The sequence below is a fragment of the Lolium perenne genome, chromosome 3 (genome assembly GCF_019359855.2).
Source record: "Lolium perenne isolate Kyuss_39 chromosome 3, Kyuss_2.0, whole genome shotgun sequence".
NCBI classification, from domain to species: Eukaryota; Viridiplantae; Streptophyta; class Magnoliopsida; order Poales; family Poaceae; genus Lolium; species Lolium perenne.
Genome location: NC_067246.2, coordinates 275,629,062 through 275,701,150, shown reverse-complemented (window position 1 = coordinate 275,701,150; position 72,089 = coordinate 275,629,062). Strand labels below are relative to the sequence as shown.

Sequence of the window (72,089 nt, the reverse complement as noted above, 5' to 3'; positions counted from 1 at the left end):
AATAATAAATAAAGGGTAGTTGTCAGTGTTAAGTTCTATAGTGCATGGTTGTTGATTACTTATTATGTACTTCCAAAAGAATAACTCTTGAAGAACATGTTGATTAAGAAATAATAAGTATTTCAAGTAAGAACTATGGGCTTCTATGGTTTGATTGACATTTACTTCAAAAGAATAACTTTTGAAGAACATGTTTAATAAAGAACAAGAATTACTACAAATAGGAGCTAGGTACTTCTAGGGTTTACTATTGGCTTCTTATTTGTTTCACTAAGTAACCCAATAATGGACTTCTAAGTTAGGTGAGTTATGATCCTAAAGTAGAGTTTAGTTATGTAGGAGCATGGGATGTGAATTACTACACGAGATTGGTATTAGGTTTGATCATCATGATTCTACTAGGGTATGACACTTGAGGTTGATTCCAATGGTGTGGTATTTAGGGATGGTGATCAATGTTGTTAATATGTGGCAAGGTTTTAAATAGCGCGCAATTTCGCCGGTTTTAGCGCGCAATAGCGGATTTGGACCCTCCATGTTATATTTGACAGAAAATGATCGCTACAGTGGTAAACACGAAATAACACGCTAAATCATGCTAAACCGCGCTAAAACGCATAACGCGTAGCGGCGCTAAAACGTTTGGCTGCAAAAAAAGCAAAGGTCCAATGCTTCAAGCCAACCCATCGGCCCAAAGGTCCAATTTTCCCACCGAAGCTAAATACCTAAAGCACATATACGTACGACAAAACCTAGCCTAAATCCCAGTTTAGCAGTTCCACGGAAGGGACGGCGGCTGCCTCTTCCAGCGTGATGTTGGCGTCCGTTGCTTCCTCCCACAGGGTGTCGTCGGCTACTTCCTCCGGCTCGGATGTCGGAGACGCCACAGGCAAATCACCCACCAGGTTAGAGCTGACTAGAACCTCCTCCTCATCGGCTCATCCTGATTTGTAGATGCATAGATGTATTGAACTATTGATCTGTAGATGACTAGATTGGTAGTGTACAAGCGATCCTCCGATTTGTAGGTGAAGCCGTGCATTCTTCTTCCGATTCTAAATGAGTGCTTTCACCTCTGTTGTTGCCTCCTTGGCTCTTAAATCATAATGTTAGTATGTCTTAAAAAATGTTGTCTTTAATTTGGTCCTAGGAATCTACTTTGAACGATCTAGTTATGCAATTAGTATGCTGGACAAGATTTTAGTTGCCGAAACCCTTAACATTTGCAAAACGCTATTAGCACTCTATAACGTGCATAGCGTTTGGAGAAGGTCCTCGCTAAATGAAATAGCGCGCTATTTAAAACATTGATATGTGGGTAACAAGCTAGGGTTTGCTCCTAAGTGGCACTAATGGATCATATAAGGTTTATGCAGGAGTAAAAACATGAAATGATGACTTCATGTGAGTTGGTTTTACTTTAGTAGATCATGAACATGCATTTATTTGTTGCTCATTAAGGTTCTATAGGTAAAGTGGAATTCATATGATCATATGGGATAAACCCATAGGGTTTTAGGATTGAAACTAATTTAGGATGATCACATAAAATAATGAGATCCAGGTTCTTCTTCATATTAGATCTAGGGTTTCTAAATTGTGATATCATTTATAAAATGATATTTGGTAACGGAGCTGAACTTATTAACTACTTTGAAGTAAGATTAATAATGGTCTTAACATTTTATCAATTTAAAAGGGTTTAACAATTACAATAAGTACTAGTTAGGGTTTAATTTAGGAATCAGGGTTTCATAGTTATGATTAGGTTTTAAAATAATAACTTGCTAATTAAAATTGTTTGAGTAAATAATTTTTGAACTAACAAAATAATATTAGCTTTTACATTTCTTGCTTTATTATTACTTAAGAAAGTGGTAAATGGTAATTTGCAAATTAGGGTTTATGAATTATCACTAATAGTTAAGTTGATGCTATATGATAAAGAATTCAATCTTAACATTTTAATTACTTACTGAATAGCTATTGTTTAATTTTGAAACTTAACTAATTGTTGAATTCAAATTGTATTTAAAACAAATGAAAAGGCATAATTAATAAAGGTTAAAATAAGTGAATTTTTATTTTGACACACATTTTTATATTATATTTTTATGGAGTAGGGTTTATTTTTGTGAGCATTTTGATATATTATTTATATTTTTCTGAGCAAAAATGAATTTTATTTATTTGTACGATGTTTCAGTTATTTACTGATTTTTAAATTAAACCTAAAATTCTAAACGTACCGGGACAGATCCTACCCCTGGTCACTGACTGGTGGGTCAAGTGCAAGGTCACGTGCCACGAGGGCATGACCAAGTCAAAATAGTTGACTGGTGCAGGGCGCAACTCCGGCGAGTTGACTCCCAGCGACGACGGCGCTAGGGGGTTCCCGCGGACGCGCGAGTAGGTTCATTCGACGCAGCACGTAACGCTGAACCGAACGGTGGTGGCGCCTCCTCCGAATGGTCACCGGAGCATCACCGACGAACTCTACTGCGGCGGCGAGGCTCGGCCAAGATGCAAAGATGGGCTACAAACGACGCTGAGAAGGATTAGAGGGGTCCAGAGGTGCGCAAACTCACCCTGAAGCGAATGGAGTGGTCGACTCCGGCGATTGTCGACGGAGACGACGAGGAATTTGCCATTACCGATGATCTGCCGCGGAAGGGATCGACAAAATTCGCCCTCCACACTGCTCCCCTTGATGCACAACTATGCCAGGATGATCTACACCTCCAGGCGCTCCTCGGTGAGGTCCGGGGTGGCCTCAATCGTCGGGTTCGTCTCCGACTCCGGGGGCAAAAGCTGGTCGTGGACGATGGTTAGAAGGATCTAGAGAGAGATTGGAAGGATACATATGAACAAGGATGACACGGCGATGCTGCAGAGGTATTTATAGAGCCAGGGAAGCTCTCTAGCGGCGGCACGGTGACGAAGACGGCCGGGATGCGTCGGTGCGTGTGGTGCACGGTTTGGGCACGAATCCGGACGCACCGAAGATAAGACAGATGCGAAGACATTGGTACGGGGTTTAGAGGTCGTCTGCGACGTCCGGGGCGTGCTCATCATCACCGAGGACGTGGCAAAGGTGCTCGCCGGCGTGTCGTCTGCGGGGAAGAAGATGGAGCTTCTTTTCTTCCTCGCCGAATCGGTACAGTGAGGTGGGTCGCTTCGTTGGTGGGCTGAGCTAGCAACGCAGGCTGCTGCTGGGCTATGTTGGCCCGACAGGTAAGGTCTCTCTCTTTATCTCTTTATCTCTTTTCTATTTTCTGTTTTTATTTTCTATTTTGAATTTGTTATTTGAATTCAAATTTGAACTCTGTTTTGCTTTGCAGATTCTAAAACATTTGAATATCAATATAACTTGATAATAATGCTCACAACATCAGTTGTGGTTTAAAATAAATATTAATATTTGATGAGATGGATATTTTATGAGGCTTGAGTAAAGTAGAAATGGGTTTAGATTTTTATCTCAATTCCCTTTTTAATTTAGGAATCAGATCTATTTAATTGATTTGAAGTTTATACCATTTTCATGGTAAACATATTATTAATTTTAGCTAGGGTGCTTAATAATATTGATTGTTCATATATATTTAATTAGGGATAGAGTTTAAAATAAATGGAAATGAGGATGGGGTGGTATCATGATTTTATGTGGATAATTGTTTCTAAGGGTTTAAGAAGATGGTTGAAGAAAATCTATAATTACTCATCTTGCTTAGCATCTTCTAGCTTGGATTACTTACAATAAATCCCAAGCTCATCATTGGTTAATTCACTTTCTAAGGTGATGGTGCAAGCTATAACACAATATTCCATTTGGGAAATTAAGCAAGGTACTTGGAAGTCAAAGTAGAATTTGATATTTGTTTAACTCTAACCACCTAAATGGTATCTAAGCTTAAGATATATTCATGGCTTGGGTTTATACTTGTGATTTATGATACACAATTAGGGAACAACATTTTATGTTGAGTGGATCCCATGTGAAAGGGTTTAGGGTTTTGATGATGCTTCACTAATTGAAGTATAAATGGGCATGAGGCATGGCAGGGTTCTACTTATAATCCCAAGTGGTACTTGGATTGAAATTCAAATGTGGTCTAGGGTTTTAGTGGTGATCACCCAAGTGATACACAACTAAGATTAGGATATGAGCATAGGTTATAGTTATATTTAATTGGTTAAGGTTTTACCTACCATTTTATGTGATGGTTGGTATCTACTTATCACATAGGTTTATCTTATCATGTATATCTACAAAGCATGATCATGAATTAGACATGATCAACTTATTCCTCACTAATCTCTCTTTATTATTCCTCTCATAACACTCCTCCTAGATTCTTAGGGTTTATGATCATTACCAAGTTGTGATGATTATGGAATTGGTTTACTAAGGTATTGTTATTGGAATAGGGTTTTCACCTCCAAGATCAAATGTTGTCTTGAACAACTAGGATTAGTACTACTATAGTATTCTTGTATGGGCATGGCTATGGTTAGTATTATCACTTATCTCACTTCTCAATAATTGACATATCCTAGGGCTCTACTAAAAATATGATGATATGATCTTGTAATTGTATAGTTTGCCTAGGAATTCTACCTTGGTATCTTATGTAGCTTGTCTTCTGGAAATCTGATAAACATGCATCGTGTGGTATGTCTCCACCTCCTAGCTTCTTCATCTTGACCCTAGCTAATGTATGGAGTGGCTCTATGTGTTTGCTTCCTTGTATCATGCTACAAGGTGATCAAATGGATGAAGGGTGTGGCTCTTTTTATAGGCTTGGTCAAGCTCTAGTATCATGACACATAGGTGGTTGACTCTAGTTTTGGTTTGATGAGTAAGGTGTTTGGTTGTCATGCCCTCATCCATAGCAATTCTTTGAGCATGAGGTGGCAGAGCTTGGGATGCAAGTCATGTAGATATTTTCATCCTATGTGGCATGATCATTATCCTCTCATATGATTTATTTTTGGATAGCCAAGTGGCATTTGTTACTAAATATCTTGTGAATGCTTTTATACTTGTGAATAATGCACCATATCATGTATGATTGGATTTATGTTATAATATTGGTCAAAAGATCAATGTTGAGGGTTATTTCTCAATTTTGGATAGTTGGTGTTTGAATTCACCAAGGCATGATCATATAAGTTTCAAAATACTCATAGTTAGTTTTATTCAAATAGTTTGAACTATACTTCATAATGTAAACGGATTTAGTTTTATGATATTCCATATATTTAATAAGTTATGATTTAAATAAGAAGGTGTGGCTTTTATGCAGTTTAGACCCTATGGTTTACCTTATTTGGTAATAAGTTAAGAAGTGAATTAAATTACACACAAAGGTAGTTGATAACTTTTAAGTGTCAATTAGTTGGGATTTAATTCTTAAAGAATGCGTTGTTGTAAGGAATACCATGTTATGATCCTTTTATAAGATCTGGTATTTAATCCTCACTTCAGGTGTTGTTTGTTGTAAAGCTAATTCCATTTGATCTAGTACATAGAAAAAATCATCTCTACCCAAAGCAGGGTTTTAGCAAAGATCACAGTGAAGTTTATAGCGCTTGACTTGATGATCTACTTCAATTCCAGCATGTCAAGTGAAACTTCAGTTACTTTGACAGGTTTTATTTGAAAGCGCAAAAATTCCCCGGATTTTCTATGCATGAATGCAATGCACACTTTGGTGTTCTCTCATTTTGTAGCCTCTAAACCTAGGATATTACACCAACCCAACTAGGCTAGGCATACCAGCCTCTAGGCCTAGCTGGCCAACCTCCCAAGGGATAAGGATTGCCTTGGGGGATAAGATCAAATCCCACGTTTGTATGGGGGAGACTTGGGAGGCAATCTTCCCCCATGCGTCGGCCAAAGGAGATGGGGCCAAGGGGGCTAGCCCTAGCCGCACCCTCCCTCTATAAATAGAGGTGAGGGGTTGGGGTCAACCACACCTTCTCCCCAAACCCTAGCAGCCACCCTCCCTCCTTCCTCCTACTGGTTCAGCAAAGCCCTACAATATTTCTCCTCCTTCTCGACCACCACCACCACCATGCCATCGTGCCGCTGAGATTCCACAAAGGATCTACCACTTCCGCTGCCCACTTTAACAGGGAGAGAAGGTCTTCTCGACACCGTAGGTGTGACCGAGTACAGAAGTGTTGCCCACTTGTAGCACCAGAAGGACTTCATCACGAACTTGAGTTCGACAAGAGTACGACTACTTCATCTATGAGATTTGATCTCGTTACGACTTTCGTTTTTCACGGGTAAGACTCTCTCTCATCGCTTCAGTCTAGTAGATTAGATCTTGGTTTTTTTTCTAGATTGGATCTTTCTTTTCTTCGTTCTTGCGCGGTACTTTTTTTTGTTTCTATGCTACGAACTCATCAATGGTGTCATGGGGGACATTTTCAACTCAAAGTTGATTGATTTTCATGTTATTTGAGGTGGCTCTTACTAACTTTTAGTACAATGCAGACCTACAATGCATTGTAAACCTCAAATATTTTACATGAGCCCGAAAACCTGATTGTTTGATTGTCATTGTCACTGATGTATGGATAACCATCGGCGGAAACACAGGGTGTGGCTACTTGTACGAAAGGGGCACTAGTTTCATTAATGATGAGAGTAGATTTCGCCGTGATAGGTGAAAAATTAGAGCATCTCCAGTCACAGTCACGTTCTTCAAAGTATCCCAAAGATTTTTAAGACATATTTTGGTTCTGAGTCGCGCACTCCAAAGCCAAGCTAGAGAAGAAACTGGACCCACACGCAGAATCAGATACGCACGAGAAGAGCAGTTGTAAAATTCTGGGCGTGCATGATTACCATTTCACCACCGCAATTTGGCCCCAGGCTTGAGCGGCGCCAAGGGCAGGTGCACGCACGGGCGGGCCGCGTCAGCTTGGCACCATCCCCAGTTTCGGTTCCAGCTTGGACAAGAGCACCGCTCTATCTATTTTACCTGCGCCTCCCGCTCATTTCTTCCCTCCATCTCATTCCTTTCTGCTTTCGCTTTCACGGATTACCATTTCGGCATTTCCCCTCGCTTGGAGCTCTCCTCCTTTTTCACCTCCCTGGCCTGGCCTGGCCTAGGTTTCAGAAACAAAGGCACCCAACCCCAACCCAACAACGACAGCAGCAAGCCGGGCATCAGCCAGCAGCTGAGCTGCTCACCACCCTCCGCCTCCAGCCTCAATACAAAGGCAGAGAGAGAGAGAGCGAAAAATAGAAAGGCGAGGGGGAGAGGCAGCAAGGCTACAGCAGCGGAGACAGAGCGAGACCAGGCCAGCCAGCCAGCCACCCAGGCCCGGCGCTCGGAAAGTGCGGAGCCGTTTCCCCTCTACCTCCACTCTCTCCAGGGCCAGCCACCCAGCCAGGTGCTCCACCACCACCACCACGCCACGCGCGCCTACGCGCGTACGTGCGGGCGATCGATCGCCATGGCGTCTCCCGCCGGCGGGTACGGCGGCGTCACGGGGAGCGCCGTCGACACCCATCAACATCACCACCACGGCCACATGCTGCTTCATAGCCATGCACACCACGTGGCAGCCGCCGCCGCCGCGTCGGGCGGGCAGCTCTTCCACGTGCCGCAGCACAGCCGCCGCGAGAAGCTCCGGTTCCCGCCGGACTCCGCCGTGGGCGACTCGCCCCCGACTACTCTCCCCCCACAGCACCACCACCACCACCACCACCAGCAACAGACCGGGGCGTGGCCGCCGCCGGCTTTCTACTCCTACGCGTCCTCCTCCTCCTCCTACTCGCCGCACAGCCCCACGGTGGTGCAGGGCCACCTCGTGCCCAACGGGCTCGACCCGCACGCACAGCAGCATCAACAGCAGCAGCAGCTCACGCAGATCCCGACGCAGAACTTCGCGCTCTCCCTCTCCTCCGCGTCATCGAACCCCGCCACGGCGCCCCCGACGCCCAAGAGGCAGCAGCTAACTGGCGGCCCGTCAACGGCCGCTGGCCCGTACGGTCCATTCACCGGCTACGCCACGGTGCTCGGCCGCTCCAGGTTCCTCGCCCCGGCGCAGAAGCTGCTCGAGGAGATCTGCGACGTGGGCGCCGCCGCCGCGCACGTCGACCGCAGCCTCCCCGACGAGGGCCTGCTCGACGGGGACCCCACGGACGCCGCCGACGGCCAGGACCTGGACAACGACGCCGACCGCGCCGAGGCCTCCGACGCCGGACCCATGTCCGGCGCCGAGCAGCAGTGGAAGAAGACCAAGCTCATCTCCATGATGGAAGAGGTACGTCGCTCGCTTGCTCCAAGATTCCTCCTGCCCGCTAGATTTCACTTCCTGCGGTTCCAGCTTCTTTTTTTACTACCACCTAGTAGTAGCTTGTTTCGGTGTTACTGCGATTCTTTCGCTCCTGGCCTGGAGGGGCGGCCAAGAATCTTTCACATAGCGGTCACATCGCCGATGCGGCTGTGGCCTTTGCTTTTACTTACTGTGCCTCCGCGGTTGCATGTGCTTTTGATTTGATTTCATCATCATTTCTATTGCTGTTGATACATTTGTTCCCATTTTTCCTTTTCTACTTTTCCTACAGTTTCTCACTGTTCATACTCAACCTCTTTTATATCACAAACAGAGTTTTAGATTGGATGTTGATTACTTTCATATCGCACTAACTATTTATACCCTTTACGAATGCCATCTACATGAAACAATTAGTGTCTTCGAACGATGAGGGGATCTAGCTAGGTGACACTGGAAACCAGCCCCTTTCGTATGTCACGTCAAGATAATTGTCTTCTTATTTCACATGCTTAGTACTTGACCCTCTGGCAGCGTCCTCTTCCAACACAAACCTGGGGCAATACATGGGAATCTACGTACGATGTAGAAAACTTCTATTTGTGGAACCCTCACTAGGCGATCTTCTTTAATGGCGTCTTACTTACTTCAATAGTTGGGAACTAGACTTATGTCACATCCACATGAAAACTAAACCTGGGAATCGTCCTCATTCCAGGCGTCATCAGTAGCTGTTTATGTCGTCTAATCGAGTTTTAATCAAGCCGTATTAATTAATCGTAAGAACATCTTCTCATTTAGGTTTGCAAGAGGTACAGGCAGTACTACCAGCAGGTCCAGGCCGTGATCGCCTCCTTCGAGACCGTCGCCGGGTTCAACAATGCCGCACCGTTCGCGGTCATGGCTCTGAGGGTCATGGCGAAGCACTTCAGGCACCTCAAGTCCATGATACTGCACCAGCTGCGCAACACGAGCAAGATGCCCGTCAAAGAAGGCATGAGCAAAGACATCACCTTATTTGGCCTTGGCGGCGGCGGCGGCACCGTCGGCTTCCAAAGAGGGGGTAGTGTCAGCGGCTTTGGCCAGCCGCACAACATTTGGCGCCCTCAGAGGGGGCTTCCGGAGCGCTCGGTGACCGTTCTCCGCGCTTGGCTCTTCGAGCACTTCCTGCATCCGTAAGTTGTTTTTTATCCACTTGATCTTACTTGATGGCCGTAGTCACAATCAAGGGTAATTGGCTCTGGACAACGTACTTGCACCTTTCCATGATAATAATGTTTCTACACGCATGATGGTGTTTCTTCAGCATGATTATGCTGGACCTGTACATGTTTTTTTGCTCATACTAGCAAGCAATCCTCGGTGTCTAAATCATTACAATGGGCTTAGATACATGATGGAATGTCATGGCTTGGCTTGGCTTCCAAATCATTCTATTGAACTTACTAAGATTGGCAGTCAGCTTTTTAAGACTTTGTGTATATTGAGCTGTACACATCATTAGTTTGCTAGCAGCACTGGTGCATGGGTGGGATTTAAGCACTCCACTGCATCTTTCTTAGATCCTGGAAGCACTTGCATGATTTTCTAAACATTGTTAGGCGAATGGCTTTATGGACTTGGCTGTGCCGCCCAATTTCTAATATATTGCTTATTTGTGAAGTACTGGTTGCTAAACAACTTGTGGGTAAGCTTACTTCTAACACAGCTTTAGGGCACCCACCTCTAGGAAGATGAAACATCGTCGTTATTTCGGTTGTTTTGCATATTGCCTCTATCTTTTGTAGTACTATCTATTTTAGCATGTGTGATCTAAAAGCTGTTTTTATGCCCTAGTGGTTACATCAATTTGATTGGTATAGTGTTAGGATATTCAGTTGTTGATCATTATAACTTCAGTGCTAGCCCTTTCCATTTTCAACTGGGTTTGATATTATATTGGGCACCCATACTTTCTTCATTATTGCTACCAATATTTCAAGCCTCTAGAAAGAAAGACCCCATAATTGACTATTCATGTCCTTTTGTTAGATCCCACATCAATCAATGCTTAGATTTAACTTACTCTTTACAAAAGGTCCATTTGGATGGTGCTAGACTGATAATAGATTTGTTAAGATCAATCAAGGCTTTATTATTGGGATACCGCTCAGAGTTATGTATGGTCAGGCTGAATTTAAAAACCATGGCAAAGCACCTCAGCACAATAATTTTCTTTGGTGTCCTGATCCAACCCTAACCTGCCTTGTTTCGCACTCCTTTCTAGTTGCACCGGGCAATCTGATGTATTTGCTACATGTCAAACATCTTTATGATCGGTTTATTTATTTACCGGGTACTTAATTCTTTTGTTTGATGATCTGATTAATACTATGTAGGTATCCTACTGATGGCGACAAGCAAATGCTGGCTAAACAAACTGGTTTGACAAGGAATCAGGTAAAGAGCAAACTCAGTGCTTGTTTTGTTAATTTACTCGTAGCATTAGCCTGCCCTTTTGTTGCTGAAATATTTGACCGTCGGTAAATGATTATGCAGGTCTCGAACTGGTTTATTAATGCGAGGGTTAGGCTCTGGAAGCCTATGGTAGAAGAAATCCACAACCTTGAGATGAGGCAAATCCACAAGCACTCACCTCTCGACAAGGCGCAACATGGCATTCACAATCAGACTGAGAATTCGTCGCGGCGCAATGGGAAGCGCTCTGAACCCTGCGATTCGCAGCCGTTGCAAAGCAGCAGCATCACAAGGAACCACAACACCACAACTTCCCATGGCTTCCAGGATGAACTCTCCCAGATGTCCCACTCCATCCAGGGCCAGGTGAGCTTCGCAGGATATAGCGCGCTGTCATCGCAGCAGCACAACATGGCATCACCGCAACACCATCATGTCAGCGGGGCGGGGAATGGTGGCGTCTCCCTCACTCTCGGCCTCCACCAGAACAACAGGATCTGCTTCGGCGAGCCACTGCCGTCGACGATCCCGGCCAACCTCGCCCACCGTTTCGGGCTGGAGGATGTGAGTGACCCCTACGTGATGGGCTCATTCGGAGGCCAGGACCGGCACTTCGCCAAGGAGATCGGCGGCCACTTGCTCCATGATTTCGTCGGGTGATCGATGCCGGTGGCTGCTTGCTTTCTCGTCGTACTGTCCGCCTGATGATGCACATTGTAACGTACGAACTACTAGTATGCTAGGATGGTATATAAGTCAATCAATCATTTCGCAGCTTGGCTTGATCGGTCTGATCAGTCGATTTCTTTGGAGGGCGGAAGAAACTTTGATATGCCCTTCCATGTAGATTCAGGTATGTTGTCAAACATTCAACACTTTGTGGGCTACACGGAGCTTGACAATACTTTCCAAAAGACATGGCTTTGCCATTTGTTCTCTAAGCTTTTGGATTAACCTGTGGTAATGAAATGGATGCCTTTGGCTTGGAGCCTTGGATGGTTGTGTATGGCTGTATGGTGTAGTATTCCTGTTCCCAGATGGCCAAGGAAAGGAAAAGTTAGCTCTTGTTTATGCCCAAAAGTGTTTTACTATTACTGTACTGCAGTTGAAGCTTCAGCTGTTCTGTAGAATATGACCCTCTTTCGGCCAGTTATGTTAGCCTTTCTATGGTATGAGCATGGTGTGTTAGTCTTTCCATGTGTAGTTATATTATCCTAAGCACTCAGACGTCTCTGTTATGTCTTGTATGCATCCTTAGACGGGATCGAGTAGCCTCCTAAAGTCTGGACAAACAATAATTTAGACACCTGTTATCCTGTAATTGGCTCCGTCACACTAATACAAAACTATCACTGGGGTAGATTTGGCATATCCTTTGATCAGAGATCGATGCAATAAACAATCGGCACAGTACCTCAATTGGCAAGGCTATGATGGATCCTGGCTGTGGGTTGTCAGTGTAGAGGTGTATTATATTAAGCCAGTACCATGCCGCATAGTTAATCTGATTTGCATCCGTCCAGAGATGATTTTGTAGCTATGCTGCCTTGCCTGGAGATAGGCGACAGCTGCATATCGACCGTGGCGCCATGCACATTGTTTTTCCCCGGAGGGAATCCGTGCGCACTACTGTAACCGGAGCGTACTCTCTGAAGAAACTGCAGTAACGACTGTTCATGTTTTCAAAAGCATCCGCTGTTGGTTCTTGGTTGCCTCCTTTCTTAGGCGTGTCAGCTGGTGGATGGCCACATAATTGTTCTTGCAATGTGTACGTCGTCGTGCAATAACCACTGTAACTTCACATGGGTGGAGTCTGAGCTAATAACTCAAAAGCTTTTTTTTTAGGTAGCCCATAACTCAAAGCTTAAAAACATGTCTCACAAGGAATCAGAATCATGCAAGCATTGCATTTGCATGCATGTGCTAGCTGCATGGACTGTAGGCATCAGCATAAATAGATTTCCGAATATATGTTGTGCTTTAGAGAAAACTAAGTTTTGCTCTTGGATGCTCTTCTTCTTGTTCATTCATTCCCACTTGTTTTCTTTTTGTCCTATACTAATTTAACTAAGTTTTGCTATTGGCTGCTCTTCTTCTTGTTCATTCATTCCCACTTGTTTTCTTTTGTCCTATACTAATTTCATGGTCACAATCTTCCCACATCCATTTAAAGACTATTTATCTATATACATGATCTTTCTAGCTTTTCAATAAGAAATCTAAGATCACTTTGCATTAAGAAATTCAAAGCTTTTCACTATGACTACACGTGGAGGGTGTTTGGGCTCTAACTCACTGGCTTAACCCATTATTATCTTATATGGAATCAGAATCAATCAAGTAATGTGTTATCTACGTGGTAGCTGCATGGACTCTTGACATCAGCACAATCCAATTTCTTTCAGCATATATGTTGTGCTAGAGAAACTAAAGTTTGCCACTGGTTGCTCTGTTCCTCTTGTTCATCCACCCATGGTAATAATGTTCCCACCTCCGGTTAGTCTCTTTATCTATAATATACTAGATCTCTTTAGCTTTTCATCAAGAAATCTAATCTACTTTTTTCATTAAATAATCAAAGTACTTACTAAAGCCCATTCTTTGGTCACCACCCTCTACAGGCCCTGAAAAAGGCTCCAGTTATTTTATAAACTAAGCATTCTTTCCTTGCTTCCTTGTCCAGGTACATTACCTCCCTCTAGAGACCCAAAGCTTTATTTAATTCCATGGATCTTTTACAACTTTTCTTTACATATCTTGTCTTGGAAACACTGCATAGGCACATGATCAAAAAAAAGCTGATCGACTCTGTGCGTGTGTGTCCTACTGGCCTTTCCTTAATCTAATCACCGATGGATTCTCGTTAAGCATATGTTCTTTCCACTCTAAGATATGGCCGATTTGATCCCTCTCTGGATTTGGGACGCTTTTAGAAATTCCTGCGTGCTTTGTCGACATCTCCTCCTCTCTTCCTCATCCAATCCCAATCCAATCCGAATGAGACCCACGCCTGCCGCTTGCTGCAAGCTGCTCCCGCCACTATCTTACAACGGCACTGGCAGTGGCGCACCTGCTGCTTTTGCCTTGGAAATGACATGTTACATGTTCTATTTGGTTTGCATACGCGAATATTTTTTGGTTGCTTTCGTTGGAAATGACACACAGCGCAGGTGCGAGTGAGCGTCCAAGGGCATTGCGATTGGGCATGGGCCGCGGCACCTGCTCTTCCCCCGCCATTGCTCGCTTGCTTCTTTTCTCTGAATCCTTTTCTCAGGTGTCGACCAATGACGAATTATTGAGTCCATCCATCGGTCTCCACTTCTCACCACGATGGGAGCATGCATTCGGCACAACTGTGCGCCAGGAAGGCTAGAGTTTCATCTTGTAGATGCTGGATTTGTTTTTAAGGGCGTTTCCAACCGCGTGACCCAAATGGACGCGCTGGACCGTCTGTTTTGGACCGTTTGGGTGGCCGAGCGGACGCGCGGACGGAGCCCCGCGTCCGTTTGGATCGCCCTGCGCCCACCACGGCAGTTTTAGGTCGCGGCGCCATACAGTACGTTTATCTTGTAAATTTACTATAAAAACACAAAATAAATTAGAAAATATATAAAATAGTTCAAATTCTCAATATTTATTACACATTACATTGTCCACGTAATCAAGGATAAAGTATTATTCAAATAAAATGAAAAAACGATACAAATGCTATAGGCTTCCGGATATCCTTCATCATTGTTTTTTGCAGCATTATTGCCTACATGCTGCCAGACGTGCTCGATCAAATCTGCCTGCAGCTGGTTGTGTACAGCTAGATCTCGAATTTCATGGCGTGCATGAAGAATTTCCCGGAATGATGCCGGGCCACCTTGAGGAGTAACCAACTCTCCCTGGCCCTCCCAGTCATTATCATAGAGTGAATCATCCCGCTCTATCTCAACAATCATGTTATGCATGATTACACAAGCGGTCATCATCTCCCACAGAGTTTGCACATCTCAGGCTCTGGCAGGGTGTCTGACGGTAGCCCAACGAGCTTGGAGGATGCCAAACGCCCGCTCGACTTCTTTCCGGGCTGCCTCTTGCTCTTTGACAAACCTTGCCTCCTGCTCTGAGTTGGGTTTTTGGATTGTCTTCACGAGTGTAGCCCAATGTGGATAGATACCGTCAGCAAGGTAGTACCCCTTGGTGTAGTGATGGCCATTGATCTCAAAATCCACATCAGGGGTCTGACCGTACGCTAGCCTATCAAACACCGGAGAGCGCTGCAGCACATTGATGTCATTGTGCGAGCCAGCCATTCCGAAGAATGAGTGCCAAATCCATGTATCCTGTGAAGCAACAGCTTCAAGAATGACTGTGCACCCCTCAGAATGACCGCTGTATGCCCCTGCCAACCAAAGGGGCAGTTCTTCCACTCCCAGTGCATGCAGTCTATGCTGCCAAGCATCCCAGGAAATCCCCTGGAAGCGTTGATTGACAACAGACGAGCTGTGTCCTCTGCATTAGGTTGCCGGAGGTACTGTTCTCCGAACGAACCGATCACTGCTCTGCAGAACCTGTACATCGCTTCCAAGACGCTAGACTCACTCATGCGCGTGTACTCTGATACGTCTCCGACGTATCGATAATTTCTTATGTTCCATGCCACATTATTGATGATATCTACATGTTTTATGCATACTTTATGTCATATTTATGCATTTTCCGGCACTAACCTATTAACGAGATGCCGAAGAGCCAGTTGCTGTTTTCTGCTGTTTTTGGTTTCAGAAATCCTAGTAAGGAAATATTCTCGGAATTGGACGAAATCAACGCCCAGGGGCCTATTTTCACACGAAGCTTCCAGAAGACCGAAGATGATACGAAGTGGGGCCACAAGCTGGCGACACACTAGGGCGGCGCGGCCCAAGCCTTGGCCGCGCCGGCCTAGCGTGTGGGGCCCTCGTGTGGCCCCCTGACCTATCTCCTCCGCCTACTTAAAGCCTTCGTCGCGAAACCCCCAGTACCGAGAGCCACGATACGGAAAACCTTCCAGAGACGCCGCCGCCGCCAATCCCATCTCGGGGGATTCAGGAGATCGCCTCCGGCACCCTGCCGGAGAGGGGAATCATCTCCCGGAGGACTCTTCACCGCCATGGTCGCCTCCGGGGTGATGAGTGAGTAGTTCACCCCTGGACTATGGGTCCATAGCAGTAGCTAGATGGTCGTCTTCTCCTAATTATGCTTCATTGTCGGATCTTGTGAGCTGCCTAACATGATCAAGATCATCTATCTGTAATGCTATATGTTGTGTTTGTTGGGATCCGATGGATAGAGAATACTATGTTATGTTGATTATCAATCTATTATCTATGTGTTGTTTATGATCTTGCATGCTCTCCGTTACTAGTAGAGGCTCTGGCCAAGTTGATACTTGCAACTCCAAGAGGGAGTATTTATGCTCTATAGTGTGTTCATGTCTCCATTAAATCTGGGGGAGTGACAAAAACCCCTAAGGTTGTGGATGTGCTGTTGCCACTAGGGATAAAACATTGATGCTATGTCCGAGGATATAGTTATTGATTACATTACGCACCATACTTAATGCAATTGTCTATTGTTTTCAACTTAATACTGGAAGGGGTTCGGATGATAACCTGAAGGTGGACTTTTTAGGCATAGATGCATGCTGGATAGCGGTCTATGTACTTTGTCGTAATGCCCAATTAAATCTCACAATACTCATCATATCATGTATGTGCATTGTCATGCCCTCTCTATTTGTCAATTGCCCAACTATAATTTGTTCACCCAACATGCTATTTATCTTATGGGAGAGACACCTCTAGTGAACTATGGACCCCGGTCCATTCTTTTACATCGAATACAATCTACTGCAATACTTGTTCTACTGTTTTCTGCAAACAATCATCATCCACACTATACATCTAATCCTTTGTTACCGCAAGCCGGTGAGATTGACAACCTCACTGTTTCGTTGGGGCAAAGTACTTTAGTTGTGTTGTGCAGGTTCCACGTTGGCGCCGGAATCCCTGGTGTTGCGCCGCACTACATCTCGCCGCCATCAACCTTCAACGTGCTTCTTGGCTCCTACTGGTTCGATAAACCTTGGTTTCTTACTGAGGGAAAACTTGCCACTGTACGCATCACACCTTCCTCTTGGGGTTCCCAACGGACGGGTGCTGTATGCGTATCAAGCTCTTTTTCTGGCGCCGTTGCCGGGGAACGAAGAAAAGTTACACCACAAAGATTTTCAACTCCCACGTCAACAGCTCTTTTTCTGGCGCCGTTGCCGGGGAGATCAAGACACGCTGCAAGGGGAGTCTCCACATCCCAATCTCTTTACTTTGTTTTTTGTCTTGCTTTATTTTATTTACTACTTTGTTTGCTGAACTAAATCAAAATACAAAAAAATTAGTTGCTAGTTTTACTTTATTTGCTATCTTGCTTGCTATATCAAAAACACACAAAAAAAATTAGTTACTTGCATTTACTTTATCTAGTTTGCTTTATTTACTATTGCTAAAATGAGTAATCCTGAAGTTGAAGTTCGTTCGTTTAAGCAACAAGGGGGAGAATGTTTAAAAGATGCTTGGTATAGAATTAGTGATGCCCATAATAGGTGCACTAAGAAACACTCCACCACTATCCTACTCAGGAATTTTTATGTTGGTATCTCTAGCTGGAATAGGTATGTTCTTGATTGTCTCGCGGGAGGTAACTTCCTAGTTACTCCTGCTTTAGAAGCTAGTTGCATTATTGAGAGTTTATTTGGAATACCACCTGTTAATGAAGTTAAAATTGAAACATCTCTTGAAGATGTCATGAAAAAGCTGAAAACCATAGAGCAAAACCTTCCAAGTATTGATACTACTTTGGGAGCATTACTTGATAGCACTGATAAACTTGATAAATCTCTAGGTGGAATTAATGAGAGAATCGCCATCTTAGAATCTTGTGCTATTCATGATAATCAAACCCAAAGGATTAGTGAACTTGAAGAGGCCATGGGAACATTGGGTTCGACCTTTTCATCCATAAAGTTTAGAGAGAAAGCTTATGTGGGGAAGGAGCAAAAGTTCATGTATGTCTCTAAGAGGCCTAAACCAAAAAGCTATTATAGGCCTAAAATTGATAAAGCTCTTAAAACCACTATAGATAAGGGAGCATCTAAGATACCCAATGGGACAAATTGTGAAAATTATGATGTTGATGCTTCATCTCTTGATAATACTTGATACACACTTTCTGCGCCTAGCTGAAAGGCGTTAAAAAAAAGCGCTTATGGGAGACAACCCATGTTTTTACTACAGTACTTTTATTTTATATTTGAGTCTTGGAAGTTGTTACTACTGTAGCAACCTCTCCTTATCTTAGTTTTGTGCATTGTTGTGTCAAGTAAAGTCGTTGATAGTAAGGTTCATACTAGATTTGGATTACTGCGCAGAAACAGATTTCTTTGCTGTCACGAATCTGGGTCTAATTCTCTGTAGGTAACTCAGAAAATTATGCCAATTTACGTGAGTAATCCTCAGATATGTACGCAACTTTCATTCAATTTGAGCATTTTTCATTTGAGCAAGTCTGGTGCCTCAATAAAATTCGTCTTTACGAACTGTTCTGTTTTGACAGATTCTGCCTTTTATTTCGCATTGCCTGTTTTGCTATGCTTGATGGATTTTTCGATTCCATTAACTTTCAGTAGCTTTGTGCAATGTCCAGAAGTGTTAAGAATGATTATGTCACCCCTGAACATGTAAATTTTGATTGTGAACTAACCCTCTAATGAGTTGTTTTGAGTTTGATGTGGAGGAAGTTTTCAAGGATCAAGAGAGGGAGATGATACAACATGATCAAGGAGAGTGAAAGCTCTAAGCTTGGGGATGCCCCGGTGGTTCACCCCTGCATATTTCAAGAAGACTCAAGCGTCTAAGCTTGGGGATTCCCAAGGCATCCCCTTCTTCATCGACAACATTATCAGGTTCCTCTAGTGAAACTATATTTTTATTCCATCACATCTTATGCACTTTGCTTGGAGCGTCGGTTTGTTTTTGTTTTTGTTTTGTTTGAATAAAATGGATCCTAGCATTCATTGTGTGGGAGAGAGACACGCTCCGCTGTTGCATATGGACAAATATGTCCTTAGGCTTTACTCATAATATTCATGGCGAAGGTTGAATCTTCTTCGTTAAATTGTTATATGGTTGGAATCGGGAAATGCTACCTGTAGTAATTGCTATAATGTCTTGGATAATTTGATACTTGGCAATTGTTGTGCTCATGTTTAAGCTCTTGCATCATATACTTTGCACCTATTAATGAAGAAATACATAGAGCTTGCTAAAATTTGGTTTGCATAATTGGTCTCTCTAAGGTCTAGATAATTTCTAGTATTGAGTTTGAACAACAAGGAAGACGGTGTAGAGTCTTATAATGTTTACAATATGTCTTTTATGTGAGTTTTTGCTGCACCGGTACATCCTTGTGTTTGTTTCAAATAGCCTTGCTAGCCTAAGCCTTGTATCGAGAGGAAATACTTCTCATGCATCCAAAATACTTGAGCCAACCACTATGCCATTTGTGTCCACCATACTTACCCACTACATGGTATTTCTCCGCCATTCCAAAGTAAATTGCTTGAGTGCTACCTTTAAATTTTTTTATCCTTTACCTTTGCAATATATAGCTCATGGGACAAATAGCCTAAAAACTATTGTGGTATTGAATATGTACTTATGCACTTTATCTCTTATTAAGTTGCTTGTTGTGCGATAACCATGTTCCTGGGGACGCCATCAACTACTCTTTGTTGAATATCATGTGAGTTGCTATGCATGTCCGTCTTGTCTGAAGTAAGGGAGATTTACCGCTAGAATGGTTAGAGCATGCATAATGTTAGAGAAGAACATTGGGCCGCTAACTAAATCCATGATCCATGGTGGAAGTTTCAGTTTTGGACAAATATCCTCAATCTCATATGAGAAAATTAATAATTGTTGAATGCTTATGCATAAAAGAGGAGTCCATTATATGTTGTCTATGTTGTCCCGGTATGGATGTCTAAGTTGAGAATAATCAATAGCGAGAAATCCAATGCGAGCTTTCTCCTTAGACCTTTGTACATGCGGCATAGAGGTACCCCTTTGTGACACTTGGTTAAAACATATGTATTGCAATGATAATCCAGGTAATCCGAGCTAATTAGGACAAGGTGCGGGCACTATTAGTATACTATGCATGAGGCTTGCAACTTGTAGGATATAATTTACATAACACATATGCTTTATTACTACCGTTGACAAAATTGTTTCTTGTTTTCAAAATCAAAGCTCTAGCACAAATATAGCAATCAATGCTTCCCTCTACGAAGGGCCTTTCTTTTACTTTTTATTGTTGAGTCAGTTCACTTATTTCTCTCTACCTCAAGAAGCAAACACTTGTGTGAACTGTGCATTGATTCCTACATAATTGCATATTGCACTTGTTATATTACTTTACATTGACAACTATCCATGAGATATACATGTTACAAGTTGAAAGCAACCGCTGAAACTTAATCTTCCTTTGTGTTGCTTCAATACCTTTACTTTGAATTATTGCTTTGTGAGTTAACTCTTATGCAAGACTTATTGATGCTTGTCTTGAAGTACTATTCATGAAAAGTCTTTGCTATATGATTCATTTGTTTACTTGTGTCATTTACATTGTTTTGATCGCTGCATTCATTACATATGCTTACAATAGTATGATCAAGGTTATGATGGCATGTCACTCCAGAAATTATCTTTGTTATCGTTTACCTGCTCGGGACGAGCAGAAACTAAGCTTGGGGATGCTGATACGTCTCCGACGTATCGATAATTTCTTATGTTCCATGCCACATTATTGATGATATCTACATGTTTTATGCATACTTTATGTCATATTTATGCATTTTCCGGCACTAACCTATTAACGAGATGCCGAAGAGCCAGTTGATGTTTTCTGCTGTTTTTGGTTTCAGAAATCCTAGTAAGAAAATATTCTCGGAATTGGACGAAATCAACGCCCAGGGGCCTATTTTCACACGAAGCTTCCAGAAGACCGAAGATGATACGAAGTGGGGCCACGAGCTGGCGACACACTAGGGCGGCGCGGCCCAAGCCTTGGCCGCGCCGGCCTAGCGTGTGGGGCCCTCGTGTGGCCCCCTGACCTATCTCCTCCGCCTACTTAAAGCCTTCGTCGCGAAACCCCCAGTACCGAGAGCCACGATACGGAAAACCTTCCAGAGACGCCGCCGCCGCCAATCCCATCTCGGGGGATTCAGGAGATCGCCTCCGGCACCCTGCCGGAGAGGGGAATCATCTCCCGGAGGACTCTTCACCGCCATGGTCGCCTCCGGAGTGATGAGTGAGTAGTTCACCCCTGGACTATGGGTCCATAGCAGTAGCTAGATGGTCGTCTTCTCCTAATTATGCTTCATTGTCGGATCTTGTGAGCTGCCTAACATGATCAAGATCATCTATCTGTAATGCTATATGTTGTGTTTGTTGGGATCCGATGGATAGAGAATACTATGTTATGTTGATTATCAATCTATTATCTATGTGTTGTTTATGATCTTGCATGCTCTCCGTTACTAGTAGAGGCTCTGGCCAAGTTGATACTTGTAACTCCAAGAGGGAGTATTTATGCTCGATAGTGGGTTCATGTCTCCATTAAATCTGGGGGAGTGACAAAAACCCCTAAGGTTGTGGATGTGCTGTTGCCACTAGGGATAAAACATTGATGCTATGTCCGAGGATGTAGTTATTGATTACATTATGCACCATACTTAATGCAATTGTGTGTTGTTTTCAACTTAATACTGGAAGGGGTTCGGATGATAACCTGAAGGTGGACTTTTTTGGCATAGATGCATGCTGGATAGCGGTCTATGTACTTTGTCGTAATGCCCAATTAAATCTCACAATACTCATCATATCATGTATGTGCATTGTCATGCCCTCTATTTGTCAATTGCCCAACTGTAATTTGTTCACCCAACATGCTGTTTGTCTTAACTGTATGGCCAAGTTTTTACTTTTAACTCCAGGAGGGAGTATTTATGCTCGATAGTGGGTTCATGCCTCCATTAAATCTGGGACAGTGACAGAAAGTTCTAAGGTTGTGGATGTGCTGTTGCCACTAGGGATAAAACATTGATGCTATGTCTAAGGATGTAGTTGTTGATTACATTACGCACCATACTTAATGCAATTGTCTGTTGCTTTGCAACTTAATATGGAGGGTTCGGATGATAACCTGAAGGTGGACTTTTTAGGCATAGATGCAGTTGGATGGCGGTCTATGTACTTTGTCGTAATGCCCAATTAAATCTCACTATACTCATCATGATATGTATGTGCATGGTCATGCTCTCTTTATTTGTCAATTGCCCAACTGTAATTTGTTCACCCAACATGCTGTTTGTCTTATGGGAGAGACACCTCTAGTGAACTGTGGACCCCGGTCCAATTCTCTTTACTGAAATACAATCTCTTGCAATCTTTGTTTTACTGTTTTCTGCAAACAATCATCTTCCACACAATACGGTTAATCCTTTGTTACAGCAAGCCGGTGAGATTGACAACCTCACTGTTTCGTTGGGGCAAAGTACTTTGGTTGTGTTGTGCAGGTTCCACGTTGGCGCCGGAATCCCTGGTGTTGCGCCGCACTACATCTCGCCGCCATCAACCTTCAACGTGCTTCTTGGCTCCTACTGGTTCGATAAACCTTGGTTTTTTACTGAGGGAAAACTTGCTGCTGTACGCATCACACCTTCCTCTTGGGGTTCCCAACGGACGCGTGATGTACGCGTATCATACTCATCTACGAAATCACCGGCAACGCCATATGCGAGCATCCTAACCGCTGCCGTGCATTTCTGGTACGAAGAGAGGCCTACCTTGCCAATTGCATCCACTTTCGCGTTGAAGTAGTCGTCGTAGAGCTTGACGCCATCCATTATCCGGCGGAACAACGGTCTGGACATCCGAAAACGACGGCGAAATATGGCCGGCGTGAACAATGCCTTGGGTTGGAAGTAGTCGGTGAAGAGCTGGACGTGGCCGCGTTCTCTTTTGCGGTCCAAGGCGGCCGCGCGCCCTGCAACGACCCCCGGTGCACGGGGATCTGCGAGACAATGTGCTCGTGGATGTTCAGCGCAGCATCCGTGAAAAATTCGTCGTCGGAGTCCTCGTCTGACGACGTGTCGATGAAGTTCTTGAAGAAGTAGTCGTCGTCGCTGTCGACCATGATCTACAGATGAAAACGGACAAATTTTAGTATGCCCATTTCATCGAACACCTCGCAGGCGGAGGCCATCCAATGTGTCCGTAGGGACCTGCAGGCCATGCCCGTCTAGGCCGACTTGCGGTCTGCAAACACTGTGCACGAGAGCTCACCTCCGGCGGCAACGGCGCAGCTACGAACGGCGGGACGTCTCGCGACGGTGGGAGGACAACAGCGATGGCGACGGCGTCCTCCGACTCTGCTACGACGCGGCAAAAGCAGCGCGGGGCCGTGACCTATGTTTCCGTCCCGCTTGCCAGCGTCTCGACGACGGTGGCCGGCGTCGACCCCGCTTACAAATCGCCGGTCCTTGGCTGGCGGTGGAGCGGTGGGAGATGTGTGCGAGGGGTTTGTGTTTTGGGAGACAGACAGGCGGGCCAGGGGCGGACAAGGGGAGGACGCGAGCGACCAGCATTCGGCGTCCGCGGCCACGCAAACTCGTCCCAGATTTGGGCCGGGTTTGGGTCGTCCCAGACACCGCGGCCATCCGTTTTAGGGATGGGTCCGCGCGCTGGGCCGCGTTTTTGTCCGGTTCGACCCATCCGGACGCGCGGGCGCGGTTTGGGTCGCCCGGTTGGAGATGCCCTAAGGCCATCTCCAGCTGCAGTACCTAAAATGACGATCAAAATGGTTTGATTCTATTCGTTCGGGTCAAGCCACGGATTGAACTTGGGCCATGGTCCATCCTTCCGGTCAGTACGCTCGGTGCCGCGATCAATTCGGTCCGCGGTCTGCCTCAACATAGTAGAAGATTCTAGTGTTTTCATCTTGCCCTCGCCTAGTCATCCTCGTTAGAGTGGCAGAACATGGTCGTGTCGAAGACCCTTGATGGTGAGCATGCCTTTTTAGTTGAAGACGTCAAATTACACGACTTCAAGGGCATGCGTGCGTGCGGGCAAAGCTCCTCCAGTTGTTGTGGAGGTACATCTGAACTGGTGGTCGAACAACACCTCCACATACCGCATGCCGAGAGTGCCGCCGGCCACTTGTAGTACGATCGATTCGGCATCTTGCCCATCGCCGATCGACGCGAACTTCTAGGGGAGGCGCATCATGTTCTAGTCCATGCCCAAGTGAATGGTGACGCCAAACTCTAACCTAGAGAGGTCGATGACAACAGACTCGGGCGACGATGGTGGCGACGGGGACGGCGGGTGGTTGACTCTAGGATGTCCACCCACGTCTTCCTCGGTGACCTCGGTCTCGGCAACGCCCCATACCCGGTGGTCGTCCTAAATGCCCTCTCCTCAATCCTAATACCCGCCATGGCTGCCACGATGCCTATGGTGGTGGTGGGAATGGAAGAAGGTGAGATTTGTGGAAGAAAATGGCCAAGGCTGGCATACTAAAAAGGCCAAGGCATTGGATGTTGTTGCGGAGACCGAAACATGATGAAGGGAGGCGGATAGCCCAGAAGTCAGGCGGCGTGGCCAGCTTTGGATTCAGCCTACGTCCATTGATGGCTAGAGGAAGAAAGCCAGTTCGATCGCTATCATTCGGGCCCTCGGCCCACGCAGGCGGACATAGGAGGACGCGCATGTTGTCCGTGCAAACGCATCCGCTCTTCGAATTTGGTGGATGAATAGGTCGCGCCGAACGGATCGGTCCGTTTGGATTGCTCGACTAGAGCGTGCGCGTTCGGTCGAGTTCAAACACACTAAAACCATTCGGGTAAACACGCCAGAACCATTTGAGTCGCGTAGCGGGAGATGCCCTAACTACTCACTAAGAGCATCTCCACAAGCGGCCAAATAGGGCAGCTGGGTTGCCGCTTTTAGGGACACCTTTGCACGACCGCGTTCCTAAACACTTAAAAAAAGTTTATTTGAATTTTATTCAATTTTAAAGTTACTTTTATAAGGTTTGAATGAAACTTAACTACAATAAAAAAACTAAATCTACTCGTCTTCGCAGCCACGGTAGTGGAACCAGTTTAGCCGGTGGCCTCATCTTTGGCTCGAGTGCAGTAGTCGAGATCATGTACAAGATGGCGAAACAATGCAGCGTGCGTAGTCAAAGACCTTCTTATCATCCTAACATCGGACATCAGAGCCTACATGAGCCTTTGCCTACATGCATTGGAATTGGAATACAGTCGAGCAGAAACTGGGAACAATTAATAAAACATTCACTTTATGACGATTTACTATGAATAAAAAAAATGTTTGATGTTAAATTAAATAAAAATAAGATAATCAACTGAGGTGCACACGTGATAAATATCCTCTAAGACTAGTCACAATGCATAGTATCATATAGAAGTATCATGCGTATGATACTACTACATGTTACTAACTCCACAATGCATGGTATCATATACTAGTATCATAGTCTCCATATATTAATTATTTTGTAGAATCTCAATGCAAATATATGTACAAGATTTACTTGACATTAATTTTTCTAGTAGTATGTGCTATGGTACAGTATCTACCTATGATACTAGTATCCTCTCTCTCATCCTTAATTGCACTGCCACATAAGCATTTTGCATGCATGGAATGCATGATACTACCTATGATACTCCCATTGTGGGTAGTCTAAGAGGACAAGGAGTTTACAAAACGAAAACTTGTTGTGCGTCTGAATTTTTTTCACACATCCGTAAGGATATGCCAAGATGATTGCAACATCAGAAAGGGCTCCTCTGCCTGTCCAAGCGGCTCAAAGAGGCAATTGCCTCCTCTCGGCGCCTCGCGCGGGTGTGGTTGGTTTGTCAAGCGAGAGACTACTTAGTTGTGAGATTTAACTGCCTTAGTGATCTTCTCTCTACCACGACAAGCTGTGATCTCTTTTTGAAGCTGCAACTACATGGTTTCTATGTTCGAATGTCGCTTCTCTAGTTTCAGGTGGTCAGCTTTCAGAAGCTCGAGCTGCCCGGACAAATCAGAGCAGGTATGCAGCCTCCACCCTCTCAGAGAAGGAATATGTCTCATTTTCCGTGAAAGTCACATCCTTGGTCATCCCTTCAAAACTATGATCCAAGGATCCACCCAAGAAGATGTGGCTTGATTGGCCGCCTTCACGATATTTTCCTTATTAAATGGTCTCCTATACACGTAGATCTTGATTGCTTTGAGGTTCATAAGCACGATCCCGCATTGTCGTGGATATGATCACGACAGGTAGTACGGGGCGTAGCACTTCATCGATGCGGGGCAAGGGATGCGTAGCCCGGATCGAGGTGCACAAGACACAGAGTTTTACCCAGGTTTAGCCCCTCCGAAGAGTAAAATGTCACGTCCTTCTAGTCGCCACGCCGACTGGCTGAGCACCCCCCTTCTAAAACAATCACTGAGCAATAGATCTAGCATGACGTGACCTTTTACTATTCGGAGGGGCTGAACCTGGGTAAAACCCCGTGTCTTGTGCACCTCGATCCGCAGATGGCTACGCATCCCTTGCCCCGCATTGATGAAGTGCTACGCCCTGTAGTACCTGCCGTGGTCATATCCACGACACATATGTCACTTGAAGATGAGGCCTCTGGTGGGGAGATGAAGCCTCGATTTTGTCGCTCGGCTTGTCATGAGCATTTGGCAAGATCATCTCAACCAGGAACTACGTCTTATGAGATACAACCCTTGGAAATATTTTTCCGAGGTGGTATGGAGGTCCTTGGCACGTTCAACCAAATATATGATTGCATATTTGTCTTCCTCCCCCCATCTACAAAGAATATGGAAGCATTAAGACGGAAGCTCCTTAAAATGATATGCGTATGCATGTGCAAAAATAAACGACGGCGTCCTTTATATGCGCCAAAAATCCATCTACAAGATACTTCACTCGCCATCCAAGGTTGATTATCATTTTATTTTTTGCACATACATAGACATACCATATATATTACCTTGTAAAAGGAGCTCCTATATTAACACTTCCATATTCCTTGCATATGGAGTCGAGGAAGTCAAATATGCAGTCATACATTTTGCTGAGTGGGCCAAGGAGCTACATACCACAACGGGAAAATATTTCCAAAGGTTTGCATCTTATAATCGTAGTTCTCGGTCTGGATGATCCTGCCAGTTGCCCATTAAAAGCCGGGCGAGAAAGCAATGCTTCATCTCGCCACCACATACCTCATCTCCGAGCGCAATGCAGGAATCATGCGTATGGACCTCAAAGCGACCAAGCTCCACCTAAATGAGTATTCAACAAGGAAAATATCATGTAAGTGATCGATCTTGCCACGCCTTCGTGTGAGAAGCAATATGGCACCATGCATCCTAACGACTTATATGGGAGTTGGGTTCCATGCTAAAACCATTGGCTCATCATCTTGAGGGGACAACAAAGGGAAATGATTAAATGGAAAAAGGATGTGACCTTCACAGATTAGGAGGCGCGTCCCTTTCTCATAAGGGTGGAGGTTGCCTACTCGATGTGTCTGGCCAACTCAAGTTTGTTAAAGGTAACCACTCGAAACTAAAGAAGCGGCGTCCATAAATAGAAACTCCGCACTTCAGCTTCAAAAGGAGGCCGTGGTGTACATGAAGTTGGCTGACAAGGATATGGAGCGTGAGATTGCAATTTCCCGTTATGGAGAGAATGTCGCCGAGGCACTTGAATCTCACAACCATGCTGTCTCTCGCTCGACAGACAGAGCCACCGCACTCGTGAGAAGCTGAGAAGAGGCGTACATGCCTTCCTGATGCCTTACCTCAATAGGTAGATGAGCCCATTCAATGCAAAATAAAGTCCAACGATGCTTTAATCATCTTCGTGTATCCTTCCGGTTGGACGTCATTTTAAGATTAGCCAGATTCCCAACATATTTTCTTTTATATATATAGGAATAAGTCAACTCCAAGTTCCCTTACAGGGCAATTATCACGTGTGCACCTCAATCGAGTATTTTAGATTTCTTGTTTAAGCATCGAACAATTTCTTTTTTACTCGTGCTAAATTATAATAAATCGAATGCTTCATCGTTCATTATGAGTTTCTATTCCAGTGCATGTAAATGGTTTTTTATTTGATCGGCACGACTGCAGCAAAAGCTCATGTATACTCTGATGTCAGGATGATGATAAGGTTCTCATCGTGCCTGACCTCGTCATCAAGGAAAGCAACATCCTTGTCGATGCACGTTGCGGGATGTCACGATAATTCATTCCTTGATGTACTCGATCCTAATATGTACAACGGCTTGGCCAGAGCTTCATTTGCACTCGAGGATCCATCCACCTCTTTTTTTTATCTACTCTCACGAGAGGAATGAAGAAAGAAATACGTGGAAGTATAAATCAAACATCCTTAAAGCAAAAGCGTTGGGCGCTACACGCTCGTGCTTAAGCTTTATTTCATGACATAGCTTTTATCGCTAATTTGGTGCCTTGTTTTGGATAGAATGTTTGATGTTGCCGGTTTAACATTTACTCTTGTATATAACCTTGTTAAGTGGTATTAGCTCTCTATCTACAATAGTATGGATATTATTTCTCTGCCGTTGGACAATCATATTTTATTTGTGTTTGCTTATCGGGATAAACGAGGGATCTATTCTCTCTTTCTCCGCAGCATCCAAGGGAATAGTTTGGCTGCTGGAGGAAGATGGTGAAACTTACTACTTGATGGAGTGGGCCTCGGCAGGAGGCAGGCCCATTCATTATTTTGTTCAGCAAGGTGGGTGTCTACTAAAATTGTACTTCAAGCACTCAAGTTTCCAACTCTAAGACCCATGAGATACAGTATTATCAAGTATATGTAAAAAGTTCCCCTAAAAAAATCTATATGTAAGGAAAACAGTATTGGTATATACATAACCCTTGTCCTTGATTTTGTCCCCTACCTCCTGCTTTTGAAAAAAAAAATCTTAGCCCTTCTGGAAAAAAAGTTCTGGCCCCCCAATGTTTGTATACTGCCTCCGGCCATTGGCTAGAACATTACCATATCTTTTGGCAACAGATAGATGGACGTAATAGTTTCCTAAGATACTAACACAACGCAATTTCTTGTTCTTCTCATAGGGACATACCTCAATGACATGTGGGCTTGCCGATCGATCTCATGGGCTTTTTGACGTGTACACCAAAAAAAGGTCAACTGAATGCATGCATGCACCTATTAGTTTTCGTTTTTTATTATTTTGTACTATCTATTTCTAGTAATTAGAAAATTGTCAAAAGCGGAAACTTTAACTACATCTCATTCGAGAATCCCAACTTTAACTTGAATTTGTACTAACATAGCCAGGCAATTCCTACTTTTGCAATCACGCCATGCAACCATCGACCGCTGTATCATTAGAATCTTATTGACAAACTGTATTGTACACTATATCAAGCGAACTTACACGATCAATCTGTCAATCAATTAATCAGTATGGGTCAAATCAACGCATAGAGGAAACAAAGGTAAATTACATGTTTATGCTCAAACCTAACATTTTCCTCAAGAATAGTTGCTTGCTCACAAGAAGATTCATTAGGATGATAGTTGAGACCATATTTGGTCACCAAGGATTCAAGATATGTATTGGTCTCAACATGCAAAGATAGTTCCTCTTGTAAACGGACATGTTCCGCAACAAGCTTAGCATGCTCACTAGTAAAAGAGGTGGAGGAACTAGCAACCTTTTCAACAACAATGGGATCATTCATTGATCCAAGAGCCTTCTTGTAGGTTTCTTGAAGTATGTCATGGTTCTCTCCAAGTTTCTTGAGCTCATCCTTGACGAGCTTGTTAGCCCTTTCAAGGTGGTCAAGATCCCTAGTGAGAGAAGCATGAGCGACTTCAAGCTCCTTCTTTGAAGTATCAAGCTCTTGGGTCAATAATTTGGCCTTTTCAATAATTTCAAGATCCTTAACTTTATCTAGTTCATAGGTTTCAATTTGTTGCTTAAAGCCTTGAGATATGCACATTTCGGTTTTTAGCTCTTGTCTTAGGAGATTGAATCTCCGTTCCTTTTTATTCAAATGATATTCTAATTCCTCAATGGACTCATCCTTTTCTTTGAGGGAGTCCATCAAGAAATCAAACTTGACAAGAGCTTCACCACGAAGGGTGCATCTAACATTGTAAAGTTCCTTAAGCACAATTAATTCTTCTTAATTTTCAGTTTCATCATCAAGAACACTAGATAGAGAAGGTGGGGCTTCCATTACCTTGGTTTCTCTTGCCATTAGACAAGATCCAACGATTGTAGAGGAGGGAGAGTCATCGGAGTCATCATCTTGAGTTGTTCTTGCCATGAAGGAAGAACCAACATCATTCTCCATGGAGTAATCCTTGGAGTAGTCATATGTGAAGAGTGACCCGAGCTTGGAGAAAGCCAAACCGGTCACTCCGGCCTCCTTCTCCTCATCTTCCTCTTCTTCATCGGACAAGTACTCGGCCCCAATAAAGGTTCTTCCCTTGTTCTTCTTGTATCGATCGTTGATTGGGTTTGGCTTCAATCTTGGCTTGACCCCTTTGATGAACTTTGGCTTGTCTACACTCATAAGGGCACTCATTTGCAAAGTGGCTATCTTCATCACAGTTGTAGCAGGTTCTCTTCTTTTTCTCATTGAGGAACATTGGAAACTTTGCCTTGTACTTCTTGGCAAAGAAAGCAAAGTCGGTAGCAATGTCACTAGTTGAAGTCATCTCTTCATCTTCTTCAATTTCATAGACTTCTTCTCTTCCATGGCCAGCTCTAGCTTTGAGGGCAAGGTTGTGTGAGGCTTCATCAACACGGTTCGTTGCCATGAGCCTTTTTCCTGACTTGGTCATGTTCTCATTGGCCGCCACATAGGAGACTAGATCATCGACGTTCAGATCTGCACTCTTGGTAATGATTTGCAAGTTGAGTGCAAGGTTGGTGTCTTCTTGCTTGCCTGCAATCATGGCAATGACCTTGGACTTTATGAATGCTTCATTCATCTCAAAGCCGTCATTGTATTTCTCAACTCCAAGACCCTTGACCTTCACTCTAAGAGCACCAAGCCTTGCATAGGCATCGGCCACGGATTCTCCTTCTCTAATCATGAACATATTGGTCTCTTGCTTTGCGGACTCGTAAAGAGCTGGTTGGATCAAATCGGTTCCCTCTTGGAGTACTACGATTCGATCCCACAACTCTTTAGCGGAGTCAATGTCATTGACTTGATCAAGGAGCTTGCGGTTGAGGCCACTCCTGATCTTGTCACGTGCAGAGGCATTGAGTTGACGGTTGTAGAATTCGGTGGAGGTCAACCGAGCGGGATCTTGTGGCTTCCGGTATCCATCAACAATGATCTCCCATAGCTCCACACTGCAGCTGCGAATATGAGATTCCATAGAAGATTTTCAAAAAGGAAAGTGAGTTCCATCAAAATGGGGAACATTCCCACTATGGTTTATATGAGGCATGGATGAAGTATTTTGGGATAGTCATGATTGACTTGGTGGAAACCTTCCGGAGGGCCCGAAGTCCCACTAGAGGTCCCACTAGTCAGGTTCTTAAGCATGGCAGTCATTTGTGCCATTTGGCTTTGTAGTTCATCCTCCTTTTTCTTTTTCTCGGCATCATATGCCAAGAATCTCGATTTCATTTCTCTAACCGAAAGGTTAGAGTCTTCATCCAGACCCTCGAATAGTTTATCCATCTCAATCTTAAGGCTGTGAAACCCTTAATAAGAGTCTAGGCTTTGATACCAATTGAAAGTTCAGAGATGGTAAACCTAGAGGGGGGTGAATAGGTTTCTACAGATTTTAATTCTTTCTTTGCAATATTAGGATTTGCGGAATATAAAGATGAACCTAATGCAAACTAGGTGAAACAACCTATATGAGGATATAAGTAACTCAAGCACAAAGGCTCTCACATGCAGTTATATCACAAGTAAGGAGTTCGGTTAGAGATAACCGATAGCACGCGGAGACGAGGGTTTATTCCCGTGTTCCCTTCCTTTGCAAGAAAGTACGTCACGTTTGGAGGGGTGGAGGTCACACGAAGGATTCTCCATGCCACGAAGGCTCACCCTATTCTCCGGAGCCTATCCCACGAAGGAATAGCTCTCTCACTTGTGGTAGACTTTGAGGTAGCCTCCAAACCTTCACAATCTTGTCAGGAGCAAATCCACAGCCCGGATGCTTCCAGACCACTCTTGCCCACCTAGGGTTTCCAAGGAAACCTAGAGAGCAAGTTTCTTGATGAATACAAGGGGGAATGAGATTTGGCTTGGTAGAACAGTAGATGGGGTCCTCCTCTATCGTTTCCCCGGAGGGATTTGAGTTTGGGTGGAGGAGGAGGGAGATCTGAGGCTTTTGGTGTTTCTAACAATGGAGTATGAGAGAGAGAGAGCTCAAGAACAACTTGTAGTGTAGTGCCTACCCCTTCAGAGGTATGAGAAGGGGTATTTATAGTGTCACCTGAATTCTGGCCGTTGCTCACTTGCCACGTCAGTAGATTCCCCGAGAAACCTGGTCAACCGGATCTGGCACCGGACAGGCCGGTGCCGAGGCCGGTCAGACCGGGCCATCCGGTCCAGACCGGATCTGGGACCGGATCCTGACCGGGCGGGCTTCTGAGGAGTACTAGACTTCGCACGGCTGGCTCAAGCGTGGAGCCCAGTTGGACGCCGGGCCGCCCGGTCCGGCACCCGGTCTGACCGGGCCAGGGACCGGATCGGCCGGTCCAAACCGGGCCGACGACCGGACACTGACCGGACGAGCACCCAACCTTACTGGACTCTGCCCGGTTGGCTCAAGCGCTGGGGCCGGTCGGCGCCGGGCTGGCCGGTGCCAGGGCCGGTCTGACCGAGCCAGGGACCGGCCATGCTCTGAAAATCCTTTGTTGATTTTTCATCGAAGTTGGGGGTCTCCCATTGTCTTCTTGTTCCATTGATACACCATTATACCTCTTTGGCTAATACATGAGAATCATCTTGTAGACATGTATTAGTCCAAATACTCTAGCACGGTGTCATAGTTACCAAAATAATGGATCAGGCTAAAATACACTTACACACGGCACGTGCATGCAACCTTCGGTTTCACAGTCATCCATGACCTTCGCCTTCGAGATGGGACGGCGCTGTCGCGGCTGGCTTCCAGTGGACGTGCAACAAACACAGGCATAGACTTGGGTACTACTATTTACATTGGATACATGATTTAAAAAGAAGATTAATGCAGTCAATTCAGAATCACATCCAGAGGCATACGCCGATTCCGTTCCGCGCAGAGACCAAACTAGGCGCGAACAAAATGTCAGCAAGTTAATACAGACCATCAGGTTCACGGGCAAATATGATGTTTGCTCTAATGATTTACATTGGACAGAAGTCTCAGATTCTGATGTGCTTTGTTGCAAAAGAAAGTCGTAGCTGTTCAGAGCGTTTGAAAAACAAAGTTGCAGCTCTTCAGTAGCCTCCCATGAAGACGCTTTCCGTGCTCACCTTGTCATAATCATTACTAGGGGTATTGTTGCTGCTTATTTGCAAGTTATGTACTATATGTCAAAGAGTATATGTTTTGTTTTTTGATCCTATCAAACTTCCCGTAGAAGCTTATTTCTGATGCTTGTTTATGGTTTTAAAAATTACTTCTAAGTTTTATGAAGCAAACCTGAGCACTGGACTTTGTGTATCACTTAGTTTACTCCATGATGCAAATGTTTCATTAGTTAGCTTCCCAGGTAAGATTGGAATTGGTATAAGTGCTCCTCGGTTTGTTGTGTGCATTTTATGATCTTTCACTAGGTGGTTAATACGAGAATATTGAGTAGATATATCAATGCAGTTGAATGACCTGAAGTATTACTCGGTTAGTACCACATTTGCCTCTTATTTATATTTTCTTTGTGTTTTCTTGAACGAGGAACCATGACAAGTTAATTTGAGGAAGGGGAAGGGGAAGGCAACACCTGAGGGCAGAAAGAAGAAGCAGCAAGCAAGGAATGGGGGCGGAGTCGGGGGCAGGTGAGCATGGATAGGGGTGGAGCCTTGCGTGCAATAGGGAAAATCTGTTGAGGGTTAGTGGGAAGGACAAAGGAAAGGAGTTTTCTCCGGGTGGATGTGACGGTTCGGTTCGGTAAAAAAATTAACCCGTAGCAACGCACGGGTTTATTTCCTAGTAGTTTCCTAAGATACTAACACAACACAATTTTTTGTTCTTCTCATAGGGACATACCTCAATGACATGTGGGCTTGCCGATCAATCTCATGCGCCTATTAATTTTCCTTTTTTATTATTTTGTACTATCTACTTCTAGTAATTAGAAAAATGTCTAAAGGGGAATCTTTAACTACATCTCATCCGAGAATCCCAACTTTAACTTGAATTTGTACTAATATAGCCAGGCAATTCCTACTTTTGCAATCACGCCATGCAACCATCGACCGCTGTATCATTAGAATCTTATTGACAAACTGTATTGTACACTATATCAAGCGACTTACACGATCAATCTGTCAATCAATTAATCAGTATGGCTCAAATCAACGCATAGAGGAAACAAAGGTAAATTACCTGTTTATGCTCATGCGATGAAGCCTTCCACCGTATGTCCGTATCCATGGTGCACTGTAAGTCCCGCGCCCGCTGACCGCCGGCGGCCGCTGCCGGCCTCCATCAATCGTCGCATTCTATCCTAGATTAGGGGTGACAACCGTGCCCGCGCCGCTGCTCAAGCGAGACACAGAGATAGGTCAAGGGAAGACCGGAAAGTATATATTGATCGACCATGGGCCTAGCCTCCTGCCGTCTTCGGCCATTATTCGGCCCGAACTACTACGGCATAAAGGGCCCAGGTCCATAAGTAAAAGGCCATGTGTCAGCTGTATGCGGGCTTAGTTTTTTTTTTCTTTCGCCGACCTGGTCGGCGCGGACCAGGCACTGCACACCCTCCAGGCGGGTTGTTGGGCCGGCCCAACACATTCCGACTCTATTTTTTGTTTTTTTGCTTTTTTGTTTTTTCTGTTTTATTTTTCTTTTTACGTTTTTTAAAAGCTAATTATTTTTAGACCTGATTTTTAAAAATTATTTTAGTTTTTTCAGAAATTTAAATATTTCAAAATTATGAACATTTTTTAGATCGGTACAATTTTCAAATTGGAACAAATTTTAAATTGGAAAAAATATTTTTTAAATTTTTTTATATTTTATATATGAATAATTTTCGAATTTGAACAATTTTTATACTTGAATAATTTTCGCATTATATCAAAGAATTTTGCACATTGCTGTAGCCATCCAATAGGATCATCTTCAGCAAATAATGGGATTTCCAATCTAGGCCCTTTTAACACAGCATCGGCATAGTATGAAATTCCTCCCCGTTGTTGAACCACTGTATTTCTGTCAAACTCAGGATGTTGAATTCTAACTTAGTGTAGAGATAACTGGGTGTTCATCGAAATTGTGAGATTGGCTCGATCACAAACTATCAAGAAGGAATATCATAATTTTATACTTGAACAATTTTCGCATTTCAACAATTTTTATACTTGAATAATTTTCGCATTTGAACAATTTTATACTTGAACAATTTTCGAATTTGAAATTTTCACAATTTTTTTTAGTTAGAACATTTTACATTAAAAAAATATGTAAATTTTAAAAATTAAATCTTAAAAACGAAAAAATGAACAGAAATGAAAAAACAGAATTGAAAAATAAACAGAAATAAAAAAAGAACGGAAAAATTACTCAGAAAAAAAATGGCCCAACATCCGAACTGGGCCGGCCCGTACCGCGTGGGGGTGTGCGGCGCGCGGTACGCGACGAGTGTATAGGAATTCCGTCCCCAATCCACACAAAAATCGCGCAAAAATCCCGACGCTTCTCCGGCTCCGCGCGTCCCGGTGCCACGCCAACTCCGCTTCCGCCTCCACAACCCAACCCAAAATATCTCTCCACGCCGGCGCACCGGCGCTCGCCCCCTCCGCCACGGTGAAGCCTCTCCCGAGCCGCCCGCCCCGCCTCCGCCTCCGCCCCCTCCTCATGTTCGCCTCCGCCCCCACGACTCCCCTCCACCTCCCCCACCCGGCATTCCGCACCAGGCGTCCAACCCTCGCGCGCTGCAGGTCCTCCTTCGCGCCCTCCTCCTCCTCCTCCTCGGGCGGGGCACCCCCACCGCCACCGCCACCGGCGAACCCGAACCACCTAATCCAAACACTCTGCGCCAACGGCCGCCTCGCGCGCGCGGCCGCGCTCCTCCCGGGCCTGCCCGCGCCGACACAGCGCACCTACGAGTCGCTCCTCATCGCCGCCGCGCGGGCCGGGGACGCCTCCCTCACCGCAGCCGTACACCGCCGCCTCGAGGCGGACCCGGTCTTCCGCGCCGACCCGTTCCTCTCCACGCGCCTCATCGAGTCCTACGCGGCGCTCGGCGCGCTCCCGGCCGCGCGCCAGGTGTTCGACGAGGCGCCCGCCCGCGACATCTTCGTCTGGAACGCGCTGCTCAAGGCGCTCGCGCTCGCCGGCCACGCCGACGAGGCGCTCGCGCGCCTCTCCGACATGGGCCGGCTCGCCGTCCCCGTCGACAGCTACAGCTACACGCACGGCCTCAAGGCCTGCATCGCCGCGTCGGCCTCGCACGCGCCGCGGGGGGCCTTCGCGCGCGTGCGCGAGGTGCACGCGCACGCCGTACGCCGCGGCTACGCGGCGCACACGCACGTCGCCACCACTCTTGTCGACTGCTACGCCAAGCTCGGGGTCGTCGCCTATGCTGAAACTATTTTCTTCGCAATGCCGGAGAGGAACATTGTTTCCTGGAGCGCCATGATCGCGTGCTATGCCAAGAATGAGAGACCAGGTGACGCCATCGAGCTGTTCAAGGAGATGATAGCCTCTGATGCAGGCCTGGTGCCTAACCCGATCACGATAGTGAGCGTCTTGAATGCCTGCGCAGGAGTGAACGCGCTCGATCATGGCAAGCTATTGCATGCATATATTCTTCGGAGGGGTTTCGACTCGCTTGTTTCGGTGCTGAATGCGTTGATGGCAATGTACATGAGATGTGGACGCCTCGAAGTTGGCCGGCGTATCTTCAATTGGATGGGAAAGCGGAGGGATGTTGTGTCGTGGAATTCGCTTATATCTGGGTATGGGATGCATGGCTTTGGTCGCGAGGCGGTTCAGGTGTTTGAGGAAATGGTCCGAGCCGGGCTATCACCCAATATCATCACATTTATCAGTGTCCTTGGGGCTTGTAGCCACGCGGGGCTTGTGGACGAGGGGAAGGAGTTGTTTGAGTCAATGGCGGATTATAGTGTCACACCTCGTGCAGAGCACTATGCTTCCATGGTAGACCTCCTTGGTCGTGCTGGGCAGCTGGAGGAAGCTGTGGAGCTCATAGAGAGCATGCGCATTGAGCCGAGTCCTCAAGTGTGGGGGGCGCTTCTTGGAGCTTGCCGTATTCATGGTCATGTGGAGTTCGCGGAGATGGCTTGCTCTCATCTCTTTGATCTTGAACCCAGAAATGCCGGGAACTATGTACTCCTTGCTGATATTTATGCTCGAGCTAAGCTGCACAACCAGGTTGATGTGCTAAAGGAGTTGCTTGAGGAGCATGCGCTGGAGAAGGTGACTGGTTGCAGCTGGATAGAGGTGAAGAAGAAGCTACACTCCTTCACGTCTGTGGACAACAAGAACCCACCTGTTGAACAGCTTCAAGCTCTGATAGGAGAGTTTGTGGCGCAGATGAAAAATGAAGGCTATGTCCCTGATACAGGGATTGTTCATTATAATATTGAAGAAGAAGAGAAGGAAAGGATTTTGCTTGGTCACAGTGAGAAGCTGGCAGTTGCGTTTGGGCTTATCAATACTGGCAGTGGGGAAGTCATCAGGATCACCAAGAACCTGAGGCTATGTGAGGACTGTCACTCAGTCACCAAGTTCATCTCCAAGTTCACAGAGCGGGAAATTGTTGTGAAGGATGTGAACCGGTTTCACCACTTCAGGGATGGAATTTGTTCATGTGGCGAATATTGGTGACGATGCTGTGAACTCTGTCGCTGTTTTTTTGATCTTTGCTGATCGTACCGAATAACGGTGAAGTAGGAACTATTGTACAGCCTAATATGATTAGACTAGGCATGATGACCCAGTCTTTCAGGAGGAACCTCAAATTGATTGCTGCTGGTCTTGCTTTTAGACCAATGGAACTTCTGCAAGGCAATTTTGACACGTTCGTAATGGGTCTCCTTTAACGACATGTTTTGTTGTAATGGTGTTCCTGACACATTCTGAATTAGGAATTTCGCTCTTGTAAAACCCCGACTAATCCTGATACTCAGACTAGAGATTTATTGAAGATATGCAAGGATAATACATAATCAGAGGTTCACGTTTCTGTTAACTGACACATAAATGAGTGCTCATTGCATTTTGAGAATGTGCAGATTGCAGTTTACTTGTTCTTAAGACTTCTGATGAGTCTATATATCAAGACTTTCAATAATTGTCAATATAGCAGAGACTAGGATAAAGCGTCTAAGCTCTATCTTCTCTTTCCCCGGCCTGGGAGGTGTACTCGCCTGAGGCCAAAACACATCCCTGGCTCCCTGCGGCCAGTTCTGTTCACCTTTTTTATCTGCTCATTTGTTCGTGACAAGGATGCTACTCTTCAAGGATTCGACCAGAAGTCTCATCAAGGTCTCAGCGTGCAACCTGCCCAAGGCCGGCGGTTTTTCAGCCAGAGTGACATGATGTCAAACACCATTTCACAAGACGCATGCTCATTGCTGGTTTCATTTCAGGTGCTCCTTGTGTAGGGTATGCCATAGAAAGACAGACAGCATGGATTTGAGACTTCAATGGAAACAAGACAGCTGTTTTCTCTCATCATATATAGCACAGATGTGCTGATGCAATTCTATAGTTACAACAACTAGTGTCATAACGACATTGTATGGATAAATCATTGTACAATGAATATGAGGCGATCACGGAACCAGATAATGATATCTTTTTTTAGTAATGGTGTTCCTGACACATTCTGAATTAGGAATTTCGCTCTTGTAAAATCCCGACTAATCCTGATACTCCGGCTAGACACTTGTTGAAGATATGCAAGGATAATACATGATCAGAGGTTCATGTTTCTATTATTTGACACACAAATGAGTGGTCATTGCATTTTGAGAATGTGCAGATTGCAATTTACTTGTTCGTTTTGGTAAGACTTCTAATGAGTCGTATATACCAGGACTTTCAGGAGTTCTCAGTAGAGATAGGATAAAGCGCCTAGGGACAAATCACATCCCTGGCTTCTTCACCTATTTATCTGCTTGTTTGTTTTTAACTCTTCCAAGGATTCGACCAGAAGTCTCATCGAGGCCTCGGCAAGTCAACTTGCAAGCTGCCAAAGGCCGGTGGTTTTTTGGCCACAGCCACATGATGTTAAACGCCATTTCACAAGACGCATACTCATTGCTGGTTTCATTTCAGGTCCTCCTTGTGTAGGGCATGAAACAGCATAGCTGTTTTCTCATATATAGCACAGATGTGCTGATGCAGTTCTGTAGTTACAACAACTAGTGTCATAACGACATTGTATGGATAAATCATTGTACAATGAATAGGAGACGACAACAGGACTACATAGCGACATGGTATCGATATTTTTCGATCTTTCTTCTTGGCGTGAAGAGAAGGAGCTTCGAAGAGGATTATTCTACAAAAATTGCTCTACAGCATGAATCCTCTACCTGCAACTAACCACGGGGGTTGAAGGTTAGTACATACTCTAGTCAAGCATTCAATCAATCAAACAGAAGAGTAGTAAGCCATGACTTACTCAATGCAAAGGAAGATCCTTGTGGGTGTACACAACTCCCTTGTCACCGTTCACTATTTGTCCACTCCCTCTTAGAATGCTATACATAAACCAATGGATACATTTAAATACAGCAAAATAATGCATACATAAGTGAAGATAATAATAGATTCACTTGTTGTGTATGATAAATAATAGGGAACTGGCCAATATCTAGCATAAACTGAAGAAACTACAAGTAAAGATCATGCAAGCAGAACGCATCCGCATATGAAAGAACTGCTATATATTAGAGTCAAGACAAGATGGATATAATTGCAGAAAAAAACTACATGTCATAGAAACATACCATCGAGTAGTTAGAAGCCCATCAACACCAACAGGTCCACGTGCATGTATGCGCCCTGTACTTATGCCAACCTATTCAAGACATTTGAAAAGGTTCAAACATAGAACTGAATGGTTTTCGAAAAAAACAGAGCAGAAACAGCTTGCACACAAAACGAACAGTAAAAAGACAATACCTCTGCACCAAGACCGAAGCGAGTCCCATCACAGAACCTTGTGCTAGCATTATGGAACACAGCAGCACTGTCACAGTTTAAACAAATGTTATTTCAATTGTTAAATTGAGATTTATCCACAAATAAACAATAAATAAAGCTAGCATGACCATAATCTGCAACACAAAGTTAAATAAATACCTATCAACTTGTTGTAGAAACGTATCTGCTGACTTCTTATCGGTGGTGATAATACAGTCTGTGTGTGCACTGAAACAAAAATATTTAAGACAGACAAATTTAGTCCAATAAAAACAGTAAGTGGGGAATGTATGTTTAAAGGAACATGCACCATACCTTCCATAACGATTTATATGGTCAATGGCTGATTGTACATCATCAACAAATTCGAGGGTGCATGCCATTGAGCTATACTCGTGATGAAATGAATCAACCTTTGGCACTTTCAATGTGTCATGTGCAACAGGCCCACCATAAATAACAACTCCTGCAATATGACATCAATTAATAAATAAACTGAGCATGTCCATCAAATGTCCACTACCATGAATACGAGTTTTTTAATTGGTGGTATCTGCTTACATAGAAATTTGTACAGGTGAGTAAATTTGCTAGATTGTAAGCCAACAAAATATAAAATGACATTGATTTTAGTATATTCAGAACGTGTGATGAAATATAATCTGCAAGATTGATTATTATTTTTTAAATCCCTCAGGAAGCACAAAGGACACTAATGACATACTTGACTTCAGGATGTTAGCTAATACCTTCGTTCGCAAGTTCCATCAATAAATCATCAAGACCCTCTGTCTTGTTCAGATCTTTATGAACAAGAAGTGTTTCCTGCACAGATGATGTACATAATAATTTAGTTCATGTATTTAATAATTCATGTAAGAAACGGTGTATCAGATTTAAAATAAATTACGATTAACTTCAACATAGGATCAATGTTGTGTTACAGTGACATACACAACCTATTAAAAATCTATTAGGATGAAAAAAATTAAAATCATACAGAAATATGGAAAGAGGAGACGCACCATAGCATTACATGCTGCCGGATAATCAACCTTTGCATCCAATACGATACGTTTTGCCATTTCCATGTCAGCTGATTTATCAATATAAACATGGCAGATACCATCTGTTCAAAAACGAAACTAAAGTTAAGTAATTCATACAATACTGAATTATAATTATATCATTCTAGTATGAAGTGGCAAGAGTTAAGTGATAAAAAAATGTCTTACCTGCATGACCAAGAACAGGAATCTTGGTTGCTGCTTTGATTTGAGAAACAAGCCTATTACTGCCTCTCGGAATAACAAGGTCAATCACATCATCAAGCTGCATAGCGTACATCACGTTTAGACATATTCATGTACTCATCGACCAAAGTACTGAATGACATGCTTACCTTTAGCAAATCAGCAATCTCATCTTTGCTTTTTACAAGGCCAATCAGTTTCTTACCAACAGCATCTGGAATCACGCTAGTTATGACCTAATAAACAGCAACAAATTGATACATCAGAAGTGCAATTAAGAGAGAACACATCGCTGCAGTAGAAAGAGCACAATAATCTAACTAAATTACATCATACCTTATGTAATATTGTGTTTGATCTCATAGCTTCTTTTCCTCCTTTCAGGAGAAGACCATTTCCACTTCGGATTGCTAGGGCTGCGATCTGTAAAATAATGTGTTGATTGTAACTAATAGTTGAACTTGAAGCTAATTCTTATTATTTTGTTTACCACCAAAGATTTTTACCTGGACAAGGGCGTCAGGACGAGACTCAAAAATAATTAGGAGAACACCCAATGGGCAGTACATCTTCTCATAAACTAAATCCTTTGCAAGCTGCAAAACAAATCCTTACTTGGTTAAAAACTTAAACACATGAATTGCAAGAAATCATAATATTTTAATCTATGACATTTATCATAAGAAAGATCTTTCAAATCTAAGATGTGATCCAGCCCTTTCACCTCTGTTTTTTTCACTGTATGGGAAATAGGGTCCTCCATGTCCGCAATTGCACGAATGGATCCCGCAAGGCTCGTTATCTATAAATAGTTAACATAATGTGAGGACAAATAATATGACCAAACGTAATCTAATATATGAATATATACTGTTGAGATAAAGAAGTATGTATTTGACCCACCCTTCCTGCCTTCAGGGTCATCCTAGAAACCAAAGATTTCTCGTAACCTGAATCTTGTGCCACAGCTAGATCTGCTTCATTCTCGGATACAATTAAGTCCTCATTTGCTTCCAGAGCATCAGCAATATCTAACAAAATCTTCTTACGCTCCTCTGAGGACAAGTTCTGTCCGGTGGCCACATGAAACAGAATAAATTAGCAATGAAAGCAAGAAAGAAACAAAGTATTCCAACTCAAGCCTTCCTTAGATTTTTACGATTCCAAACGAATTGATGGTATATTTTAGTATCCCTTGAATGTCTAATTGAATACCTGTAGATGCCGTGAGCAATCTTTCGCAGCAACTGCCATCTCACGCGTGGTCACTTCCTTGGAACAGTCCCAGATATTTGCTTCATTGTGGAAAAGTGTACCAATTTTCTCTCCTCGCATAACCTTAATAATGCTATCTACCACGAATCCACTTCATGGATGTAACAACAAAAGGTTAAAACCAGAAATAAATAATCTTACATGTAGACATAAACTCAATTTGATACAGTAGTATGCACAGGTCATAGCATGAGTTTATACATATGCATAGCAAAAAATATCTAGTATCTATGCATATGGCTAAACTCATGCTATGATAAGCAGGGGGGAAGTTGTAGTCACCTGGCAATTACAGCAGGTACACCCTTTGATGCGGCACTAACAGCAGCAGCCACTTTAGCTTGCATTCCACCTCTTCCTACACGAGACTTCTCCCCAAAATTAATTAGCTTCCCGTGCTTGTCGTTAATGTACGTGTGGATAATCTTTGACTGAGGATCACTCGGTGGACCACTGAACAGCCCCTCGACATCACTAAGCATGATAAGAAGATCAGCATCCAGTTCTTTCGCTAACAGCGTTGCCAAACTGTCATTATCCCAGAATATACCAGATGAATCCTACACATGAAGTCAATTGTTATAACCAATAAATAGGAAATGCTAAAGACTGCTCAGTCATCCTTTGATAAAGGCCTAAAGTACAGACACGTTTCGTTTCATTCACGCATCATTTAAGCTCCCAGTGCAGAGATCACATTAGAAAGACACAAAAGTCTGAAGTTTGGGTGGTTTTTGCAAAAGAAAGCACACCTCATATGGCGCTTTCCTGGTACTGATAGCGTCGTTCTCGTTAAACACGGGTATCACTTTAAGATCTAGCAGAGAGACAACAGTCTCGCGAAGCTGGTGGCCGAAACTTGGGTCCCGGAAATCACGGTCCGTAACAAGAAGCTGAGACGACGTGACATCAAGCTGCAGGGAGGGGAGTTTGGTGTCAGTAGCACATAAACATCAAACAAGAAAAGGCAAAGAACAGCATAGCATATATTTGTAGCAAACCGCACCTGGCTGAACAGCGTGTCGTAGATCGCCATCAGGCCGCTCTGGCCGACGGCGGCACAAGCCTTCCCATCGAGGTCCAGCTGCGGGTTCTGCAGATCCGCGAAACTGCAGGCAGGGAGAAGTATCAGCAAAAGGATGCCGTTGCATCAAAGCAAGTAGTTAGAAACAGACTGTTGTGAGCTGAAGTTTGTATAGGCAACCTGCTGTTGATGAGCTTCCTGTACTTGAGCCTCTGCCTCCCGACGCCAACGGCGCCGGAGGTGACCAGGATCACCTCATACCCCTGAAAGTTGAGCTCCTTCACCTGAACATTTTTCCACAGTTTTACCGGTTAGCATTTGTCAAAAATAAATATATTACCAGCTATAGGAGATACTGTACTGCTCTCCCTCGGTTAAATTAAACTGTTAAAAGCACATGATGAGTCGTCAGAAAATAGAGTTACCTGCTCACAGAGAGCTCCGAGCCTGCCCATGGCGAGTCGGCCATTCTGCCCGGTGACAACAGCGGTGCCCACCTGTAGTACGAGATAGACAGCGGTTAGATATTTAGACGGACCCGATGAACAGAACGCCGATTTCTTTTACCGTGCAATTAAACTAAAATAATTATTTACTTCGCCGCTAAGCTACTTCCTAAAATTTTAGTTTGCGATTTAGTCTTCCAAGTCTTGTTCATAAGGAGGGGATAATTATTGACTCAGGTGATTTTTATGCGACGCCAGGGAGGCGGCGATTCGATTCAGAGGAGCTATTTTCGTCAGCGGATAGATACTTTACTAAATCAGTTTCGTGACGTCATCAGATCCGATTTTTATTTTTTTGGTTACTAGCCTTCTCCGTTTTCACGTCGCCCGTCTCTCAGAAAACCGGGATCACGCGCGCCGGAGAGAAGGGAGAACAGCAACGGCAACGAACGGGACGGAAGAACGGCGGCGGCGGCGGCGGCATTCGGTTAGCGTCGGGGAGGAGGGAGGGAGGGAGGGAGGAAGCTAGGCATGCAGGGGTGCAAGTATACGGTACAATTAATGGTTCACCTTGATGACGATGCGCTTGACGTCCCTGACGAAGCATCGGGTGGAGTCGCTGTTCTCCATGTCCGCCGCCGCGACGGCTCCTCCGATGCCTCCCCTGCCCATTATCGGTTGGCCGTGGCCGTGGCCGTGGGCGTGGCGAGCTCGCTCCGCCGCGTCGCTGCGGATCGAGACGGGCGGGGGGGAAGGGAGGGAGGAAAATAGGCAGGCAGGTGGGTGGGCGGAAGTGGCGAAGGGAACCGTGAGATGAGATGACCAAGTGGAGCTACCGGCCCTCTCCGATTTAAAGGGGAGCCGCTGCGACCCGTCGCGGCGAGGGCCAGATGAGATGCGGCCGCCAAGATCGTCTGCGGCGACCGCCTAAAAAATGGATCGCCTGCGGCGAGCGGGCCTGGCTGGGAGGAGAGCCCGTGACCACCGCCTTTCACGGCCCGTGGGGAGGCGCACACGTGGGCGCCCCGGGCGAGGAGGCGCAAAATATCCTGGAGGAGGCACCGCGTTTTGGCTGCTTCCGCGGAGGAAATATAGGACGGGCGAGATATTGGGTTTCTGTGCCACCTGTTGAACCGCACCTGGAACAGCCAACGACCCGAGTAGTGGTAAAAGATGGACGTTTGCGGGGTAGGCTCTTTGATGAAAGGCTCCCGATCGACTTCATAAGAAAATGGCCACATAATAATAATCTTTATAATTTTGATGAAAGGCTTCTTTTTGGTTTTTCCTCAACGGAGATGGCATGGTCTGCAATAAGTGATATTCGATCTTTCGGTCAACGACGAGATCTCCTTCCCGATGTCAATGGTGGTGTTGAAAGATTATTATTCTATAGGTACGAGCATTCAGACCTTCCTTCGTCAGATCGGTTTTGGATCTTTTCTCATGGTTGTTGCCGAGAGGAGGATTATCCTCGCAAATTTTGTCCCGGCTGCTACGTCCTCGACAATGGTGATTCGTACTCTCTCGGCTCCCTAGCGATGTCGACAAGTATGTCCGATTGTTACTCCCTGACATACTAGTGTTGGTACTCCTACCGGTGTTGATTGACTACTTTAATGATTGCACACGTGCACGCATCCTTGACATTGCGGCTCTAATTAAAATTATGGGAGAACCTTCGTTGATATTTACAAATCTATGGTTTGTTATCTATCTTTGGCTACCTTCAGGAAAGTACAAGATTGTGTTTTGGAAGAAAAAGAGTTTGAATACCTCAAAGATTTGCTAGTATCTTTTGGACTTTATTTTGTAATCGTTGGAGATAGCTCGTGTATCTCTAGCATGTACTATTTGTTACTATAAATATATGCGCTATTAATTATAAAAAAAGGAGTGTCTGCTGCGTAGATTGTAGCTAGAGTTGTTGGTACTATTTGTTTAGGGAGACAAGCAAAATGGAATATCCTTTTCGAATTAGTTTTTGCCCCGCTATATTATTATAGCCACCACACGATACAACGTGCATGCTCGGGCTGCAACACAACCAAGCTCAAAAGAAAAGAAAAGAAAATGTCGACATCGGCAGATCGATGAAAAACGTAGACATCAGCCACCGCTGCACCCTCCGTAGAAGTCCCACCACACTCGTAGCACACGAATCACCACATACAAAGCACCACCTTCAACAAGGAAAGCGATGACAACGAAGTTGCTACCCGGAATAGTCATATGGTTTCGCCCGGTACGCTGAGGGGAGTGGTGAGGGGCTGTACGTGACACCCTCAAGGATACGATGGCACCCGTAAGCGTCACCGCATCGGTGCATGATGAGCCAACAAGGATTTCTCCCGACCCGCAAAACCATCACTTTGGAAGATCCATAGTGCTCCACCCAACCTGTTGCCCACCAGCACGCGTCACCACGGTCTTTGATCCATCCTCGCCATCTCATTATGGTCACCGATGTGATGCCTAGAAGAAGGAAATGGGACATCAGGTCAGGGGTAGCAACACCACAACCGTGTGGGAGGGAACTACCTCCACTGCCTTTGCGGTAGCTGACATGACGTGGCAGGAGACATACACCATGCCCGTACTGGCATGACTCGGCCCAAATTGGCCCACAAAGTCCCCACCGCCACGTTGTACTAGGCCGGCTAGCAACATCTCAAAAATTATAAATTTGACCAGTTACATGTCAAAAAATATCAGCATCTATTATATGAAATGTACTCTTTTTATTCTGAAATACTTTACATCCTAGGCTTAAAATTTATTATGAATTAGTCTACATTTGAGCTTTATAATGAATAACAACACAGAAAACAAAACAATATCACTATTTCTATTGGATGTTACTACTTTCAACGTAGGTTGGATTGGTTGGATTGTATTAATAATTGTACCATTATCTAGTAGTTTTTTTTTCTCAAATATAGACTAAATCAGAACGGAGAAAGTATATAGTATGAAGATATATTTCACCATAATTCTGTTATTCTAACAACACCGATTTCACATCATAGAAGTTGATATATTTTGTCATATAATTGGCCAAATCTACAAAATTTGACTTTCACCAGATGTTAGAGCATCTCCACTCGTCTCCCCGACGAGGCCCCCGAACGACGTTTTTTCCATCCGGACGGCGTAATTTGGCCCAGTCGCGCCTCCGGTTCCTCGTTTTCGTCCGGCTTTGGGCCTAAATTCATCCGGCGATCCCACGCCATCCCCGGCCCCCCGGGGAGCGCTCGGGGAGTCCGGACGAAACGAAAGCGCGGGAAACACCGAGGAAACTTCCCGCGCGTCTGGTGGCCCCAACTTGTCGGCGTGAGAAACCGATCGTCGTCCTCATCGCATCGTCTTCCGCGCGCTGTTAAAAGCCTGCCGCCGGTCTGCATTCGCCGGCCACGCGGCGAGTTAATGTCGTCGTCTTCCGCGCACGCATCGTCTTCCGCGCGCACTAAATGCTACCGCCGGTCAGCTCGCCGCGGACGCGTCGCATTCCACGCGTCATTAATCACCCGCGCCAGCCGCGCCTATATACGCCGGTCCGCGCCATTCCCGTGCTCCACTCTCCCTCCACTCTCCCTCTACTCTCCCGATGGCGTTCTACGACGATGACGGCGCAGCCAACAACGGCTTCCCCCGCCGGTCGCTCCACGCGTGGGAGGGGCACCTCCTCCACCAGGCGGGGTACCCCTGCCCGCCGGACACGAGGCCTCCCGGCGGCGGGTGGCGGCTTAGTGCTGGCGGCGTACCAATCCCGCCGCCGCCTCGGGGCCACGCCCTCGACGTCGCCATCGAGGAGGCGCGGATGACCTTGACGGACGAGGAGCGCGCCGAGCCACGCCACCACCCCGACAACTACACGGCGTGGAACTCGTACTTCCTGCGGCGGTGGGAGCGGGAGCTCGCCTCCTACGACGGCCCGCCGCCTCCGCCTCCGCGCAACAACGCCGCGGGCCGCCGACGTTGGTGGAGCGCGCCGGAAAGGACGGCGGCGAACGTCCTCGCGCACATCGAGGGCGGAAACTTCCGTGCTCACAATGCCCCCTCCATCGAGGGCATCGGCGAGCCACCGCCGGGGAAACGTCTGGCAGCCACGGCGCATGGCTGCCAGCTCGTCGTCTTCCGGATCGGCGCCGAGGTCATCCTTCGCGCCGGTGAAGAGGGAGGAGGCGACATCGCCTTCGACGCCGGTGCGCGTCAAGAAGGAGCCGGCGTCTCCGCCGCCGACCAGAGGGCGCAGCAGCGGCGCCCTCGTCATCCGCGACCAATCCTCCCAGTCTGGGCGGAAGAGGAAGGCGGCGAAAAAGGAGGACGCCGCGGCCGCCGCCGCAAACAGGCTCGCCGAGGAGGAGGCGAAGCGCGCGGAGGACGCCGCCGTGGCGGAGGCGATCGCCAGGTCGCTCAACGACCTGGTGCCCGCCGACAACGCCCCCGAGGACGCCGCCACGGCGTGGTCCAGCGCGGCCCCAGGAGCGCGAGGAGGCGGAGCGGCAGCGGCGGCTGTTGGACACGGCCGCCGCACGCCAACTCGCCGCCGCGCCGCTCCAACCGCCGCCGACGACGCCGCGCGCTACCGCCGTCTGCGACACCTCCATCCGGCGTCGTTGTCCCCGTCGTCGACCTCGAGTCCTCGGACGACGAATGGTACAAGCCATCCCCGGGGTGGGGAGACGCCGGCCGGGCGGCGGCCGCCGGGCCGCGCCGCCGAAGGTGCCGAAGGTCGAGGACGACGGCTCCGACGACGGCGCCGACGACTACACGGTGTTCTACCGCCGTTTGGGCATGTAGAGCGCCGTGTTTTAAAATTAGCATTTGAATTCCCCTAGCCGAATTCGAAATATAGTCGAATTCGGCCTCTATGTATTAACTCCGCCCGTTTTAGTCTAAATATCTTTAAATTTAGTCTATATTCGCCCGAATTTAGCCAAAGTTTATCAAGTTTCCGTTTTTCAAACTCGCATCGTCGTCTTCGCCTGGGCACGCGGCTGGGAAACTACTCCTCCCCACGCCAAATCTTCCTCCAATCCGGACGAAAATTTCGCCGGATTTGGGCGTGGGGAGCGCCAACGAGTGGGGATGCTCTTATATGCAACATATTTTTGGGATGGAGGGGGTATATCTGGCACTGATTAATCTGCAAAGAAAATATTTGGCCCTGACCCAGCGCAATAAATAAGGAGTTTGGAATGCGCTATACTCCCTATTTACAGCACAATAAATACAGCATTGTGGAGTTTTCTTTTCTTTTTGGGAAGTTCCGTGACGGGTTGACCCCTACCTCGTCTTCAGCAGCGCCGTATATTTCCAACACCTGCTTGATTCATGTGCACCGGTGCAGCTTGCGCGATAAAGCAAAGACTAGGAGGCGTGCACCAACGTACAGGACGCCGCAGCTAGCTTAGGTACATGATCATTGTGTGCCCTGTACTATGTTGCGGTGCACTGTATCGCACGGCGCACCAGGCCAAACCGTGCTACGCACCACATGCATGGTCCACCATGTTTTACTAGCAAGTCGGCACGATCTCGAAAGCATCGTTCGACGGACCTGAATATACCGATGGAAAAGATGCGTCTCACCTCGCACATGCGCTCGTCGGTTCGCGTCAGTGCGCGACAAACTGACAGGCCTGCGCACGGCACTCGATGCGCTCGGGATCGTTCTTTGCGCGAGCCGTCAACCACCCCCGGCCGCCGGCCGCCGTGTAGAATCTAGACGAAACGTTAATGGGAAATCAACGGCGCGCGTATATTTTCCTGATGTCTTATAATTTATGTGCAAGTTATAGCGTTCTAATAAAATAATCCGTGTTTATTAACATAAAATGTCTGGGTGGTGTAGTTGGTTATCACGCTAGTCTCACACACTAGTGGTCCCCGGTTAGAACCCGGGCTCAGACTTCTCTTTTTCGCTGATCCGAATATCCGCTTCCTTTTCTTTTTTGCAATTTACTTACACATCAAACTTACTTTTGCAAGCTGGATGAGCTAGCACAACTGATGTGAACCCAACATCTACAGTAGTTCTGCACCACAAACACTGTTAAACTGAACCGTAAAAAAAGACATTACATTGGCATGCAGCTATGTGAACACTGGCAGCCTGACTTCTGTAACCACTAGTGTACATTGGAAGTGCATACGTGCCACTTGTTCCCGTGTCGTTATCAGACTAGCTAACGCTACCAGCCTACCACCTGGCGTGCAACTCCAAACATTGTCACATGCTTAATTATCAAATGCGTGACGTCAATAGGTTAACTCCAAACAAACGGCCTATGATTAAGGTGGGCAAGGAGGTCGGACGTGTCAGGGCTAGATGCATGAAGAGGTGATGTCCAATCAAACGCGGTTATCGAGATCGAGAAAACCGTGACGTGTCTAGCGGAGATGCTACACGTGACATCCATCCAAAACAGCCAATTATTCTTCCTGTTTCTCTTCTGAAGATGCAACAACCATGGATGCAATGATTCCCCAAAACAGCTTCAGAGTTTTCTTTGCGATGCACAACCCTACCCACCACACAATGGTGTTTTCGAGGTGTTATTTTCTGAGCAGATGGCCAATGTGTACCTGCCATGTCCATGAACTTGTGTGGAGTGCGATGATTCATCTACTTCGCGTATGTATCCAAAGAGGCAAAGGACGTGCCCAATGTCGACTGTGGCTTTGCACATCGAAGCGAATTGCATTCCGGAGCTCCGGTGGAGGACTAAGACAGGACATAGGACCACGTACACCGTCACCATCGCCAGCAACCAGGTGGCACGAGAGGAGCATCTCTCGCGGATATGCAAAAACATGGAATGCCATCCTAAAAAACCACGTTCTTTGTAGTAAGAAAATCGAAACTTGGCGGCTTGAAAGTTGTGGCCTGTGAGTACGTGTATGAAACTGAAGACCTCTTTGGATAACATTCATGGCCATAATTCGGAAACTCGGCGGTTGTAGAGCTGACATGTGTTAGATATGGTAAGGATACCACTCAAACACAACCCACGGGATATTACAACTACTAAAAACTTACACGGAAATTGTATTGGATGATGTCTAGGATAATTCCCAGCCAGATTTTCCAATCCTACGCGTCAAGAGGAGCTTCACCAACAACTCAACATCACTTTGTGGACGTGGATATGTCAGCCTATAGATATGGGACGCCACGGCTCAGTGGATCCGCTCGTTATAGAAAATAAGATTATTACCTTCTTTGCACTACCGATAACCAATGCAATGGACTGCCCGATGGCCCCTTTCATCCACAAGATTTTTTTTGGGTGAAATAGGATTTTAAAAGTATATAAACACAACTAAAAAAAACATAGGTATATGTGAATTAGATGCTACGGCATGTTTAATCGTACAGACTCAAAACGTGTGGGTGTGTAGTATTGAATTGTAAAGGATCCGTGAGGTTTGGAGTCAGTTCTACACAAACAAAAATCCGTGAGGTTTTAACCCAACCAAAATCTCATTTAAAAGCGCGTACAAATTGGATCATGTAAGCAAAAAAATCCATACGATATATGAACATCTAAACAAAACATGTTTCTAGAGAACATATTACAAGTAATACAACGTCTCAGATACTTTTTTTTTAGATTTCTATTTCCGTGCCCTCAGGTCCTTAGTTGTACTCAGTTTTCCCCAGCTCCTTAGTTTTTTTCTCAGTTTTTCCCAAGCCCTTGTCTGAAACCCGCAGAAGGAGATCGGACGGAAGGAATCCCGTTAAGTTGACCGTTCCGTGCTGACGAGTGGTGCCGCGTCGTTTGTGAGGCCGCGTCGTGTGGGGCCGTGTCGTGTGGGGCTGGTAGGAAGGGACCGCGTGGGACAGGACGAGACCGTGTTTGTGTGGCCGTAGCGTGTGGAACCGTAGCGTGTGGAGCCGTGTGGGTCCGGGACGTGGGCACGAGTGGTTTCTGTCTCTTTCGCCCAGATTAGCAGTTTTCAATGTACTTTTTTCCTCTCTCTCGCTCGATCTCATTCATATTTAATAGCCCAAATTGGTAGCAAATCTAGAGCAGCTTCTCCTTCTGTTTTTTAACGCCATTCATTTCTTTATGCCTTCGTTTTACCCAATCAGGTAGGAAATCTAGGGCACAAATCCAGAGAAAATATAGGATAAGCTGCATACAGCAGCCAACATAGCATAGATATATTCATGAGAGATCCAACAGTAGTACCGATAGATACAACATAAGCTACATTTTACATGAATTTAAGATGCTCTACAGATAGAGCAGTTACATACAGAGAGTGCAGTAGGCACGTTCAACGCCTCTAGGTAGAGCATGTGACTCGCTTGGAGGTTACGCAGGTAAATCCCAAGTGCTTTGTGTTTGGCCATGAACGCATGCACGTTCACGGTCGTTCCAACTCTAGCGCCGCATCTGCCAATGGATTCAGCATGGTTCACCAGGCAGTTGAAGTCGGTGGCGCGGAGCTTCCTGTTGCAGAAGGGGCACTTGTAAATGCCTCGAGCAAAGGGGCCATCGTAATGGCCGGACTGTAGCCTCCTGAGGACGTGACGAGTCTTGGTGTGGAAGGACTCGTCGTCGATGTCGACATCGTTGCTCTGTACCTGTCACGTAGCACCAAAGATCGTGCAAAAAACACGGAGTCAATTGCAACGATGATGGAACAGAGAGTGAACAAAAGATCATGCATGATAATATGGGCTCGAAAAAAAGAGGTAGCCTCAGTTACATTGGACACACTTATATCCAAGATTTGAGTCAGTAAACCAAAGATCATGCACAACAAATTTGTATACACCAATTGTTTACTGCCAAACCCTGAATCAATTTATGCCCAAATATTCATCATCATCGGCACAAATCTTAAACAAAAGCAAATCACAAACACTAATAACGCAAGATCTAACACAAAAGGATTGAACTAGGAACAGACGAACCCTAATAACGCTAGATCTAACACAAATGGATTGAACTAGGAACAGACGAACCCTAATAACGCTAGATCTAACACAAAAAGATTGAAATGTGATAAGAACAAGGGAACAAAGGGTTACCTCCGGCTCGTCGTCGACGATGCTGGTGTCGTAGGGGTTCTCCGGCGCGACGTACGACATTGGTTCGTATGGGTCCCAAGCGACGGGGGCCTAGACGGTGGCGGCCGCCAATGCGTCGGCGGCTGATGCGCCGGCTGCTACGTTGGAAGCAGCGACAGGGGCCTGGACGGGGGCGGCGGCCGATGCGCCGGCGGTTGATGCACCGACAATGGGCATCTCATTCTTCTCCATCGCCGGCGGTTTTCTTCGGGGTTTTTTCTTCGGTTGTGGAGAAGATGATGGGACAGGAGAGGCGGTTGCAGTTAGAACGTGCGTCGAGGGAGAGAAAGAGGGGCTCTATAAAGACGAAGGTGGCGTGTACCGCAACACGTGTCTGCTATGCACGGCTGCAGCGTGCACCGCGACACGAGTCTAACCCTGGGACGTTTGGTGTACTCAGTTATAACCTCGGGCCTTATACAGAAATTTTATCTGTACTCAGTTTTCCCCTCGAGTACTTAGACTGACAAGTGCAATATACTCAGTTTTACCCTCAAGTAGCTGGTCAACGGAGAGTCAACAAATGAGATTAACATAGCTAATTGAGTCATTTCATGCGCAAAAAAATCCAAAAAAATAATAAAAACATAGTAGCACCTACTCATGGAATCTTCCTACGCAACCTGCCACCTAGAAAACCTTAACAAACATATATAAATCAAGTTTTACCACAAATTACCACTTCTCGGAATCACTAGTGTAGCTATGAAGATGCATGGTTTTCCACTCAAATTCCTTTGCAAAACATCTTCCCCAAAAACATAGTTTGCCTAAATGATGCCATAATTGTCACACTCATGTATATTTGAATTGCAAATAATTTTATGTAGCCCAATATGAATTATATTGTACAAAACACACATTTTTCATTTTGTAATTATTTTGTTTGAATCCCTTAGTCTATTTACTATTTACGTGCCCTTGGATTCTTAGTACTACTCTGTTTTGCCCTCAAGTACTGTCACAAATGCTCTCAGAAGGCCAAACTTATCCTGATTGGTTGAGCCGTTGTCACACGGATCGACTCCACGAACCGTTGATCTAACGATCAGTATACCCCTCTCCGTCTCTTCGTGGCCATCCCTCTCTCTCTTCGTGGCCACCCTCTCTCTCTCTGTCGGTGGAGAGTGACACCCCTCTATTGATGTCATACATATTTTGCGAATTTCGCTGAATGCATTATTTGTCACCCCTCTAACAATTATCAACTATCTTTAGCTTTTCTTTTCTTTTAGGGAATATAGTTTGGGATATAGTTTTGGTAATTTGAAACGGCCCAAAAGTGGTATAATTTTGGTATAAACATGAGGCATACATATTTGCTGATTTCGGTGAATGCATTATTTGTCACCCCTCTAACAATTATCAACTATCTTTAGCATTCCTTTTCTTTTAAGGAATATAGTTTGGGATATAGTTTTGGTAATTTGAAAAACGGCCCAAAAGTGGTATAATTTTGGTATAAACATGAGGCATACATATTTGCGGATTTCGGTGAATGCATTATTGTCACCCCTCTAACAATTATCAACTATCTTTAGCTTTCCTTTTCTTTTAGGGAATATAGTTGGGAATATAGTTTTGGTAATTTTGGTAGAAACATGAGACATACATATTTGGCATATTTGGGGGATTTCGGTGAATGAATTATTTGTCACCCCTCTAATAATTATCAACTTTATTTAGAATTCTGTCAACACCCGGATTTTTAAGTCCAGATGCCTATTATGCCATACATCGCAATCCCAGGAAGATTGTTTTTGCGAGACATAACAATTGATATCATAGAGTCATCATTCATTACAAACCATAGTCTTCTTACAACAACGGGTCACATGATCCACACTTACAATAATAGTTGACCTAATGATCAACAAACACAACACATAACGGAAGCGAAGTAGTAGTAGTCCATCTAATCCACATGCAACACTTGACGTTAGGAGATGATCCTAATTATCGTAGACGTCCTGCTGTCCATCGTCCTGATACTGCTGCTCCTCTTCATAGTCTGGCCATTTGAATAGCCAGGGACACATCCATGAGTACTTTAAAGTACTCGCAAACTAATACTAGTGTAAGTACTTATCAATTTTAGTACGGGGGTGCTAAGCTCTAAGTTTATTTGCATAAAGAAAATTTTACTTCATAATCAATTTTAAATGAAATACTTCTCATTTGCCTAACTTAACTCCAGTGAGAACATTAGTGTCATTCCCACAACCAGGTGATGTTCAAGTCAAATTCACCATTCAATTCACCATTCATATTTAGAAAAACAACTGACAACGGAACAGTATGGCCTTTCCAATCGTCTGTAACCGTGGACACGGCTATTCGAATAGATTTACACTCTGCAGAGGTTGCACACTTGTGCCACAACATTTGATTATATCCGTCAGGGATAACCCTGAACAATCATAACTCAGTATGCGGATCATCAACCATAACCTTTCACTTATAAACTCTAGTATAGGCACCTCTCCCCATGAGTTTGGCCTCCCGGTGATAGCCAACTGTTATCCCGGGAACTGCACAGGGCTTAGGTCGTACATTCACCTCATTTCACGTCATTTCACTTTCAACGGAGGCAGCCTCGGCATAACCCCTATGACGCTTGTTTAGAGGGAACCCATACTAAAGCGCATAAGTTTCTAGTTAAGCCTTACCCATAATCAGGTATTGTGGGGGTACTCAATAATTGGAATGATATCGCATCCGAACCCAATCATCAATTTTTATCAAAGTCACCATGTCATTCATGTCATATTCACCTTCAAAATCTTTCAATAGAATGACTCATCATTCCAAGGTTTTCAAAGTCATTGGTTTTCACATGTTCCCATCTAGAGTAGTCATTTTTAATTTAGCACTAGCACTAGTCATGAGGGGTGCTAATCTAACTTGTATTTCTCTAAGCTACCTTTGATGTTCTTGTAACCATCTATACTTAGACCAAGATTAACAATAAAGTAAGCTTTGATAAAATAAAGTAAAGACTTGCAAGTAATAAAACTTGGGATTGGATCCTTAAACAAAAATAGAAGTGTAATGGTGCCTTGCTCTAGTAGAGCTTTGCACTTGTGAGCTTGCAAGAGTATAGCTTGCCTTGAGTGGTGTATTGATCAAAGTATTCTTCTTCCTCCTCGTAGACCTCCTCCTCCTGGTATTCCTCGGTACTAGCATCTATAAACGGATACGAGGTATACAATCACCCAACAATGCTTAAGGCTAGACTAAACACACAAGTGGTTCACACAAGCTATTCTAACATCACAATCTTATTCACATGGTGGTTGACTTGGTTTTCTTATTTAAGAAAGATAATTTCCTCTCATTATATCTTGTTAAGATTTAATCTCCTCAAATAACAAAGTATGAACACATGTTGACCAAGGTCAACACTTCATAATTATCATTTGGGAAAAATGATTTAAATGAGATAATCCATCTCATGTAATTTAAATATTACTGTGGAACAATTTAATATCATTAAGTGGTCAAATATGAGGTGCTACATACTCAGGTCATTACCTCATATTGAACAACTTAAGATAATGATTTAAATGAGAGAGGAACTCTCATACTATTTAAATAGATTAATTGAAATAATTTAAATGGACTAGAAATGGCCACATAGCCATTATTTTGCTCTAGTCCATGATCATATGAATAACCCATGTCATATTTTTACATAACCAGATATACAATATGAAATGTGATTTTTGAGAGTTGGAATCAACTCAAAATCATTTAGGGTTGATTTTTAATAAATGTTTGAAATTTGAAAAGTTACTGACTTGTCATTTTTGTTGCACTTGATCTACAAAGAGCTAGGGTTTGAAACCAGTGGGATTAGTTAGAGCATTTCATAATCTTTCAAACAAAAGTGGAATCACTCAATTTGGGTTTCTAGATTTGAAGTTATTCAATTTTTAGTACAACACCAGTATTGAAGTTTGAACGAAACGAATTATTCGAATTTGAATTATTGGGCCTGGCGGGAAAGCTTAATGGGCCACATGGGGGAAAAACCAACGGGCGAGCCCAGCAGCGCGGCTCGCACGCGTGGGCTGCCTGACAAGGTGAGCTCCACCTGTCACTGACTGACTAAACGCGAAACGGTATGGTTGATCTGGATCGCACGATTAGAACATGATCCGACGGATCATGTGCATCGTCGTTGACGGCGAGAGACGGGCACACGGGCGGCGCAGGTAGGGGGTCGGAGGGCCTACCGGTGCTCCGGCGATCGTCGGCAAGTTGCGCCGCGACGTTGGCGTGGACAACGAGGCTCCAGGTACAAGCGGCTCCGCTCGAGGTGGCTCCAATCGGCGGCAATGATCTGCGGGTACTGGTGGGCTCCGGCGTCAAATTGGCGCTACTTCGACGAGGATGTGGCTAGAGCTTTGTTCGAGGAGAAGCAGGGATGGGAGGAGAAGCGATAAGTGTTAAGAATGGGGGCGCGGGAGTGCCCTATTTATAGCGGCGAAGGGGAGCGGCGGGTGCCCGTGGAGGTCGAGCATGGCGTGGCCGTTCCAGTGCGCGAAGGGGCAAGGTAAGGACGGCACGGGGTCGCTGGCATCATGGCGAGCCTCGCGTGCTAGCTGGCGCGGCAAAAGCGAGACGGGACGGTGCAGGAGAGGGCAGCGCATGCTACGGTGTCCGGCGGCAAAGTTATTCGCGGGCGGCGGCGCCGGAGCTGGCGCAGGCGCTCGAGTGTGTCCAGCATGTAGCCGTTGGCGAGAAGATGCCGTGTGCAGAGAAGGGGTGCAGGGAAGGACGGATGCGGCGGCGCGTGCTGCCGCTCTGGCGCGTCCAGTGTGTGCTCACCGCGCAGGCTGGCATGGCCTGGACACTCTGGGCACGTACGGGGCTGGCCAATGCCGGCCTCTCGCGTGCCAGGGCTTGGCATGGGCGTGCTCAGGGTGGTCTGGGGATGCTCTGTGACATGGTGAAAAGAGAGGGAGAGGGCCAGAGAGGGGAGGTGGCATGGAGGTGGCAAGTGTGCACGGCATGGCCATGTCCTGCTGTGCCCCTTGCTTTATCCACCAAAGCACTGGCATGGTTTGATGCAGGGGACATAGGAGGACAAGATTGATCCAGGTTTGTCTCAAGTTTAGGCAAAGAACTGCTGGGTAAAAGCATGTGTTGCAAAGTTAGATTCCTGCCTGCCATGTGTTCGACCAAATGGCCGCATGAACACTTTGTTTGAATTTTGCAATTCTTTTTGGTGAAGTTGGTTTGAATAATATATGGAGTAGAGTGGTGGTGGTTGATACGTCTCGAACGTACCTATAATTTCTGATGTTCCATGCTTGTTTTATGACAATACTTACATGTTTTGCTTGCACTTTATAATGTTTTTATGCATTTTAGGGAACTAACCTATTAACGAGATGCCGAAGGGCCAGTTGCTGTTTTCTGTTGTTTTTGGTTCCAGAAAGGCTGTTCGGGCAATATTCTCGGAATTCGACGAAATCAACGCCCAGAACCTTATTTTTCCCGGAACCTTCCAGAAAGTCAGAGGGGGACCAGAGGGGAGCCCTGGGGACCCCACACAACAGGGCCGCGCGGGCTCCACCCTGGCCGCACCGGCCTAGTGTGAGGAGGCCCCGTGGCCCCTCCGACTCCGACTCTTCGCCTATTTAAGCCGTCCTGACCTAAAACATCGATACCGATTGACGAAACTCCAGAAAGACTCCAGGGGCGCCGCCACCATCGCGAAACTCCAATTCGGGGGACAGAAGTCTCATTCCGGCACCTGCCGGACGGGGAAGTGCCCCCGGAAGCCATCTCCATCGACGCCACCGCCTCCATCATGCTCCGTGAGTAGTTCCCCCATGGACTACGGGTTCTAGCTGTAGCTAGTTGGTACTCTCTCCCCCATGTACTTCAATACAATGATCTCATGAGCTGCCTTACATGATTGAGATTCATCTGATGTAATCGGTGTTGTGTTTGTTGGGATCCGATGGATTGTTACATTATGATTAGTCTATCTATAAAGTTTGTGAAGTTATTGTTGCTGCAATCTTGTTATGTTTAATGCTTGTCACTAGGGCCCGAGTGGCATGATCTTAGATTTAAACTCTATACTTATTGCTTAGATTGTATCTACAAGTTGTATGCACATGTCTATGTCCGGAACCAAAGGCCCCAAAGTGATAGAAATTGGGACAACTGGAGGGGAAGGCTTAGATATGAGGATCACATGTTTTCACGGAGTGTTAATGCTTTGCTCCAGTGCTCTATTAAAAGGAGTACCTTAATTTCCAGTAGATTCCCTAGAGGCCCGGCTGCCACCGGCTGGTAGGACAAAAGATGTTGTACAAGTTTCTCATTGCGAGCACGTATGACTATATATGGAAAACATGCCTACATGATTAATAATCTTGATGTTCTGTCTTAATGCTATTTCAATCCTATCAATTGCCCAACTGTAATTTGTTCACCCAACACTTGTTATTGGAGAGTTACCACTAGTGTAGATAGCTGGGAACCCCGGTCCATCTTTCATCATCATATACTCGTTCTACATGACATTGGAAGTAGTATCAACTATTTTCTGGTGCCATTGCTCTCATATTACTGCTACTGCTGCTGTGTTATCACATTACTGCTCTCATATTACTGCTACTTTCACATCACCCCTGTTACTAGTGCTTTTCCAGGTGCAGCTAAATTGACAACTCAGTTGTTAAGGCTTATAAGTATTCTTTACCTCCCCTTGTGTCGAATCAATAAATTTGGGTTTTACTTCCCTCGAAGACTGTTGCGATCCCCTATACTTGTGGGTTATCAAGACTATTTTCTGGCGCTGTTGCCGGGGAGGCATAGCTCTACTCATAAGTTTACCTGGGGAGTACACTCCACCACTCTCTCTGTTTTATTTTATTTTGTTTTGCTTAGTTTACTTTTTTCTAGTTTATTTGTGCTTAGTTTATTTCTGTCTAGTATTATTTTGCTTAGTTTACTTTTGTCCAGTTTGTTTTTGTCTTGTTTTATTTTCCCTATATACCCGAAAATCCATAAAAATTTGAAAAACCTAAAAATTAAAAACTGTTGCTATGGGAGAACCTACAACCTATTTGGAGCTTATTGAATTATATAATAATTATAGAGAATCAAGAACGGGTAAAGTTATGAGTGTTGTGACAGAAAAACTGAATACAATTGCTAAAATCTTGCTTAAACGCCATGATATAAACTGTTGCTCTCAACAGGATACTAAACATCTTAAATTTCAATGTGGCTTTAGTGAGGAAGTTTTAATTAAGAACTATAATTGGAATAGCTATATTCATTTTGGGTTCGAAGAAGTAGAACAATTTGTCATATTTATGGGAGCCTCTGAGATAGAATCCTTCATTGCTAAAAATTATGAAACTTGTGTTGTTTGTAAGGACCTTAAAGATTATGTCTCTTCTATCCTTAATTTTTGCATAGAAAGCTACAGTGATAATCCTTATATCATTGATTATAAAGAGAGACTCGTTAATGCACAAGAATGCACTCACAATTTGCAGGAACCAGTGGAAGAAGAAATTGATGAACCTGAAATTTCATTGGATAAAAAAGAGGAGGAAATTGATGAACCTGAAAGCTCATTGGATGAAAAAGAAGAGGAGAGTGATGAACAAAAGGTGGAAGAATGGATTAGCTACCCATGCCAACCTTCTAATGAGAGTAACTCTTTACCTCTTACACTATTTGATTGTCCTCCATGCTTACCAAAGGAGGTTGAATGTTATGTTCCTGTGTATTCTCTTGAAATATTCCATATGAGTAAAACTTGTGAGAATAATTATGCTACTGTTATTTATGATAATCCATGCTATTTTGATAAATCTTATGATAATGCTTTGTTTGTGCCTGATGTCGAAATGCATGGTACTAAAGAGTTTTGCGTAGCAAATGTTTATGATAAATCTCTAGATGATGGTCCTATGTTACTTGATAATATTAATTGTACTACTAATGAAAATGGGATTGGAGAAGTCTTGACATTATCTATGAGTCCCACATCTTTTGAGATTGATCAATCATCTTGTTACATTATTGATAAAAGTGGGTTTGAAAGTTTTAATCCTATTATTTCTGAGCTTGATAAAAATTATGTGTTTGTGAATCATGAAAAGCATGTTGTATGTGATAGTTATGTTGTTGAGTTTGTTCATGAAGCTACTGAAAATTATTATGAGAGAGGAAAATATGGTTGTAGAAATTTGCATGGTACTAAAACACCTCTCTATATGCTTAAAATTTTGAAGTTACTCTGGTTTTACCTTCTTATGCTTGTCACTTTGTTCTTCATGAATTTATTTGTGTACAAGACTCCTATGCATAGGAAGTGGGTTAGACTTAAATGTGTTTTGAATTTGCTTCTTGATGCTCTCTTTTGCTTCAACTCTTATTTCTTGCGAGTGCATCATTAAAATTGCTGAGCCCATCTTAATGGCTATAAAGAAAGAACTTCTTGGGAGATAACCAAGGTCTTTATTTTGCTACTGTTTTGTTGTGTCTTGGAAGTTGTTACTACTGTAGCAACCTCTCCTTATCTTTATTTATTGCAATGTTGTGCCAAGTAAAGTCTCTAATAGAAGGTTGATACTAGATTTGGATTACTGCGCAGAAACAGATTTCTATCTGTCACGAATTTGGGCAGGGCTCTCTGTAGGTAACTCAGAAAAATCTGCCAATTTACGTGCGTGTTCCTCAGATATGTACGCAACTTTCATTAGTTTTGAGTTTTCTGATTTGAGAAACGGAAGTACCTCTTAAAAATTCGTGTTTACTGGCTGTTCTGTCTCTTGTGGACTTTAAGTGAGGCTTTCTAGACGTGGAGAGCTGTAGCTAATGTTTTATTGAGTACTTGCAATGTGTCACTACAGGGCTAAAGTGGATTAAAGTTTTTTGAGTACTAACCCCTCTAATGAAGTTTATGAGAAGTTTGGTGTGAAGGAAGTTTTCAAGGGTCAAGAGAGGAGGATGATATATGATCAAGAAGAGTGAAAAGTCTAAGCTTGGGGATGCCCCCGTGGTTCATCCCTGCATATTTCAAGAAGACTCGAGCGTCTAAGCTTGGGGATGCCCAAGGCATCCCCTTCTTCATCAACTTATCAGGTTTCTTCTATTGAAACTATATTTTTATTCGATCACATCTTATGTGCTTTACTTGGAGCGTCTGTGTGTTTTTATTTTTGTTTATGTTTGAATAAATTCAGATCCTAGCAATCCTTGTGTGGGAGAGATACATGCTCCGCTTTTTCATATGAACACTTGTGTTCTTCGTTTTACTTTTAATGTTCAATGATAAAAGTTGGAAGCTATTGCATTTATTGCTATTTGGTTGGAAAAAGAAAATGCCTCATATTGTCTTGGATAATTTGATACTTGGCAATTGTTTTGAGCTCTCAAGTAGATCATGATTAAGCTCTTGCATCATGTAGTTTAAACCTATTAGTGGAGAAATGCCGTAGAGCTTGATGAAATTGGTTTGCATGATTGGTCTCTCTAAGGTCTAGATATTTTCTGGTAAAAGTGTTTGAGCGACAAGGAAGACAGTGTAGAGTTTTATAATGCTTGCAATATGTTCTTATGTAAGTTTTGCTGTACCGGTTCATACTTGTGTTTGTGATACGTCTCCGACGTATCGATAATTTCTTATGTTCCATGCCACATTATTGGTGATATCTACATGTTTTATGCACACTTTATGTCATATTCTTGCATTTTCTGGAACTAACCTATTAACAAGATGCCGAAGAGCCAGTTGCTGTTTTCTGCAGTTTTTGGTTTCAGAAATCCTAGTAAAGAAATATTCTCGGAATTGGACGAAATCAACGCCCAGGGTCCTATTTTGCCACGAAGCTTCCAGAAGACCGAGGGGGAAAGGAAGTGGGGCCACGAGGGGCCGCCACACTAGGGCGGCACGGCCTAGGTCTTGGCCGCGCCAGCCTGGCGTGTGGGGCCCTCGTGTGGCCCCCCGCGTTGCCCTTCCGCCTACAAATAGCCTTCGTTGCGAAACCCCCAGTACCGAGAGCCACGATACGGAAAACCTTACTGAGACGCCGCCGCCGCCAATCCCATCTCGGGGGATTCTGGAGATCTCCTCCGGCACCCTGCCGGAGAGGGGATTCATCTCCCGGAGGACTCTTCACCGCCATGGTCGCCTCCGGAGTGATGAGTGAGTAGTTCACCCCTGGACTATGGGTCCATAGAAGTAGCTAGATGGTTGTCTTCTCCTCATTGTGCTTCATTGTTGGATCTTGTGAGCTGCCTAACATGATCAAGATCATCTATCTGTAATACTATATGTTGTGTTTGTCGGGATCCGATGGATAGAGAATACTATGTTATGTTAATTATCAAGTTATTACCTATGTGTTGTTTATGATCTTGCATGCTCTCCGTTATTAGTAGAGGCTCTGGCCAAGTTTTTGCTCTTAACTCCAAGAGGGAGTATTTATGCTCGATAGTGGGTTCATGCCTCCATTAAATCTGGGACAAAGGATGAGAAAGTTCTAAGGTTGTGGATGTGCTGTTGCCACTAGGGATAAAACATTGATGCTATGTCTAAGGATGTAGTTATTGATTACATTACGCACCATACTTAATGCAATTGTCTGTTGTTTTGTAACTTAATACTGGAAGGGGTTTGGATGATAACCTGAAGGTGGACTTTTTAGGCATAGATGCATGCTGGATAGCGGTCTATGTACTTTGTCGTAATGCCCAATTAAACCTCACTATATTTATCATGTCATGTATGTGCATTGTTATGCCCTCTCTATTTGTCAATTGCTCGACTGTAATTTGTTCACCCAACATGTTTTTATCTTATGGGAGAGACACCTCTAGTGAACTGTGGACCCCGGTCCATTCTTTTATACTGAAATACAAATCTGCTGCAATACTTGTTCTTTACTGTTTTCTGCAAACAATCATCTTCCACACAATACGGTTAATCCTTTGTTACAGCAAGCCAGTGAGATTGACAACCGCACTGTTTCGTTGGGGCAAAGTACTTTGGTTGTGTTGTGCAGGTTCCACGTTGGCGCCGGAATCCCTGGTGTTGCGCCGCATTACATTCCGCCACCATCGACCTTCAACGTGCTTCTTGACTCCTACTGGTTCGATTAAACCTTGGTTTCTTACTGAGGGAAAACTTACTGCTGTGCGCATCGCACCTTCCTCTTGGGGTTCCCAACGAACGTGTCAATTATACGCGCATCAAGACTGTTTTCTGGCGCCGTTGCCGGGGAGATCAAGACACGCTGCAAGGGGAGTCTCCACAATCCAATCTCTTTACTTTGTTTTTGTCTTGCTCTATTTTATTTACTACTTTGTTTGCTGCATTATATCAAAACACAAAAAAATTAGTTGCTAGCTTTACTATATTTACTGTCTTGCACTCTATATCAAAAACACAAAAAAAAAATTAGTTTACTTGCATTTATTTTATCTAGTTTGCTTTATTTACTACTGCTAAAATGGCCACCCCTGAAAATACTAAGTTGTGTGACTTCACAAACACAAATAATAATGATTTCCTATGCACACCTATTGCTCCACCTGCTACTACAGCAGAATTCTTTGAAATTAAACACCTTTCTTGAATCTTGTTATGCGAGAGCAATTTTCTGGTGTTAGTTCTGATGATGTTGCTGCCCATCTCAATAACTTTGTTGAATTGTGTGAAATGCAAAAGTATAAGGATGTAGATGGTGACATTATAAAATTAAAATTGTTTCCTTTCTCATTAAGAGGAAGAGCTAAAGATTGGTTGCTATCTCTGCCTAAGAATAGTATTGATTCCTGGACTAAATGCAAGGATGCTTTTATTGGTAGATATTATCCCCCTGCTAAAATTATATCTTTGAGAAGTAGCATAATGAATTTTAAACAATTGGATAATGAACATGTTGCTCAAGCTTGGGAAAGAATGAAATCTTTGGTTAAAAATTGCCCAACCGATGGACTGACTACTTGGATGATCATCCAAACCTTTTATGCAGGACTAAATTTTTCTTCGCGGAATTTATTGGATTCAGCTGCTGGAGGTACCTTTATGTCCATCACTCTTGGTGAAGCAACAAAGCTCCTTGATAATATGATGATTAATTACTCTGAATGGCACACAGAAAGAGCTCCACAAGGTAAGAAGGTAAATTCTGTTGAAGAAACCTCCTCCTTGAATAATAAGATTGATGCTATTATGTCTATGCTTGTGAATGATAGGACTAATGTTGATCCTAATAATGTTCCGTTAGCTTCATTGGTTGCCCAAGAAGAACATGTTGATGTAAACTTCATTAAAAATAATAATTTCAACAACAATGCTTATCGGAACAATTCTAGTAATAACTATAGGCCATATCCTTATAATAATGGTAACGGTTATGCTAATTCTTATAGAAATTCTTACAATAATAATAGGAACACACCCCCTGGACTTGAAGCTATGCTTAAAGAATTTATTAGTACACAAACTGCCTTTAACAAATCTGTTGAGGAAAAACTCAATAAAATTGATATTCTCGCTTCTAAGGTTGATAGTCTTGCCTCTGATGTTGATCTTTTGAAATCGAAAGTTATGCCTAATAGGGATATTGAAAATAAAATTGTTACTACAGCAAATGCCATCCAAGTTAGAATTAATGAGAATATAAGATTAATGGCTGAATTGCGTGCTAGGTGGGATACAGAAGAAAATAAAAAACTAGCTAAAGAGAAAAATATAGCTAAAGTTTGGACTATTACCACCACTAGCAATGCTAATGATTCACATGTTGCTGCACCTCCTACTATTAATGGTAAAATAATTGGTGTTGGCAATGTTTCTACTCCTAGTGCAAAGCGTACAAAACTGCCTGAAATTGCTAAAACTGCTGAAATTGCCTGTGATAAAACTGCTGAAATTTTTTCCAACATTGGGGATGATGATCCCATTGCTGTAGCTCATAATGATTTAGATTTTGATGATTGCCACATCTCTGAAGTTATAAAGTTCTTACAAAAACTTGCTAAGAGTCCCAATGCTAGCGCTGTAAACTTGGCTTTCACAGAACATATTACAAATGCTCTCATAAAAGCTAGAGAAGAGAAACTAAAACTTGAAACTTCTATTCCTAGAAAGCTAGAAGATGGTTGGGAGCCCATCATTAAAATGAGGGTCAATGATTTTGATTGTAATGCTTTATGTGATCTTGGTGCAAGTATTTCTGTTATGCCTAAGAAAGTCTATGATATGCTTGACTTGCCACCATTGAAAAAGTGTTATTTGGATGTTAATCTCGCTGATAATGCTAAAAAGAAACCTTTGGGGAGAGTTGATAATGTTCATATTATGGTTAACAATAACCTTGTCTCCGTTGATTTTGTTGTCTTGGATATTGAATGCAATGCATCTTGCCCCATTATATTGGGAAGACCTTTTCTTCGAACCGTTGGTGCTACTATTGATATGAAGGAAGGTAATATTAAATATCAATTTCCTCTCAAGAAAGGTATGGAACACTTCCCTAGAAAAAGAATGAAGTTACCTTTTGATTCTATTATTAGAACAAATTATGATGTTGATGCTTCGTCTCTTGATAATACTTGACATACACTTTCTGCGCCTAGCTGAAAGGCGTTAAAGAAAAGCGCTTATGGGAGACAACCCATGTTTTTACTACAGTATTTTTGTTTTATATTTGAGTCTTGGAAGTTGTTTACTACTGTAGCAACCTCTCCTTATCTTATTTTTGTGCTTTGTTGTGCCAAGTAAAGTCTTTGATAGTAAAGTTCATACTAGATTTGGATTACTGCGCAGTTTCAGATTTCTTTGCTGTCACGAATTTCGACCTGCCTCCCTGTAGGTAGCTCAGAAAATTAAGCCAATTTACGTGCGTGATCCACAGATATGTACGCAACTTTCATTCAATTTGGGCATTTTCATTTGAGCAAGTCTGGTGCCTCAATAAAATCCATCTTTACGGACTGTTCTGTTTTGACAGATTCTGCCTTTTATTTCGCATTGCCTCTTTTGCTATGTTGGATGAATTTCTTTGTTCCATTAATGTCCAGTAGCTTTATGCAATGTCCAGAATATTAAGAATGATTGTGTCACCTCTGAACATGTTAATTTTTATTATGCACTAACCCTCTAATGAGTTGTTTCGAGTTTGGTGTGGAGGAAGTTTTCAAGGATCAAGAGAGGAGTATGATGCAATATGATCAAGGAGAGTGAAAGCTCTAAGCTTGGGGATGCCCCGGTGGTTCACCCCTGCATATTCTAAGAAGACTCAAGCGTCTAAGCTTGGGGATGCCCAAGGCATCCCCTTCTTCATCGACAACATTATCAGGTTCCTCCCCTGAAACTATATTTTTATTCCGTCACATCTTATGTGCTTTGCTTGGAGCGTCGGTTTGTTTTTGTTTTTGTTTTTGTTTGAATAAATGGATCCTAGCATTCATTGTGTGGGAGAGAGACATGCTCCGCTGTTGCATATGGACAAATATGTCCTTAGGCTTTACTCATAGTATTCATGGCGAAGGTTGAATCTTCTTCGTTAAATTGTTATATGGTTGGAATCGGGAAATGCTACATGTAGTAATTCTAAAATATCTTGGATAATTTGATACTTGGCAATTGTTGTGCTCATGTTTAAGCTCTTGCATCATATACTTTGCACCCATTAATGAAGAAACACTTAGAGCTTGCTAATTTGGTTTGCATATTTGGTCTCTCTAAAGTCTAGATAATTTCTAGTATTGAGTTTTGAACAACAAGGAAGACGGTGTAGAGTCTTATAATGTTTACAATATGTCTTTTATGTGAGTTTTGCTGCACCGGTTCATCCTTGTGTTTGTTTCAAATAACCTTGCTAGCCTAAACCTTGTATCGAGAGGGAATACTTCTCATGCATCCAAAATCCTTGAGCCAACCACTATGCCATTTGTGTCCACAATATCTACCTACTACATGGTATTTCTCCGCCATTCCAAAGTAAATTGCTTGAGTGCTACCTTTAAAATTTCCATCATTCACCTTTGCAATATATAGCTCATGGGACAAATAGCTTAAAAACTATTGTGGTATTGAATATGTACTTATGCACTTTATCTCTTATTAAGTTGCTTGTTGTGCGATAACCATGTTTCTGGGGACGCCATCAACTACTCTTTGTTGAATATCATGTGAGTTGCTATGCATGTCCGTCTTGTCTGAAGTAAGAGAGATCTACCACCTTAATGGTTGGAGCATACATATTGTTAGAGAAGAACATTGGGCCGCTAACTAAAGCCATGAATCATGGTGGAAGTTCCAGTTTTGGACATATATCCTCAATCTCATATGAGAACACTAATTGTTGCCACATGCTTATGCATTAAAGAGGAGTCCATTATCTGTTGTCCATGTTGTCTCGGTATGGATGTCTAAGTTGAGAATAATCAAAAGCGAGAAATCCAAAATGCGAGCTTTCTCCTTAGACCTTTGTACAAAGTGGCATGGAGGTACCCCATTGTGACACTTGGTTAAAACATGTGTATTGCGATGATCCGGTAGTCCAAGCTAATTAGGACAAGGTGCGGGCACTATTAGTATACTATGCATGAGGCTTGCAACTTGTAAGATATAATTTACATAACTCATATGCTTTATTACTACCGTTGACAAAATTGTTTCATGTTTTCAAAATAAAAGCTCTAGCACAAATATAGCAATCGATGCTTTCCTCGTTGAAGGACCTTTCTTTTACTTTTAATGTTGAGTCAGTTCACCTATTTCTCTCCACCTCAAGAAGCAAACACTTGTGTGAACTGTGCATTGATTCCTACATACTTGCATATTGCACTTGTTATATTACTCTATGTTGACAATTATCCATGAGATATACATGTTATAAGTTGAAAGCAACCGCTGAAACTTAATCTTCCTTTGTGTTGCTTCAATACCTTTACTTTGATTTATTGCTTTATGAGTTAACTCTTATGCAAGACTTATTGATGCTTGTCTTGAAGTACTATTCATGAAAAGTCTTTGCTTTATGATTCAGTTGTTTACTCATGTCATTACCATTGTTTTGATCGCTGCATTCATTACATATGTTTACAATAGTATGATCAAGGTTATGATGGCATGTCACTCCAGAAATTATCTTTGTTATCGTTTACCGCCGGGACGAGAACTAAGCTTGGGGATGCTGATACGTCTCGACGTATCGATAATTTCTTATGTTCCATGCCACATTATTGGTGATATCTACATGTTTTATGCACACTTTATGTCATATTCGTGCATTTTACGGAACTAACCTATTAACAAGATGCCGAAGAGCCGATTCTTTGTTTTCTGCTGTTTTTGGTTTCAGAAATCCTAGTAAAGAAATATTCTCGGAATTGGACGAAATCAACGCCCAGGGTCCTATTTTGCCACGAAGCTTCCAGAAGACCGAGGGGGAAAGGAAGTGGGGCCACGAGGCGTCGCCACACTAGGGCGGCGCGGCCTAGGTCTTGGCCGCGCCAGCCTGGCGTGTGGGGCCCTCGTGTGGCCCCCCGCGTTGCCCTTCCGCCTACAAATAGCCTTCGTCGCGAAACCCCCAGTACCGAGAGCCACGATACGGAAAACCTTACTGAGACGCCGCCGCCGCCAATCCCATCTCGGGGGATTCTGGAGATCTCCTCCGGCACCCTGCCGGAGATGGGATTCATCTCCCGGAGGACTCTTCACCGCCATGGTCGCCTCCGGAGTGATGAGTGAGTAGTTCACCCCTGGACTATGGGTCCATATCAGTAGCTAGATGGTTGTCTTCTCCTCATTGTGCTTCATTGTTGGATCTTGTGAGCTGCCTAACATGATCAAGATCATCTATCTGTAATACTATATGTTGTGTTTGTCGGGATCCGATGGATAGAGAATACTATGTTATGTTAATTATCAAGTTATTACCTATGTGTTGTTTATGATCTTGCATGCTCTCCGTTATTAGTAGAGGCTCTGGCCAAGTTTTTGCTCTTAACTCCAAGAGGGAGTATTTATGCTCGATAGTGGGTTCATGCCTCCATTAAATGCAGGACGGTGATGAGAAAGTTCTAAGGTTGTGGATGTGCTGTTGCCACTAGGGATAAAACATTGATGCTATGTCTAAGGATGTAGTTATTGATTACATTACGCACCATACTTAATGCAATTGTCTGTTGTTTTGCAACTTAATACTGGAAGGGGTTTGGATGATAACCTGAAGGTGGACTTTTTAGGCATAGATGCATGCTGGATAGCGGTCTATGTACTTTGTCGTAATGCCCAATTAAATCTCACTATATTTATCATGTCATGTATGTGCATTGTTATGCCCTCTCTATTTGTCAATTGCCCGACTGTAATTTGTTCACCCAACATGTTTTTATCTTATGGGAGAGACACCTCTAGTGAACTGTGGACCCCGGTCCATTCTTTTATACTGAAATACAAATCTGCTGCAATACTTGTTCTTTACTGTTTTCTGCAAACAATCATCTTCCACACAATACGGTTAATCCTTTGTTACAGCAAGCCAGTGAGATTGACAACCTCACTGTTTCGTTGGGGCAAAGTACTTTGGTTGTGTTGTGCAGGTTCCACGTTGGCGCCGGAATCCCTGGTGTTGCGCCGCATTACATTCCGCCACCATCAACCTTCAACGTGCTTCTTGACTCCTACTGGTTCGATTAAACCTTGGTTTCTTACTGAGGGAAAACTTACTGCTGTGCGCATCGCACCTTCCTCTTGGGGTTCCCAACGAACGTGTCAATTATACGCGCATCAGTTTGCTTCAAACAACCTTGCTAGCCAAAGCCTTGTACTGAGAGGAAATGCTTCTCGTGCATCCAAAACCTTGAGCCAAAACCTATGCCATGTGTGTCCACCATACCTACCTACTATGTGGTATTTTCTGCCATTCCAAGTAAATACTTCATGTGCTACCTTTAAACAATTCAAAAGCTATTATCTCTTATTTGTGTTAATGTTTTATAGCTCATGAGGAAGTATGTGGTGTTTTATCTTTCGATCTTGTCATTTACTTCGGACAGCTTTCACCAATGGACTAGTGGCTTCATCCGCTTATCCAATAATTTTGCAAAAAGAGCTGGCGCGGGGTTCCCAGCCCCCAATTAATCAACCTTCATTAATAATTCTTTTCACATGTTTTGCTCTGATTCATCAGTAAGCAACTTAATTTTGCAAATAGACACTCCTTCATGGTATGTGAATGTTGGAAGGCACCCGAGGATTCGGTTAGCCATGGCTTGTGTAAGCAAAAGGTTGGGAGGAGTGTCATCCATAAATAATGAAACTAAAATACATGTGTTAACAAAAGAGAAGAGGGATGATCTACCTTGCTGGTAGAGATAACGTCCTTCATGGGAGCCGCTCTTGAAAGTCTGGTTGATGAGGTAGTTAGAGTGCCCACTATCATTCGTTGACAACAACAAACACCTCTCAAAATTTTACTTTTATGCTCTCTATATGATTTCAAAACTTAAAAAAGCTCTAGCACATGATTTAATCCCTGCTTCCCTCTGCGAAGGGCCTTTCTTTTACTTTATGTTGAGTCAGTTTACCTACTTCCTTCCATCTTAGAAGCAAACACTTGTGTCAACTGTGCATTGATTCTTACATACTTGCTTATTTGCATTCATCATATTACTTTGTGTTGACAATTATC

The 72,089-nt window shown here is 44.2% G+C and overlaps 3 protein-coding genes and 1 non-coding gene across 5 annotated transcripts; 3 read left to right on the top strand and 1 right to left on the bottom strand.

Moving 5' to 3' along the window:
* The first annotated feature begins 7,033 nt into the window (after positions 1–7,033).
* LOC127344456 (BEL1-like homeodomain protein 9) lies at positions 7,034–11,699 on the top strand. The gene is made up of 4 exons (XM_051370737.2): positions 7,034–8,289; positions 9,103–9,476; positions 10,680–10,740; positions 10,840–11,699. The coding sequence occupies exons 1-4, from the start codon at positions 7,477–7,479 to the stop codon at positions 11,416–11,418; spliced, it is 1,827 nt and encodes a 608-aa protein (XP_051226697.1). The 5' UTR covers positions 7,034–7,476; the 3' UTR covers positions 11,419–11,699.
* A 24,118-nt stretch (positions 11,700–35,817) lies between these two features.
* On the top strand, positions 35,818–38,356 carry LOC127344458 (pentatricopeptide repeat-containing protein CRR2, chloroplastic). Its single transcript, XM_051370741.1, has one exon. It carries the CDS (start codon positions 35,986–35,988, stop codon positions 37,978–37,980), a length of 1,995 nt encoding a protein of 664 aa, XP_051226701.1. The 5' UTR covers positions 35,818–35,985; the 3' UTR covers positions 37,981–38,356.
* Positions 38,357–39,442: 1,086 nt separating this feature from the next.
* On the bottom strand, positions 39,443–45,097 carry LOC127344457 (delta-1-pyrroline-5-carboxylate synthase 2). 2 transcript variants are annotated; one of them, XM_051370739.2, is made up of 21 exons: positions 44,877–45,097; positions 44,286–44,357; positions 44,041–44,144; positions 43,843–43,945; positions 43,589–43,750; positions 43,119–43,396; positions 42,777–42,927; positions 42,465–42,629; positions 42,286–42,363; positions 42,068–42,157; positions 41,898–41,984; positions 41,711–41,797; positions 41,544–41,640; positions 41,334–41,437; positions 41,058–41,133; positions 40,624–40,774; positions 40,468–40,536; positions 40,288–40,354; positions 40,113–40,183; positions 39,785–39,863; positions 39,443–39,695 (listed from the first exon to the last, which is right to left on the bottom strand). In XM_051370739.2, the coding sequence occupies exons 1-20, from the start codon at positions 44,976–44,978 to the stop codon at positions 39,785–39,787; spliced, it is 2,193 nt and encodes a 730-aa protein (XP_051226699.1). In that variant the 5' UTR covers positions 44,979–45,097; the 3' UTR covers positions 39,443–39,695. The 2 variants fall into 2 exon arrangements, with proteins under 2 accessions (XP_051226699.1, XP_051226698.1); XM_051370738.2 differs by having other exon boundaries at positions 39,443–39,701; positions 44,877–45,096.
* Positions 45,098–50,148: 5,051 nt separating this feature from the next.
* TRNAV-CAC (transfer RNA valine (anticodon CAC)) lies at positions 50,149–50,222 on the top strand. The gene has a single exon. It is a non-coding gene; the product is annotated as a tRNA-Val (tRNA).
* Positions 50,223–72,089: the final 21,867 nt, after the last annotated feature.

Coding starts and splice junctions, on each gene's coding strand:
- LOC127344457 (XM_051370739.2), bottom strand. CDS start 44,978: ATGGGCAGGGGAGGCATCGGAGGAGCCGTCGCGGCGGCGGACATGGAG. Junction 44,358..44,876: donor TCAAGCGCATCGTCATCAAG/GTGAACCATTAA, acceptor CTCGTACTACAG/GTGGGCACCGCTGTTGTCAC. Junction 42,158..42,285: donor ATACAGTGAAAAAAACAGAG/GTGAAAGGGCTG, acceptor TTTGTTTTGCAG/CTTGCAAAGGATTTAGTTTA.
- LOC127344458 (XM_051370741.1), top strand. CDS start 35,986: ATGTTCGCCTCCGCCCCCACGACTCCCCTCCACCTCCCCCACCCGGCA.
- LOC127344456 (XM_051370737.2), top strand. CDS start 7,477: ATGGCGTCTCCCGCCGGCGGGTACGGCGGCGTCACGGGGAGCGCCGTC. Junction 9,477..10,679: donor TTCGAGCACTTCCTGCATCC/GTAAGTTGTTTT, acceptor AATACTATGTAG/GTATCCTACTGATGGCGACA. Junction 10,741..10,839: donor CTGGTTTGACAAGGAATCAG/GTAAAGAGCAAA, acceptor ATGATTATGCAG/GTCTCGAACTGGTTTATTAA.